The sequence below is a fragment of the Pecten maximus genome, chromosome 7, assembly GCF_902652985.1.
Source record: "Pecten maximus chromosome 7, xPecMax1.1, whole genome shotgun sequence".
Lineage (NCBI taxonomy): Eukaryota > Metazoa > Mollusca > Bivalvia > Pectinida > Pectinidae > Pecten > Pecten maximus.
Window position 1 is genome coordinate 31828582 of NC_047021.1, and position 58970 is coordinate 31887551.

General features: G+C 37.3%; 3 protein-coding genes across 3 annotated transcripts; 2 read left to right on the forward strand and 1 right to left on the reverse strand.

Moving 5' to 3' along the window:
• Positions 1 to 16812: 16812 nt before the first annotated feature.
• LOC117330587 lies at positions 16813 to 26770 on the forward strand. The gene is made up of 9 exons (XM_033888998.1): positions 16813 to 16957; positions 19807 to 19902; positions 20291 to 20337; positions 21623 to 21811; positions 22954 to 23130; positions 23785 to 23967; positions 24204 to 24371; positions 25621 to 25653; positions 26151 to 26770. The coding sequence occupies exons 1-9, from the start codon at positions 16878 to 16880 to the stop codon at positions 26297 to 26299; spliced, it is 1122 nt and encodes a 373-aa protein (XP_033744889.1). The 5' UTR covers positions 16813 to 16877; the 3' UTR covers positions 26300 to 26770.
• An 8847-nt stretch (positions 26771 to 35617) lies between these two features.
• LOC117330588 (laccase-1-like) lies at positions 35618 to 39268 on the forward strand. The gene is made up of 2 exons (XM_033888999.1): positions 35618 to 37551; positions 39043 to 39268. Exons 1-2 carry the CDS (start codon positions 35655 to 35657, stop codon positions 39168 to 39170), a joined length of 2025 nt encoding a protein of 674 aa, XP_033744890.1. The 5' UTR covers positions 35618 to 35654; the 3' UTR covers positions 39171 to 39268.
• A 2885-nt stretch (positions 39269 to 42153) lies between these two features.
• LOC117330589 lies at positions 42154 to 57102 on the reverse strand. Its single transcript, XM_033889000.1, has 6 exons — positions 56943 to 57102; positions 49556 to 49645; positions 45541 to 45782; positions 45041 to 45218; positions 44296 to 44469; positions 42154 to 44021 (listed from the first exon to the last, which is right to left on the reverse strand). The coding sequence occupies exons 2-6, from the start codon at positions 49623 to 49625 to the stop codon at positions 43618 to 43620; spliced, it is 1068 nt and encodes a 355-aa protein (XP_033744891.1). The 5' UTR covers positions 49626 to 49645; positions 56943 to 57102; the 3' UTR covers positions 42154 to 43617.
• Between the last annotated feature and the right edge of the window lie 1868 nt (positions 57103 to 58970).

Here is a 58970-nt window from a genome sequence, read left to right on the forward strand (position 1 = left end):
CTTGTCTGTATGTAATCAACTTGTCTGTATGTACTCACCTTGTCTGTATGTACTCACGTTGTCTGTATGTACTCACCTTGTCTGTGTGTACTCACCTTGTCTGCATGTACTTACCTTGTGGGTATGTACTCACCTTTTCTGTGTGTACTCACGTTGTCTGTATGTACTCATCTTGTCTGTGTGTACTCACATTGTCTGTATGTACTCACATTGTCTGTATGTACTTACCTTGTCTGTATGTACTCACCTTACCTGTATGTACTCACATTGTCTGTATGTACTCACTTTGTCTGCATGTACTCACCTTGTCTGTATGTACTCACCTTGTGTGTATGTACTCACATTGTCTGTATGTACTCATCTTGTCTGTATGTACTTACCTTGTCTGTATGTACTCACCTTGTCTGTATGTACTCACCTTGTCTATGTACTCACATTGTCTGTATGTACTCACTTTGTCTGCATGTACTCACCTTGTCTGTATGTACTCACCTTGTGTGCATGTACTCACCTTGTCTGTATGTACTCACCTTGTCTATGTACTCACCTTGTCTGTATGTACTCACCTTGTCTATGTACTCACCTTGTGTGTATGTACTCACCTTGTGTGTATGTACTCACCTTGTGTGTATGTACTCACCTTGTCTGTATGTACTCACCTTGTCTATGTACTCACCTTGTCTGTATGTACTCACCTTGTCTATGTACTCACCTTGTATGTATGTACTCACCTTGTCTGTATGTACTCACCTTGTCTGTATGTACTTACCTTCCCTGTATGTACTCACCTTGCGTGTATGTACTCACCTTGTGTGTATGTACTCACCTTGTCTGTATGTACTCACCTTACCTGTATGTACTCACATTGTCTATGTACTCACATTGTCTGTATGTACTCACATTGTCTATGTACTCACATTGTCTGTATGTACTCACCTTGTCGGTATGTACTCACCTTGTCTGTATGTACTCACCTTACCTGTATGTACTCACATTGTCTATGTACTCACATTGTCTATGTACTCACATTGTCTATGTACTTACCTTGTCTGTATGTACTCACCTTACCTGTATGTACTCACATTGTCTATGTACTCACATTGTCTGTATGTACTGACCTTGTCTGTATGTACTGACCTTGTCTGTATATACTGACCTTGTCTGTATGTACTCACCTTGTCTGTATGTACTCACCTTGTGTGTATGTACTCACATTGTCTGTATGTACTGACCTTGTCTGTATGTACTTACCTTGTCTATGTGTACTCACATTGTCTGTATGTACTAACCTTGTCTGTATGTACTCACCTTGTCTGTATGTACTTACCTTGTCTGTATGTTCTCACCTTGTCTATGTGTTCTCACCTTGTCTGTGTGTACTCACCTTGTCTGTATGTACTCACCTTGTCTGTATGTACTCACCTTGTCTATGTGTACTCACCTTGTCTGTATGTACTCACCTTGTCTGTATGTACTCACCTTGTCTGTGTGTACTCACCTTGTCTGTATGTACTTACCTTGTCTGTATGTACTCACCTTGTCTATGTGTACTCACCTTGTCTGTATGTACTCAGCTTGTCTGTATGTACTCACCTTGTCTGTATGTACTCACCTTGTCTTTATGTACTCACCTTGTCTTTATGTACTTACCTTGTCTGTATGTACTCACCTTGTCTGTATGTACTCACCTTGTCTGTATGTACTCATCTTGTGTGTATGTACTCACCTTGTCTGTATGTACTCACCTTGTCTGTATGTACTCACCTTGTCTGTGTGTACTCACCTTGTCTGTATGTACTGACCTTGTCTGTATGTACTAGCCTTGTCTGTATGTACTCACATTGTCTGTATGTACTCACCTTGTCTGTATGTACTCACCTTGTCTGTATGTACTCACCTTACCTGTATGTACTCACCTTGTCTGTATGTACTTACCTTACCTGTATGTACTCACCTTGTCTGTATGTACTCACCTTGTCTGTATGTACTCACCTTGTCTGTATGTACTCACCTTGTCTGTATGTACTCACCTTGTCTATGTGTACTCACATTGTCTGTATGTACTCACCTTGTCTGTATGTACTCACCTTGTCTGTATGTACTCACCTTGTCTGTGTGTACTCACCTTGTCTGTATGTACTTACCTTGTCTGTATGTACTCACCTTGTCTTTATGTACTCACCTTGTCTGTGTGTACTCACCTTGTCTGTATGTACTCACCTTGTCTGTATGTACTCACCTTGTCTGTATGTACTCACCTTGTCTGTATGTACTCACCTTGTCTGTATGTACTCACCTTGTCTGTATGTACTCACCTTGTCTGTATGTACTCACCTTGTCTGTATGTACTCACCTTGTCTGTATGTACTCACCTTGTCTGTATATACTCACCTTACCTGTATGTACTCACCTTGTCTGTGTGTACTCACCTGTCTGTATGTACTAAACCTTGTCTGTGTGTACTCACCTTGTCTATGTACTCACCTTGTCTGTATGTACTCACCTTGTCTGTATGTACTCACCTTGTCTGTGTGTACTCACCTTGTCTATGTACTCACCTTGTCTGTATGTACTCACCTTACCTGTATGTACTCACCTTGTCTGTGTGTACTCACCTGTCTGTATGTACTAAACCTTGTCTGTATGTCCTCACCTTGTCTGTATGTACTGACCTTGTCTATGTACTGACCTTGTCTGTATGTACTGACCTTGTCTGTATGTACTGACCTTGTCTGTATGTACTGACCTTGTCTGTATGTACTGACCTTGTCTGTATGTACTTATCTTGCCTGTATGTACTGACCTTGTCTGTATGTACTGACCTTGTCTGTATGTACTGACCTTGTCTGTATGTACTCACCTTGTCTGTATGTACTCACCTTGTCTATGTGTACTCACCTTGTCTGTATGTACTTACCTTGTCTGTATGTACTTACCTCGTCTGTATGTACTTACCTTGTCTGTATGTACTCACCTTGTCTATGTACTCACCTTGTCTGTATGTACTCACCTTGTCTGTATGTACTCACCTTGTCTGTGTGTACTCACCTTGTCTATGTACTCACCTTGTCTGTATGTACTCACCTTACCTGTATGTACTCACCTTGTCTGTGTGTACTCACCTGTCTGTATGTACTAAACCTTGTCTGTATGTCCTCACCTTGTCTGTATGTACTCACCTTGTCTATGTACTGACCTTGTCTGTATGTACTCACCTTGTCTGTATGTACTGACCTTGTCTGTATGTACTGACCTTGTCTGTATGTACTCACCTTGTCTGTATGTCCTCACCTTGTCTGTATGTTCTCACCTTGTCTGTATATACTCACCTTGTCTGTATGTACTGACCTCGTCTGTATGTACTGACCTTGTCTGTGTGTACTCACCTTGTCTGTATGTACTTACCTTGTCTGTATGTACTCACCTTGTCTATGTGTACTCACCTTGTCTGTATGTACTCAGCTTGTCTGTATGTACTCACCTTGTCTGTATGTACTCACCTTGTCTTTATGTACTCACCTTGTCTTTATGTACTTACCTTGTCTGTATGTACTCACCTTGTCTGTATGTACTCACCTTGTCTGTATGTACTCATCTTGTGTGTATGTACTCACCTTGTCTGTATGTACTGACCTTGTCTGTATGTACTCACCTTGTCTGTATGTACTCACCTTGTCTGTATGTACTGACCTTGTCTGTATGTACTGGCCTTGTCTGTATGTACTCACATTGTCTGTATGTACTCACCTTGTCTGTATGTACTCACCTTGTCTGTATGTACTCACCTTACCTGTATGTACTCACCTTGTCTGTATGTACTTACCTTACCTGTATGTACTCACCTTGTCTGTATGTACTCACCTTGTCTGTATGTACTCACCTTGTCTGTGTGTACTCACCTTGTCTATGTGTACTCACATTGTCTGTATGTACTCACCTTGTCTGTATGTACTCACCTTGTCTGTATGTACTCACCTTGTCTGTGTGTACTCACCTTGTCTGTATGTACTTACCTTGTCTGTATGTACTCACCTTGTCTTTATGTACTCACCTTGCAGTGGCGTAGGAAGTCGTCAAAAAGTGGGGGGGCAAACTTTTTTTTAACCTTAAATTTTACATACTAAACAAATCGTATGCCATCTCCGCAAAATTAGCCAATAATTATCATTTCAACATCCCATGATAGTTTTGATAATTTATGTAGTACAAAATAAGTTATTTACGCAAATCAGAATATATATATTAAATATAGCAAAACATGAATCACCAGGCCCGCCCAGGGCGGGGGGGTCCAGTAATTTAGTAATAATGCGAGCGCCGTAGGCGCGAGCCGATTCTTTTTTGCGGGGTCCGAGGGGCCGCCCAGCGGGTCCAGGGCAGCGCCCTGATATGGGGTCAAGGGGGTCTAAGCCCTCCGCGGAAAATGAATATAGTACATTTCCAATAATTCGGGATCAGGCGCGGATCCAGGAGTTTTCGAAAGGGTGGTCCAGTAATTAAGTGATGATGCGAGCGCCGTTGGCGCGAGCCGATTTTTTTTCCTTTTTGCGAGAGGTCTGGGGGCCGCCCAGCGGGTCCCAGGGTGGCGAAGCCCCCCTGTAGATCTGCAATCGAAAGGGGGGGCCAGTAATTTAGTGATAAAGCGAGCCCCGTAGGCGCGAGACGATTTTTTTTTTTGTATTTCCTCGTACCTGTCGGTAATAAGTATCACTCTATTCACGTTAAAACCGCGCATTCTTCTTCATGTTGTGTTTCTGTCTTTTTTCTCATTATGAACTCAATTAACTTCACAAATTATCATCAACTTATTGAATCTATGTGATGAAGTTGAGCAAAATTTCTTATAAAGATATAAATATTGACTTACCAGGCTGTTGCACAGGTCTGAGGATTGATATACTAGTATAAAAGTCGGAATGTTCCGGATGTACAAGATAAAGTTTTTATCGTTGCCTTCAAGAAAACATTATCGGTTCGGAAATATACAGATATTTATCGAAATGAATATATAAATTCGCGTTTTATCCCCTTTTTTTAGATTTTGGATGTCAAAAAGTGGGGGGGCAAACAGATATGTTTGCCCCCCCACTGAAAAAAGTGGGGGGGGCAATTGCCCCCCCTGCCCCCCGCTTCCTACGCCACTGCCTTGTCTGTGTGTACTCACCTTGTCTGTATGTACTCACCTTGTCTGTATGTACTCACCTTGTCTGTATGTACTCACCTTGTCTGTATGTACTCACCTTGTCTGTATGTACTCACCTTGTCTGTATATACTCACCTTACCTGTATGTACTCACCTTGTCTGTGTGTACTCACCTGTCTGTATGTACTAAACCTTGTCTGTGTGTACTCACCTTGTCTATGTACTCACCTTGTCTGTATGTACTCACCTTGTCTGTATGTACTCACCTTGTCTGTGTGTACTCACCTTGTCTATGTACTCACCTTGTCTGTATGTACTCACCTTACCTGTATGTACTCACCTTGTCTGTGTGTACTCACCTGTCTGTATGTACTAAACCTTGTCTGTATGTCCTCACCTTGTCTGTATGTACTCACCTTGTCTATGTACTGACCTTGTCTGTATGTACTCACCTTGTCTGTATGTACTGACCTTGTCTGTATGTACTGACCTTGTCTGTATGTACTCACCTTGTCTGTATGTACTCACCTTGTCTGTATGTACTTATCTTGCCTGTATGTACTGACCTTGTCTGTATGTACTGACCTTGTCTGTATGTACTGACCTTGTCTGTATGTACTCACCTTGTCTGTATGTACTCACCTTGTCTATGTGTACTCACCTTGTCTGTATGTACTTACCTTGTCTGTATGTACTTACCTTGTCTGTATGTACTTACCTTGTCTGTATGTACTCACCTTGTCTATGTACTCACCTTGTCTGTATGTACTCACCTTGTCTGTATGTACTCACCTTGTCTGTGTGTACTCACCTTGTCTATGTACTCACCTTGTCTGTATGTACTCACCTTACCTGTATGTACTCACCTTGTCTGTGTGTACTCACCTGTCTGTATGTACTAAACCTTGTCTGTATGTCCTCACCTTGTCTGTATGTACTCACCTTGTCTATGTACTGACCTTGTCTGTATGTACTCACCTTGTCTGTATGTACTGACCTTGTCTGTATGTACTGACCTTGTCTGTATGTACTCACCTTGTCTGTATGTCCTGACCTTGTCTGTATGTTCTCACCTTGTCTGTATATACTCACCTTGTCTGTATGTACTGACCTTGTCTGTATGTACTGACCTTGTCTGTATGTACTGACCTTGTCTGTATGTACTCACCTTGTCTATGTGTACTCACCTTGTCTGTATGTACTTACCTTGTCTGTATGTACTTACCTTGTCTGTATGTACTTACCTTGTCTGTATGTACTCACCTTGTCTATGTACTCACCTTGTCTGTATGTACTCACCTTGTCTGTATGTACTTACCTTGTCTGTATGTACTCACCTTGTCTATGTGTACTCACCTTGTCTGTATGTACTCACCTTGTCTGTATGTACTCACCTTGTCTGTATGTACTTACCTTGTCTGTATGTACTTACCTTGTCTGTATGTACTCACCTTGTCTGTATGTACTTACCTTGTCTGTATGTACTCACCTTGTCTGTATGTACTCACCTTGTCTATATACTCACCTTGTCTGTATGTACTCACCTTGTCTGTATGTACTCACCTTGTCTACGTGTACTCACCTTGTCTGTATGTAGTCACCTTGTCTGTATGTACTCACCTTGTTTGTATGTACTCACCTTGTCTGTATGTACTCATCTTGTCTGTATATACTCACCTTGTCTGTATGTACTTACCTTGTCTGTATGTACTCACCTTACCTGTATGTACTCACCTTGTCTGTATGTACTCACCTTGTCTGTATGTACTTACCTTGTGTGTATGTACTCGCCTTGTCTGTATGTACTCACTTTGTCTGTATGTACTCATCTTGTCTGTATGTACTCACCTTGTCTGTATGTACTCACCTTACCTGTATGTACTCACCTTGTCTGTATGTACTCACCTTGTCTGTATGTACTCACCTTACCTGTATGTACTCACCTTGTCTGTATGTACTCACCTTGTCTATGTGTACTCACCTTGTCTGTATGTACTCACCTTGTCTGTATGTACTTACCTTGTCTGTATGTACTCACCTTGTCTGTATGTACTCACCTTGTCTGTGTGTACTAAACCTTGTCTGTATGTACTCACCTTGTGTGTATGTACTCACCTTGTGTGTATGTACTCACCTTGTCTGTATGTACTGACCTTGTCTGTATGTACTCGCCTTACCTGTATGTACTCACCTTGTCTGTATGTACTTACCTTGTCTGCATGTACTTACCTTGTCTGTATGTACTCACCTTGTCTGTATGTACTCACCTTGTCTGTATGTACTCATCTTGTGTGTATGTACTCACCTTGTCTGTATGTACTGACCTTGTCTGTATGTACTCACCTTGTGTGTATGTACTCACCTTGTCTGTATGTACTCACCTTGTCTGTATGTACTCACCTTGTCTGTATGTACTCACCTTGTCTATGTGTACTCACCTTGTCTGTATGTACTGGCCTTGTCTGTATGTACTCACCTTGTCTGTATGTACTCACCTTGTCTGTATGTACTCACCTTGTCTATGTGTACTCACCTTGTCTGTATGTACTCACCTTGTCTGTATGTACTCACCTTGTCTGTATGTACTCACCTTGAGTGTATGTACTCACCTTGTCTGTATGTACTAAACCTTGTCTGTATATACTCACCTTGTCTGTATGTACTCACCTTGTCTGTATGTACTCATCTTGTCTGTATATACTCACCTTGTCTGTATGTACTGACCTTGTCTATGTACTCACCTTGTGTGTATGTACTCACCGTGTGTGTATGTACTCACCTTGTGTGTATGTACTCACCTTGTCTGTATGTACTCACCTTGTCTGTATGTACTCACCTTGTCTGTATGTACTCACCTTGTCTATGTGTACTCACCTTGTCTGTATGTACTCACCTTGTCTGTATGTACTCACCTTGTCTGTATGTACTCACCTTGTCTGTATGTACTCACCTTGTCTGTATATACTCACCTTGTCTGTATGTACTCACCTTGTCTGTATGTACTCACCTTGTCTATGTACTCACCTTGTCTGTATGTACTCACCTTGTCTGTATGTACTCACCTTGTCTGTATGTACTCACCTTGTGTGCATGTACTGACCTTGTCTGTATGTACTTACCTTGTCTGTATGTACTTACCTTGTCTGTATGTACTTACCTTGTCTGTATGTACTGACCTTGTCTGCATGTACTGACTATGTCTGTATGTACTCACCTTGTCTGTATGTACTCACCTTGTCTGTATGTACTCACCTTGTCTGTATGTACTTGCCTTGTCTGTATGTACTCACCTTGTCTGTATGTACTCACCTTGTCTGTATGTACTCACCTTGTCTGTATGTACTCATCTTGTCTATGTACTCACCTTGTCTGTATGTACTCACCTTGTCTATGTACTCACCTTGTCTGTATGTACTCACCTTGTCTGTATGTACTCACCTTACCTGTATGTACTCACCTTGTCTGTATGTACTCACCTTGTCTGTATACACTCACCTTGTCTGTGTGTACTCACCTTGTCTATGTACTCACCTTGTCTATGTACTCACCTTGTGTGTATGTACTCACCTTGTGTGTATGTACTCACCTTGTCTGTATGTACTCACCTTGTCTGTATGTACTCACCTTACCTGTATGTACTCACCTTGTCTGTATGTACTCACCTTGTCTGTATGTACTAACCTTGTCTATGTGTACTCACCTTGTCTGTATATACTCACCTTGTCTGTATGTACTCACCTTGTCTGTATGTACTCACCTTGTCTGTATGTACTCACCTTGTCTGTATGTACTCACCTTGTCTGTATGTACTGACCTTGTCTGTATGTACTCACCTTGTGTGTATGTACTCACCTTGTCTGTATGTACTCACCTTGTCTGTATGTACTCACCTTGTCTGTATGTACTTACCTTGTCTGTATGTACTCACCTTGTGTGTATGTACTTGCCTTGTCTGTATGTACTCACCTTGTCTGTATGTACTTGCCTTGTGTGTATGTACTCACCTTGTCTGTATGTACTTGCCTTGTGTGTATGTACTCACCTCGTGTGTATGTACTCACCTTGTCTGTATGTACTTGCCTTGTCTGTATGTACTCACCTTGTCTGTATGTACTCACCTTACCTGTATGTACTCACCTTGTCTGTATGTACTCACCTTGTATGTATATACCAATCTTGTCTGTATATACTCACCTTGTCTGTATGTACTCACCTTGTCTGTATGTACTCACCTTGTCTGTATGTACTCACCTTGTCCGTATGTACTCACCTTGTCTGTATGTACTCACCTTGTCTATGTGTACTCACATTGTCTGTATGTACTCACCTTGTCTGTATGTACTTACATTGTCTGTATGTACTCACCTTGTCTGTATGTACTCACCTTGTCTGTGTGTACTCACATTGTCTGTATGTACTCATCTTGTCTGTATGTACTCACCTTGTCTGTATGTACTGGCCTTACCTGTATGTACTTACATTGTCTATGTACTCACCTTGTCTATGTACTCACCTTGTCTGTATGTACTCACCTTGTCTGTATGTACTCACCTTGTCTGTATGTACTCATCTTGTCTATGTACTCACCTTGTCTGTATGTACTCACCTTGTCTATGTACTCACCTTGTCTGTATGTACTCACCTTGTCTGTATGTACTCACCTAACCTGTATGTACTCACCTTGTCTGTATGTACTCACCTTGTCTGTATACACTCACCTTGTCTGTGTGTACTCACCTTGTCTATGTACTCACCTTGTCTATGTACTCACCTTGTGTGTATGTACTCACCTTGTGTGTATGTACTCACCTTGTCTGTATGTACTCACCTTACCTGTATGTACTCACCTTGTCTGTATGTACTCACCTTGTCTGTATGTACTAACCTTGTCTATGTGTACTCACCTTGTCTGTATATACTCACCTTGTCTGTATGTACTCACCTTGTCTGTATGTACTCACCTTGTCTGTATGTACTGACCTTGTCTGTATGTACTCACCTTGTCTGTATGTACTGACCTTGTCTGTATGTACTCACCTTGTGTGTATGTACTCACCTTGTCTGTATGTACTCACCTTGTCTGTATGTACTCACCTTGTCTGTATGTACTTACCTTGTCTGTATGTACTCACCTTGTGTGTATGTACTTGCCTTGTCTGTATGTACTCACCTTGTCTGTATGTACTTGCCTTGTGTGTATGTACTCACCTTGTCTGTATGTACTTGCCTTGTGTGTATGTACTCACCTCGTGTGTATGTACTCACCTTGTCTGTATGTACTTGCCTTGTCTGTATGTACTCACCTTGTCTGTATGTACTCACCTTACCTGTATGTACTCACCTTGTCTGTATGTACTCACCTTGTATGTATATACCAATCTTGTCTGTATATACTCACCTTGTCTGTATGTACTCACCTTGTCTGTATGTACTCACCTTGTCTGTATGTACTCACCTTGTCCGTATGTACTCACCTTGTCTGTATGTACTCACCTTGTCTATGTGTACTCACATTGTCTGTATGTACTCACCTTGTCTGTATGTACTTACATTGTCTGTATGTACTCACCTTGTCTGTATGTACTCACCTTGTCTGTGTGTACTCACATTGTCTGTATGTACTCATCTTGTCTGTATGTACTCACCTTGTCTGTATGTACTGGCCTTACCTGTATGTACTTACATTGTCTATGTACTCACCTTGTCTATGTACTCACCTTGTCTGTATGTACTCACCTTGTCTGTATGTACTGGCCTTACCTGTATGTACTTACATTGTCTGTATGTACTCACATTGTCTGTATGTACTCACCTTGTCTGTGTGTACTCACCTTGTCTGTATGTACTCACCTTGTCTGTATGTACTCACCTTGTATGTATATACCAATCTTGTCTGTATATACTCACCTTGTCTGTATGTACTCACCTTGTCTGTATGTACTCACGTTTCCCGTCTTTGCTATGTCATCTGTATATTTCAGAAACTGACAGCCATCGTATTCCTGTATTAGCTTCGTCAAAAAAATGGCCCATCCATTTCTATGTTCATTTCTTGCCATTAAAATTAAGTCATATGACATATATCATGGCATTCATAATTTCCGAGGACGGTCAGACCCTTAAACTTTCCAGAGACCGGGAATCTCTTGTTCAGCCGTTACCAAGTCGGCATGTATTCTGTGAGGTCCCATTTCTGTACCCGACGTTCTTTTGAAATCCAGTATTGAAAATAATGTGTTTGGTTTTTTGGGTCTATTCCGTCTTCCTATTCAGAATTTTGAATTTGCTCAACCTATCTGTTTGTTTTTGTTTTCAGTAGCTCCCTAAGAAGCAAAACTTTAGCATCACAAAATGAATCGTTATATAACACAATCCCGAAGGAAAATGAGTGAATGTTTTTTTTCTGTTTCTATATCTAAGCATTACCTTTACCAATAACGAAAAATCTCTGTACAAACATTGTGTAATATACTGAAAGAAAATGAGAAGTTTATCAAATGAACGGTTTAATATCGGGTGTTACGACATTTCATAACGTTTTCAATTGTTCTAGAATATTAAATTAGAAACGATCGTGAGACGATCAATTGTGGGTACTTTTATGTCATTTTATTTATTTTTGTACATGTTTTTGTTTCATTTTTTGTTATAATTTTCTTAAGCATAGGCAGCATTCCAAGCGTTTTCCAAAGTTTTTTAATCAGATTTTTTTTATAAATGGAATGTGCTGAATTTGTTCATTTTGTATGAAGACAAAGCCAACATTAACTTCTCCCAAGATGATATGCAATTATTGATGCATGTGTGAGTGTTATTTTGTGATTGTGTCATAAATGGTTGTTTCAAGATCTCAGAACAATCTACCGATATTATGGTATGGAAGTATTCGTCTTATAAATTTGTGATGCTTTTCCTTTTATTGTTAATGATGATGTCAAGTAGAATGTCGTTGTTATTGTACTTTCTGATTATTCTGCCAAGCAAAACAGACGAGGTTTACATTAAGGTAAAAATACATAGGTAATGAACATACATGATTTGGTGGTTGTGTTGTCCTTTTCAGTGTGGTTGATATGTTGTGGGCCTCATATTGCAAGATTTGAATTTTGCCGATAAATTTTATTATTTTTCAACATAATCCCCTTCAGTATTTATACACTTTTGCCAGCCGTGTTTAAGGACCTCAATGCCACTTTTATAGAACTCCTTTTTCTTAGCTGTTCAGAAAGTCATCAACTGCATGTATGGCGTCATCATTGGATTGAAAGTGGGTGCCTGAAATATCTGTTTTCAGTTTTGGAAATAGATGACAGTCTGATGGAAAGAAATCAGGTGAATAAGGCGGATGCTCAATTAATTAAAAGCCACAATCGTGAATGGCAGCCACGGCAATGACAGACTTGTGAACAGGAGCATTGTCCTGATAGAATAACACACATTTAGTAAGTTTTCCGAAGCGCTTAATTATTAATATTTCCCTGTAACTGCCCCAGAAGTGAAGCATAGTATGTGCCATTGATTGTTTGTCCATTTTGGAGATAATATATACGCAGAATACCATCTGCATCCCAGACAACCGAGGCCATAACCTTCCCAGCTGATGGAAAAGTATTTGCCTTCTTTGGCGGGGGAGAACCAGGGTGCTCCCTTTGTTTCGATTGTTGATTGGCGTCCGGGGTCAAATGGCTTACCTATGTTTCATCCATAGTGACAAATCTCTGGAGAAAGTTGGCAGGATCTTCCTCAAAAAGGTTGAGATTAGCACGCGGTAATGTGCGCCTCCAACGATTTTGTCCATTTTGCCAAAGCCGCTTATCTTGTTTACTTTAGAGTGCTACCTCGTCGATATAAACTAACCAAATGAGACCAGTCCTTGGGTACTCGGCCCTATATAGTCAGAGAAGAGTAAGACTTAAAAAGAACATCCTTGAGTACCTCCTTCAATACGAGGCTTACAACATATCAATCAGCCCTCGTTTCTTAAGACAAGAAAAACTTACTATGGATTGCGTTGGACTAGATAATATGTATGCTTTACGTTTCTGATATCAGGATCGAATTCTAGATTCGGAGAGGATTATTTCGTTTTGAAAGGGAAATTAAAGTCAACATGTTTTGTAGTATTTACATCACATAGGAGTATCCTAAAATTCTACAACTGTTTAAACTCTTCTTCGATGAGAAAATTGTGTGTTGGGTTCATCGACCCGTGAACAGCCAGAGTCATTTCGAGATAGGGTCTCCTTGTAGAAGTTGGTGACTACCTCACTGAACAACACAAGTCAAGTCATATATATTATTTTTACATCTCACCAGTATACACATTTAGCATAAATCACAATGTAATAGACAGTGTCCTTCATCTTCAAACACCGTCAAACAATTGACACATGAGTGTTCCTATACACGCGAGGTCAGTCTCATGCCGTCCAGAGCATTTAGAGTAAAGTGCCTTGCCCAAAGACACACCCACGACAGCACAGACAGGCCCATTTCGAAGTTCAAACCCATACGGGTAGAGACCGTCGAATAACGAACCTCGGATCTTCCCCTGAGGTTACGTGGCCGGCGCTCTAACTAACAGAGCTATCTCCCTCTCCCCCTTTACCTTTACTTGAGGTTATGTGACCGGCGCTCTAACTAACAGAGCTATAACCCTCCCCCACCCCCTTTACTTGTGTTTCGTGGCCGGAGCTTTAACTAACAGAGCTATCCCCCCTTAACTTGAGGTTACGTGGCCGGCGCTCTAACCGACTGAGATATCACGGCCCCTTCAGCTGAGGTTAGTGGCCGGCACTCTAACTAACAGAGCTACCCCCCTTAACTTGAGGTTACGTGGCCGGCGGCCTACCTAACAGAGCTACCCCCCCCCCCCCCCCCCCCCCCCTTAACGTGAGGTTACGTGGCCGGCGCTCTAACTAACAGAGCTATCTCCCTCTCCCCCTTTACTTGAGGTTACATGGCCGGCGCTCTAACCGATAGAGCTAGCGTAAGCACATAGAATAGGTTTCTTTTTATATTACATCAACCTTCATTTTTCTTAATATCTCAATCTTTAGGACATGAAGAACCATTTCGCGGTCAAATATTGACTAAGATTGTCCTCGAATTTCTTTGTCAACTCATTTCCACATGGAAAATAAACCTAATTATAAACGACGATATTTGAGCACTCACTATGGGGCATTTCAAACAGGTATTTACTTGTTACTTATTATCGTTATCGTTATTTTTCACTGTTTATCTTCGTTAAAATCATGAAGAGAGAAAGAATCATGTTTCAGATTGAAGAAATATTTAAAGTTTTATTTCTACCTTTCAGTCGTGTCTATAAAACAATTCTTTCATGGTACTTATATGTCACTAACGCATGCTTTTAATTACTAGAAAATTTTCTCCAAAATATTCATAAAGAGTGGCATTTTATGGAATTATAAAGCTCGTCCAATTCCGACTTGACTCGGCAATCCGAGCATTGACGGTATTGGCCGGATTTTTTTTCTCGATAGTGTTCAAATTGTCTATAAATGTTAATAACATCAGAACAATCATATTTAATATGGCACTATCGTGTACAAGTACTGAATGACCTTTATAAAAAATTAGATTGTGAATTACATTGCGGAGGAGAGGGCTTCTCTAAAATGCCATAGCTTGTGTCCCATTCCTTTGAAACAATATACAGCTTTGTAATGTATTTAAACTAATGACTCAAAACGTTTTCACACTATTTACGAGATTATAAGGTGCAAATGTTAAAACAAAGTTGTAAAGCCATACGCGATAGTGCAAAATAAAGTACGATGAATGATTGACATGTTGTGAGCCTCGTATTGAAGGAGGTACTCAATGATGTTCTTTTTAAGTCCTACTATTCTCTGACTATGTAGGGCGGTGTACCCAAGGACACGTCTCTTTTGGTTAGTTTATATTGAGGAGGTAGTACTCCAAAGTAAACAAGACAAGCGTGTTTTTTTTTTGCAAAATGGACAAAATCGGTGAAAGAGCAGTGATCCAATATTTGCATAAAAAGGTTTAACACCTAAGGATATCTATAATGATATGGTAGCAACACTAGGGAAAGATGCCCCTTTCATATGCTACAGTGAAAAGGTGAGTGGCGGAATTTAAGCGCGGCCGAGAGAGCCTTGGGGATGACCCCCGTCATCGATTGCTTGTCAATGTTGCAACCCAAGAAAAGGTCAATAAAGTTCATGATATTGTTATGACTGACAGACGAGTCACAAAGATATATAGCCAGTAATTTCACAGGAAATTGGACATTCCATTCTGACCGATGCAATGAAAAAGTTTCGACCCGATGGTTACCAAGACAGCTGATCAGAAGCACACCTGGCGTACATTATCGCGTGTTAATCTTAACCTTTTTTAGGAAGATCCTGCCAACTTTCTTCAGAGATTTTTCACTATGAATGAAACATGGGTCTATCATTTTATCCCAGAGGCCAAACAACAATCGAAACAATGGAAGCAGCCTAGCTCTCCCCCGCCAAAGAAGGCAAAGACTGTTCCACCAGCTGGAAAGGTTATAGCCACGATTTTCTGGAATGCAGATGATAAGCAAATTATCTCCAAAAGTGACAAATATTCCATGGCACATACTATGCTTCACTTCTAAGGCGATTACTCGAAAATATTAAACTTAGGCGCCGCAAAATGTCATTACCATGGCCATTCACGATTGTAGATTTAAATTGATGGAGCATCTGCCTTATTCACCTGATCTCGCTCCAACAGACTTTCATCTCTTTCCAAAATTGAAAACAGCTATTTCATGCACCCACTTTCAGTCCGATGATGACGTCATTCATGCAGTGGATGGCTTTCTGAACAGCCAAGAAAAGGAGTTCTATATAAGTGGCAGTGAGGCCCTTAAACACCACTGGAAAAAGTGTATAGATACTGGAGGGGATAATGTAGACAAATAATACAATATGTGCAGCAAAAATTCAAATCTTGCAATATGAGGCTCACAACATATCAGCCCCCGCTACATCAACGTCATTTGTTGTTTGGGTACATTTTACAATTAATGAATATATATATAAACATTTTTTTTTTTTTTTTTTTAGTTTTTTGTTTTGTTTTAAATCAGTACTTAACAATAAATTACGTTTGGCGAGATGTGTTAATTTCGATGCATTTTAGGTTGAATTTTGTTATTTTTGTTGAATTTGACATACATGTTTATGTACTATTCATGTGCTATGAACAAGTAATTGGTTCAAATGGGTCTGATCATAATTAGACAGTTTGGGGAAAAGTTTACTTAAACTGATGAAGTGTTCTATTAGCACTAAAGCAATATTTGATTAAAAAATTGGCTAGGATAAAATTGCTGTAATTTCATAATGATGATCTGGTTAAATTTCTCAAGTTTGAAATTAGTTGTTTGCTATGTTCTCTAAATGCTAAATATAACTTTGATGACAATTACAAATCTCCAGTTATACGTGTACGTAAAGCGAGGTCATGCTGCGTCATTTCCCAACCGTTGTATGGCATTGGACACTTGTAGATTTGATATTGAAGATCCGACGCACACATTTTGACACAGGGGGTAAAGTATAAAGATAACAGTTTCGAATTTATTTGAACGAAGTAATCACTTTGGACATTATAAAAGAGCTAACTCACTTTTGTTGGACATCCCTAAGGTTCCTACTGAAGGGAAGACATTTAACTACGGTTCATTTGACGCAGCACTTCCAACATGAAGACGAGCGTCTGTTTGGCTGTGATCTGTGTCTTGGCAGCGTTTGCCCTGTCAGTTGAAGCACGACACCCGAAAAAGTAAGTTGTCTTTTTCCGAATATTTTTGTTTCTGTAACAGATTTATTTTGCGTTTGAAAGTCACTTAGATAAATATCTATGTATTTATTTCAGTCAATATTAACTGCAGTGACTGCAATTTTGTAGAATGCTGGCGTCATTTTGTTCTTTAAGTTTTCTGTTGTAAAATCAAGGCGACGTTACATAAAAGAATTTTATGATTGTATCAATTATCATCTCCCGAAATTCGAAAGAGTGGCTATCTCTTTTTATTTATTTTAGTTTCAATGTATTTTAAATGTAAAAGGTTTGAGAGTGAAACTTCAATAAATATATAAATAAATAAAAACATGCAAATGAATATTGATAACACAGCAAAACCTTCACAATTCACTATCAGATATTTCATAAAAAAATACACTTCGCTGCTTACAGCAATACAATCTACTCTATTTATTTTCTATCCTCCTTCTGGTTCAAGGCAAACTCCATTTCTACACAATACATAATGTAGCTCGCCACTTTTGGAGTCTTTGTATTTTAATGATATTTAAGTACAAAGGAAAGGCACTACCTATATTTATATCCTAAACAACACCATTCCTAATAGTAGCTTAGTTCAATAATGACTGGATATAGTCGATAAATAGATAGTAACTGCATATAGTCGATAAATAGATAGTGACTGCATATAGTCGAATAACAGATAGTGACTGGATATAGTCGATAAATAGATAGTGACTGCATATAGTCGATAAATAGATAGTGACTGCATATAGTCGATAAATAAATAGTGACTGAATATAGTCGATAAACAGATAGTGGATGGATATAGTCGATAAATAGATAGTGGATGGATATAGTCGATAAATGAATAGTGACTGAATATAGTCGATAAACAGATAGTGGATGGATATAGTCGATAAATAGATAGTGGCTGGATATAGTCGATGAACAGATAGTGGATGGATATAGTCGATAAATAAATAGTGACTGAATATAGTCGATAAACAGATAGTGGATGGATATAGTCGATAAATAGATAGTGGCTGGATATAGTCTGATGTGACTACATATGCGTATAAGCAAAAACAAGTCACTGCCGTGCTTCCAAAGGTGATGCATGCGCAAACGAGGTCTAGTTGCTGTAGTCAGACCAAGTGGTTGAGCAAACTCGACTAGACATGCGCATTGTAACTTCTTGTTTCTCAACAAATGCGCATTGCATGTAACCAAAATGTGTTAACTTCTACAATAGTTGGACCATAGTCACTGAAGTAGACGCTCGAAGAAGGCAAAGTTGATGAATAGATAGTTACTTGATATAGTCGATAAATAGATAGTTACTTGATATAACCGATAAATAGATAGTTACTTGATATAGTCGATAAATAGATAGTTACTTGATATAGTCGATTAATAGATAGTTACTTGATATAGTCGATAATAAGATAGTTACTTGATATAGTCAATAAATAGATAGTTACTTGATATAGTCGATAAATAGATAGACGCTGGATTAGACTGGTACCCCTCAGTTACCTACCCTGTGTAGCCTACACTGGAGGACCGGTAGAGAATAACCATCTTGAGTAGGAATGCGTACTCCAGCGTGTGCGCATCACTATTACGCATGCAATGTCAGCATTGAAACGGTAAGTTCCGCTGAAGCAATGAGCGTCATCAATGTGTCATCGTCATAAATATATCAGACATTGTGACCAAGGATATATTAACTGTTAACGCTAAGATTAATTTATTCGTGCGTATAAGATGTTTCCTTGTTTTAAATAAGCAGTGCATACGTCTAGTGTTCCTTTGTGAGCTAAGCTGAGCTCTGGCGGAGAGTAGAGAACTAAGGTAGAGAACAAGTCTATTCACTGGATGTAGTCGATAAATAGATAGTTGTTTAATATATATTCGATACACAGATAGTGACTGAATGTAGTCGAGATAAATAGATAGTTGTTTAATATAGTCGATAAACAGATAGTGACTGAATTTAGTCGAGATAAATAGATGGTTGTTTAATATAGTCGATAAACAGATAGTGACTGAATGTAGTCGAGATAAATAGATAGTTGTTTAATATAGTCGATGCACAGATAGTGACTGAATGTAGTCGAGATAAATAGATAGTTGTTTAATATAGTCGATAAGCAGATAGTGACTGAATGTAGTCGAGATAAATAGATAGTTGTTTAATATAGTCGATACACAGATAGTGACTGAATGTAGTCGAGATAAATAGATAGTTGTTTAATATAGTCGATACACAGATAGTGACTGAATGTAGTCGAGATAAATAGACAGTTGTTTAATATAGTCGATACACAGATAGTGACTGAATGTAGTCGATAAAGATATACTGACTGCTTAGTAGATAGGGACTGGATAAGTTGATAAAATATAGTTACTGTGTAAGTTTATGAATGGATAGTTACTTTATAATTTGATTAATAGATAGTTACTCATAATTTGACAAGTCGATCGTGACTGTATAAGTTGATAAATTGATATATTTTCTGAATAAAGCCGATAAATAGATAGTGTATAAGTTAAGTTGATAAATAGATAATGACTTTATAAATTGATGAATAGATATTTGCTGAATAATGTTGATACATGTAGTAAGTTACCGGATAAATTGATAAATAGATAGTTACTGTAGAATTTTATAAATAGACAGTGACTGGATGGGTTGCTTAGTAGATAGTTACTCTATAAGTTGATAAAAAGTAGTTACTGTATCATTTCATAAATAGATAGCTACTATATAAGTTGATGAATAGATAGTTTGTATAGGTTGATATATGAACATTGATTGGATAACTGAGATATATTTATATATGTAAATGTTTTGTATTTAGATGTTATGAGACGTATATACAGAGGATAACTGTACCACAGCTCGTGACATACAGGCTCTTCATTTGGGGCAGATGGTTCACCTTTAGGCAATACGTGTAAGTATTCAAATATTTATTAGAATTGGTTTGAATACATTGTTTTACTATCACATTTGCATTATCTACTGATGGAGATCACTTTGATATTGCCAATTTACTGGAGATACATTCGATTTATCTTGTAATAAAGTATAGTATAAAGGTCAGTGTGATACTTCAAACTTGAAAACGTCATTATTATCATTTCCCCATATCTGGTGTTAGATATAATTATTTCAATAGGGTAGGTGCCAGTTTATGTATTTTTGTGACAAGCTCTGTATTCGCTATTGGTGATGTAGCCTTTTCTAAATACGATACCAGATCTTTAGGTGTGTTATTTTGTGCGATTGCTTGCCATCCACATTGTGTGTATACATAAGATGTCTTTCCCCTTGATTTATAGATTTACAACAAGACTAGTGACCAGGAGCCGTGAAATACCTTGCCCGGGTAAGTATAGGCTTGAAATGATTTTGTTTGTTCGTGGGAGGGGGTCAAGCAAAGTCTTCTTTTTTTGTTATTTTTCATATATATACATATATACTAGAAAGTACGACAGAAATTTGTACCGAGAGAAATATTTATAATATATGTACAATCGGTATCCATGTATGTAAATACATTGCGATCCAGGTATTCATATCATCTTATAGACGACTTCCACAATGATCATGCCAGGGTATCGGGCCGACCAACACTGCGCCATTGAAACGTTCTTTTTTAAGAACGCCGATGTGGCGCAGCGGTATAAGCTGCGGGTATTTCTGGCTAGGCAATCAGGTGCCGTAGAACGTGAGCTCGAGGCCCGGTCAGGGCACGAGTCAAAAAGTTGTCTTCCTTCGTCATTTGCGTTGCAAAGCTACATATATACTAGAAAGTATATACTAGGAAGTTCAGTGTCTGGTATTACATATAAAAATAACAATATTCAAAACACGTTGATCTGTTAAGCATGAGAGTTTTCATTATATTTTCAGATGCTTTACATCGTTAGGCTTACATGGTTGCCTAAATAGTAACAAATTATGACGTCATACATGATTCATTAACTATACATTGTGACGTCATACTAATGGGAGATAATTATGTCTACAGCAGTCTGTTCAATCTAGGTATTAAAGTTCTAATAAAATATTTTTTCTTTCTATCAACGGTATCTTCTGTAAAAAGTTTATCAAAAGAAAATATATTTAATTGTTTCTTTCTGTGGGTTTCAAAATGTTCGCTAAGATTCCATACATCCTGGGCATGTTATGACATAAATTACGTTTTTGGATTCGCATGCCATAATTGTCATTGATAGAAAAAATCCTTTGATTAAATATGTACATGTGACACATCGTGGATCTTTACATTTCGTAACCTTAAATTCTTTTTGATTCTCAAAATTCAACTTACATAAAAGTCTTCTTAAATTTTTGGCCTGCCGCCTAATATCAATAAATTATTTATTTTCAATGTATTTTTCATTTGAGTATCTTTTTGTAAAACGTTCAAGTTGTTAACTGAATTTTGAGGATTAAATAGAATTTAAGGTTACGAAATGTTAAGATCCACGTGTATTAATGGTACTAGAGTCGCCAAAACTACGAAAAATACGATAAAGCTATTACAATTGTCACAATGAGACCAGTACCAGGATTATAAATGAGTGCATACCCTACATAGTTGTGTTTTCGAACGATAAAACAAAAGTACAAAGGAAGTTATGGAGTCTTTGTGTGTTTTATTTTAGTTAATTGTCAGTGGGACGACTGGAAACCAAACGGAGAATGGGGCATTTGTTCCGTGACATGCGGCAAAGGGTTAGAGGAGCAACTATTGACACGCAAGATTAAGATCGCGGCTAAATATGGAGGGAAACCATGTGAAGGACCTAATCAAAAGCTTGACTATCGATCCTGTGATATGTTGGATTGTCCAAGTAAGAAAACGATGATCTACAAATGCATTGTACATGCAAAAGTTGGAACCTAATTATAAATTTTCGTTCGACCGGTTTATGTTGCTAACGTTCAAAGCATAATGGTATCTGTTAATCTATAGTAAATGTTATATTGACAAAGTTAATAGTGTCATGACATCTGTTAATCTATAGTAAAGGTTATATTGACAAAGTTAATGGTGTAATGACATCTGTTCATCTATAGTAAAGGTTATATTGACAAAGTTAATAGTGTAATGACATCTGTTTATCTATAGTAAAGGTTATATTGACAAAGTTAATGGTGTAATGACATCTGTTCATCTATAGTAAAGGTTATATTGACAAAGTTAATAGTGTAATGACATCTGTTTATCTATAGTAAAGGTTATATTGACAAAGTTAATGGTGTAATGACATCTGTTCATCTATAGTAAATGTTATATTGACAAAGTAAATAGTGTCATGACATCTGTTTATCTAGGTTATCTAGGTAAATGTTATGTTGACAAAGTAAATTTTGTAATGACATATGTTAATCTATAGTAAAGGTTATATTGACAAAGTAAATTGTGTAATGACATGTTGATCTATAGTAAAGGTTATGTTGACAAAGTTAATGCTATGGTAAACATACTCTAGTGACTATGTCATATGGAACTTATTAAACAATTTTAGTTATAAATAGTATTGAACTTGTTTGGAAAATTCCATATGACAACGCCAATCAGGTTAGATAATTGATGAGTAGCAAGACAGAGTCCCAGGTAAAAACTGCTTTTGCACTTCATATCCAGGTATAAGATAGATAAGTGTTGACGTATATTTTTGTCGAATGTAAACCAAATATAGTTTTAAGATAGATAAGTGTTTACGTATATTTTTATCGAATGTAAACCGAATGTAGTTTAAGAGATGCGATTCAAATACGATGACTAATTGTTCAGATGTAGTTCTGCAATCAATTGTATGTATTATATAGATTCATATTAGAACTAAATCTAATGTCCTGCTGGAGGTCACTTTGTTAACGTCTACTTAGCTATATACAAAGCTTTCTTAACGGGAAGTAAACCTTCTAAATATAATCTACAATTCGTTTCAGCTTAACTCATATAAAGAAATATAATTTCGTGTTCCAGGCACTATTTGTAAGGAGAAAAAGAATGGCCATCATGCTCATCTCCAAATATGCGCTAAGCATATACACTGTGAGAATGGCAAGGCTCACGTGAAGAAGTGCGCGGAAGGAACGGCATGGGACAGGGACAGCATGGCCGATAACAAATGTACAAGTGAAGGTCTCGATAAGTGTGATGGTAAGCTTCTTACAACATGACAACATGTTAATAGCTAACGTGTTTGTTTTTTATTCTATTTTTTTTTTCTATTTTTTTTTATAACCTTCCTATTGGTTATTCTATCTTTTTCCATTGTTGACAAATACGAATATTTGTTGTGTTTAAGTAAGTACGCTTTCAATTGTTTTGAAAATTTGAATGAATTTGATTGCTTCACTAACTGCAAACAATTTACAAAATAGTTTATCTTTACATCTTTAAATAATCTTAATCACTTAACAATGAGCTAGCATATTTTCTCCTACACAGGAAAGACAAAAGGACGTATCTATTATGATCTAGGTCACAATTAAGCTAATTCTGGAGCTTACATTTGCGAAAATATTAATTAGTGTCACAAAGTTTTCATTTATCATTCGACATGCGCCAGTCCGGCGACATGATATAGGAATTTCAATGAATATATAGCATTTAGAAACTAAGAAACAAGGAAGGCTAATGAAAAATCTTTAGATTACCTATGTTTGTGGAATGATAATTTAAGATGCGTATTGGTAAAATATATATATATTCTTTGGTATTGCCTGTGTTTACGGGATGTTTAAGTTTAAATGTAAATTTATATGTATACAAATATATTGTATGAATAAGAAGGCTGATTTTTTCCCTTAGGTATCGCGTGTATTCGCGGGATGATTTACCCTGATCAGAGGGATTGTAGGTTGTACCACAAGTGCGACCACAACCGACTGCACCAGAAGAAATGCCCAGAGACTGAACCCTACTTTGATATGCAGTTGAGTACGTGCACAGCTAGGAGAGATGCATGTGGCAAGCCAGGAAAACCAATTGAAGGTAAAAATCACAAAATGTTGGTGTTTCTCGATGAAGTGACAATGCTAAGATGCAATATTAAGGTCGAAACACTTAGGAACCAATTAATTATATATACATATACATGTATATATAAACAAAAAACAAACATAACAAACATACAAAAAAAACCCAAACAAACAAACAAGCAAGCATAACAATCATACAATAAAAAATAACAAGAATAGGGTAACAATAGGTTGCTTTTGTTTTTGTAGTATTGGAATGTGATGACCAATTTGGCAATATCACGGACAGGGCACATTGTAACAAGTTTTTCCAATGCGTTCACGGAAAGCCTGTGAGTCAGCTTTGCCCACCTGGTACACTGTTCGACCCTAGCAGACAACTTTGCGACCACAAAAGCAGTGTGACTTGTATTAACGGTAGGTAGAGCGAGCTATTCAAGTTGTTGAATCCTTACGAAGAATTACCAGAAGCACATGAGTCTTATTTATCACAAATGATGTGGTAAGGAAAAATCACAAATGATGTGGTAAGGAAAAGGGCAACCGAAATAAAGTGATGAAAGATATACAGGAAACGTATATATTTTAATGATAATCTTACATTAGCGGTTTTATGCTGTTGTTTTAACCCCCTTTTTAGCCTTAGCCTCATAGACGTTTTTTCTGTAATTATTCTTTTCCACGCTTTGTAGCCGTATGTAACAAACATATAATTATAAGAAAGGGAAAATAAAATCGAAGATATGATATAATGATAAATGTCACAATAATTAGACTCTTGTGATTCCCTTATCTACGTCAAGTTGTCATATATCTTTTTTTTCTATTTTGAATAGTGCTTGGATCAAAACTATGTATATATATATTATACATTTCAGCAATGTCTTAGCAAAAAAGATATAAAATAATATAAAAACTATGTACAATGTATGTGAAATTCTTTTAACATATAATTACATTATAGAGATCGTGTGACATGCAATATTGTCGTTCAGTAAGTACGACAAAATAATTAACAAACATTCAACTGTGTCGGTGTTACTTTATGAATGCTCTTTTGGCTATGTAGATAAATGACGTCATGCTACTGTTCATGATTTCACGTCTATTGTCTATATACAGAGGAGAGATATTGAAAATAAATCTGCAGTTATGAATTTAGACTCTGTAAATCGCACAACCTTTTTATAATGTTAAATTCTTTTTATATCTTATTTCAAATTGAAGTGATAAGTCTCATTTATCAGTTTCATATCGAACTCGACAAAGTTATCTTACATATAAGACTAATGTACGCGATAAAATAAATTTGATATTTAACAAACATTGGTCTATTATCATTAAACGACAGTATATATTTTTTTTCCAGTTTTGCCTTGCCCTATATATTAAGAAAGAAAAAAAGAAAATTATCTATTTGTGGCCCGCAGTTTTTCGTTACGCTGAAAATTAACACATATTTCCATGTTATCGTGAGACCAAAATAAATATTCCTTGATCGTGTCAGAGTAACAATCGTTCAATATGGGTATTGTTGATACATTTGATTAAAGATAACTTCCAATTTGTATACAGGACAATCATTTACATGGTGAACACGTAAACCAATCCCAGTCTTTACTTTTACACCAAGTTTATATTTTTTTCGTAATGTTCTTATTTGCAGAAGACGAAGAGGACGAGGAAGAGGAAAAACCAGGTACATACGTATATATAGCCAAATATATAACCTTTACGTGTATTTTTCGTACTGTACCTGGCGCGTGCCAATATGTTATTAATTGTTCTCGGTCAATCAAAAAATATTTATCTCTTAGAGTAAACCGTTCTTTATCAGGGCGATAGCTAACTGTGTTCCTTAGTTCGACACGACATCTTCGTGGTTGTCAATAACAACAAATAAGGCTAGAACGAGGCAGTGACTGTTTCAATTTTATTATCATTTGGCTGCGTATATGTACTGAATAAGAAATATTATGTATTTTCGTTCATTTTTTAATAACTTCACTTTGGTAAAAGATGATAACGGCAAGCTTTAATAAGCTTCGGTGACGCCGTTTTAATTTCTGGTTGTTGTAAAAGAATGAATATTTTTAAAAGTGATTTCTGCCGATAATGTTTACATTTTCGGCTATATAACAATAACCACCTTTATTTTGGTAAAATATTTGTTTTTATATATTCTTTATAAAACAGAACCAGAGATCTGCCTAAACGGGGAATTCACCACGGATAGCGATGACTTCAATGTCTACTACCAGTGCGTACATGGCAAGAAAGTGGAGCAAAAATGTCCAGCAGGTCTCATCTTCGACGTCGCCCTTAAGGTGTGCAATTATCCGTAGCAAGTACGTCAGTGACGTCATGGATCAACATATCTGCTCTATTCACTTTGAACTCTATGTCCCTCTTTTTGCGTGCTTTTAAAGCGTCTTCCTGTTTGGAACTAGTAACAAGTCGAGAATACCATCATGATTTCTGTACATGCTTGTCATTTGAAAGTATATCTTCCAATACGATCCACAAGGTACCAACGAACGCGATTGTTTTTCCCTGGAGATTTAGATGAATTTCATAATACTGTTGGAATATAATTTGATGTCTATTTTTGGAAGGATAACAAAGTCGGGAAAAGAAAGACATTATACATATTAATTATGGAGTATTTCATCGTTTGATTCCATCCTTTACGATTCTCCATAACATTTATAGATGTTTAATCCAACCAGGATGCGTTAGTCTGTTTTCTTGTTTTATATGATTGTTGTAACATGTTCTTTATTCTGCTTTTTTTCCAATAAATTTCTTGCATTTGAGTTTGATATTTTGTCTCTGTATACAATGTTCATATTTTGAATATGATAATTTAACATTCTCTCTACAAACGAAATTAGATTTTAAAAACATAAATGAAGAATACAATAAAGTTTCGGTGCTGGTGTAAAAAAAAATCATACCTCACCATCAATTCAGTTTGCAAACAGATATCGTGGTAACAAAACTGCCACGGGACCAATAGGATTCTGTCAACAAACCATTCCGATTACAACTGGTATTTGTTAAGTACTACAGGGTTTACAAAAAAAATAGAAAATATATAATAATATTAGCAATGGAACCATGATGTGAAACAAAATTTTTGGTTTGGTTTGGTTTATTTTGTTTAACGTGAACGATATATGTATATGTATATGGATGAATACCCTTGAAAACAAGACCAGGTATTCTGGAACCTATCTTTCTCCTTCACAGACGACACCCGCCATACAATTCTGGATCAAATCCAGTCACATATCTCACAATATGAGGACGGCACCACTTATGATCAAGCATTGAACAAACGGAACATCGACTATAAAACTTCCACGTGGTCTTCATAAGATACTAAAAATATAACAACCTACAATTATACCGACAGCATAGCAACCAACCACAATTATACCGACAGCATAGCAACGAACCACAATTATACCGACAGCATAGCAACCAACCACAATTATACCGACAGCATATCAACCAACCACAATTATACCGACAGCATATCAACCAACCACAATTATACCGACAGCATATCAGCGAACCACAATTATACCGACAGCATAGCAACCAACCACAATTATACCGACAGCATAGCAACCAACCACAATTATACCGACAGCATAGCAACCAACCACAATTACACCAACAGCATAGCAACGAAACACAATTACACGGACAGCATAGCAACTACCCACAAGTATATCGACAGCATAGCAACGAACCACAATTATACCGACAGCATAGCAACGAACCACAATTACACCGACAGCATAGCAACGAACCACAATTATACCGACAGCATAGTAACGAACCACAATTATACCGACAGCATAGCAACGAACCACAATTATACCGACAGCATATCAACGAAACACAATTACACCGACAGCATAACAACGAACCACAATAAATCATACCGACAGCATAGCAACTACCCACAAGTATATCGACAGCATAGCAACGAACCACAATTATACCGACAGCATAGCAACGAACCACAATTACACCGACAGCATAGCAACGAACCACAATTATACCGACAGCATAGCAACGAACCACAATTATACCGACAGCATAGCAACGAAACACAATTACACCGACAGCATAGCAACGAACCACAATTATACCGACAGCATAGCAACGAACCACAATTACACCCACAGCATAGCAACGAAACACAATTACACCGACAGCATAACAACGAACCACAATTAATCATACCGACAGCATAGCAACGAAACACAATTCCACCGACAGCATAGCAACGAAACACAATTATACCGACAGCATATCAACGAACCACAATTAATCATACCGACAGCATAGCAACGAAACACAATTCCACCGACAGCATAGCAACTAAACACAATTCCACCGACAGCATAGCAACGAACCACAATTAATCATACCGACAGCATAGCAACGAACCACAATTACACCGACAGCATAGCAACGAACCACAATTAATCATACCGACAGCATAGCAACGAACCGCAATTATACCGACAGCATATCAACAAACCACAATTATACCGACAGCATAGCAACGAACCACAATTACACCGACAGCATATCAACGAACCACAATTAATCATACCGACAGCATAGCAACGAACCGCAATTATACCGACAGCATATCAACAAACCACAATTATACCGACAGCATAGCAACGAACCACAATTATACCGACAGCATAGTAACGAACCACAATTATACCGACAGCATAGCAACGAAACACAATTATACCGACGGCATAGCAACGAAACACAATTATACCGACAGCATAGCAACGAAACACAATTATACCGACAGCATAGCAACGAAACACAATTATACCGACAGTATAGCAACGAACCACTATTAATCATACCGACAGCATATCAACGAACCACAATTAATCATACCGACAGCATAGCAACGAAACACAATTACACCCACAGCATAGCAACGAATCACAATTCCACCCACAGCATAGCAACGAACCACAATTATACCCGACAGCATAGCAACGAAACACAATTACACCGACAGCATAGCAACGAACCACAATTACACCGACAGCATAGCAACGAACCACAATTATACCGACAGCATAGCAACGAACAACAATTACACCCACAGCATAGCAAAGAATCACAATTACACCCACAGCATAGCAACGAATCACAATTACACCCACAGCATAGCAACGAACCACAATTACACCCACAGCATAGCAACCAACCACAATTATACCGACAGCATAGCAACCAACCACAATTAACCATACCGACAACATTGCAACCAACCAAAATTATATAAACAACATAGCAACCAACAAAAAGTATCCCGACAACATTGCAACCAACCAAAAGCATACCGTCAACATAACAACCATTAACAAAAGAAGAATTTGGAAACAAACTTAAACGTACACATTACCTAGGCGCTGTACATTCATTTAACGTTTTTTGGGAAAGTGAAACACTTATTGAGTTAATCTCAAAATTAACATCAGACTTTATTGATGACGTTATGAATAGGGTGAAAACGGTGTTTGTGTTTCATAATCCCTATAATTATTGGAATATTTTAAAAATAGCACTTCCTGCAACTTGACGATTTTCTGACTTTGTTTACCATCAGTACTCAAAGTAATTTGCTAAATAATGACAAAATACTTATAAGGTGGGTGTGCTACCTCTATGAAGACTTAACACAGGTAAAAGTGTGCATAAAAATACGGAAATCTTCGTTATTGAGATTACACACCTCGGTTATTTCACAACATCTAGATATACAGTTAAGCCCAAAAGCTACATCGAACTTAACTTATGACTTTATGAACAGTTTTGAAAATAAACCACTTCGGTTTTTGTGTTAAAGTATTAAACACGAACATACAATTTGTGGTCCTCTAATTATTGGATTTTTCTAAAACTTCACCTTCCCGCAACTTGACGTTTACAATGTACATGACAAATACTGTTTCCCGATTTTTTGTTTTAAGTTTTAATATCATAACTCAACATAAGCGGAACACTTGCAAAATAGTTATATAATAAGTATCACTATACGTAAAATATTGACATTGATAAAAATGTGCCTCAACATTGGACCTTTTTTTTTGTCTCTAAGACTGTGTTACATAATCATTGTGCACTATTAATCTATACATATAAATCCATGATTTGCAGCAAATTTGCAGCAAATCATACTTTTGAGAATATAAGATCATCTGAAAGCATATGGTATTGTTTTGGTAATTTTCTAGTATAGAAAAGTGAACCCTGTTGTACTTCTTTGATAGGAAACACTAAGAAAGCAACAGTTCAGGTCCCTGAGGCCTTTTGGTTTGTTTTAACATAACTCATAGGTTGTCTCTTAGGTTGCTAGGAATAACACTGATGTTCAAATTGGTTTGTGGGTAAAATTCAATTGTTCCAGTAAGAGGTTTTTTTTTATATATAAATGTATATATATATTGACTATATGTCATTCTATATTTGAAAGACACACTAAACGTACTGAAAACTACCTACTTCCTTATTCTGATAAGTAATGACAAATGTAAGCAATTGTACATCTGTTTGTTTACGCATTTGTCACAGGGTTTGTCTGGCCTGGCCACTGCACCAATTTTTTAAAATCTTTGTCACCATAGCTTTATTCAAACTTAGTGAGTTAGGTAGAATGAAACAACGAAGAAATGTAACGGTTTTTTGTAAATAACTTTGAATTAGCTCGAAAATTGACTTAAATGTTTCTTTTACAGAGAAAATATCACTAGTGAAATATCCAATACAGCATAGCAAAATACACAGATTTTACTGGAAAAGCATACCGAAATGTTTAGTTTCCATTGTAACAGAGATATATAAAAATGAAATATCTTCAATAGCAAAAAGATTGTGCGTTTCCCTAATATGGGAACAGGGTTTTGTAGAATTAAGCTATACGGCTGGAGATGCAGCCCGGAAAAGCTAGTAAACAGTAACGTTTGTACGTATTTATGATTATTTCATGGTAACAAAGAAATATCTAAAATAAAACTCGCAAATAACAAAAGGCACAACTAAGGCACTAAAATGAGTTTCGATTGTATTAAACGGAGATTTTAATGATTTAGTACAATATAGAGTAGCTATTGGTTGTTTATACCAGCGAACACATGGCATATTAACTACACTACACTTTGAAAAAATGAACTTTCTCATCAAGAAAATGTAACTATATGCCAATCAACCCAACTATTTATTAAAAATACAAATAGATTTTAATAGCCTGGAGTATCGTAATTCCGTGGACATAACAACATAAAGAAACAAATAACAGTCATAACTCACACTTACCTTACTTAATGTGTTTTTATTTACGTTAGCTATTGTTAAGCTTCAAAACGATCATATTTCGTCATCCTATGATACGGCATGCATAACGCCAGCGTTGAAAGCATCATGCACATTTGAAGTGTGTCAGCCGCCATGACAGTATTGTAATTCCGTGGGTCATTTCCGGGGCTTGATTGATTGATTGATGGGGCTTAACGTCCTTGTTCCGGTTATAACCGAGCCTAGGACACCATTTCCGGGGCAATAGCCGTGGCCTTATTTGAGTCATAGGGAATTGAATATTCATAGTTGGAGGGCGGAGTTATGCAGACGACATCTTCTCATTGGTGTGCAACGCAGGGGTGCCCAACAATAGAGCGTCTATACTATTTATAGAAACGGGAATAGTGAAATATGGTGTTCTAACGATGATTTCTATAAAAAATGTTATATCTTACCTGTTTAAACCGCATTTTCTTAAAGCAGTACGTTGAAACACTCTCTGGAATGTTCTAAAGCGTCCGGGTGACAGAGATTTGTTTATTTACAGATCACGAGAAAAAGATCGCGGATAGACTCTGATCCACGAATCAAACAATATCCACGGAATTACGATACCCAACGATAATATCTTTATTGGAAATTAATGTACATTGTATTTTTGTGTCTGCGGACTCGGGTGACATTCGGGTGTGTGTGAAATGTTATAAATGAAGGACCAGAAAAGAAAAGGAGGAAGACACCACTGGCATGGATTATCATAGACATTAGACAAGTTTGAACGAAAGGAAAGTCGAATTGTGTACCAAAGTGATTGTTGCCCGAGTCCGCTTAGGTCTACCACAAAACTATTTGTCTTTATTAAGTATTTAGATATACATGTATATCCCATATATATAAGATTATTTGTATCAATATCTTATAAAATCTCTCTCTGTCTCTCTCTCTCTCTCTCTCTCTCTCTTCTTTCCCCCCTCCCACTCCCCCTCTCTTCCCCTTTCTCACCGTCACTCTCTCCGTCTCCCTCCCCTTCTCTCTCTCTCTCTCTCTCTTTCTCGCTATTTCTTATAAAATTAGATTGTAAATATGTAAATAAAACTGCCATCATGTGAATTTTCTCTCAATGTAAAATTGTATCGGGAGAGGGCCTAATATGAGTTGGAAAACTTGTGCCCAATCCCTTTGTAACAAATTGTAAATTACAAATAAAATATGTTTAAATCAAAAGTTGTACCCCGGAAAAAAAAGTCCCCAGACGGAGAACAAGATCGACTTTTGGAATATATTCTTTTGTCAATAAGTATTAGTCGAGACGTTCTACTTAACACGAAAATCATCCTACTGGAAAATTGAATGTCTAACAAACACTTATAAAAATAAAAAAAAAAAAAAAAAAAAAATTAGACGCTCGCAACCTTACCGTTAGATAAGATAACCCTAAAGAAAAGCATTTTCTTATGTAACGGTTTCACGGATAAGCATGTTATACAAGCTTAAAATAGATTTTGTTACCAATAACATTACAAACTTAACAATCTCTGAATTGTCCCGGGATCTTACGTATTCGACCACAGGCTAGCTCTAAGCCATGCCTTTAGGACACTCTTATTAAACAAGTCTTCTGTTTCAATGTTTCAATGTTTATAACCTTATTCAGCGACGGGAAATCAAATAAATTATACATTTTAATTATCAAGCTTGTTCATTATTAATTAATTAACGGACACTTGATTGCTACTACACTGACTAATGTCAAAAAACGCCCGAATTATAAGGAAAAAAACAACAAAACAAAATGGCTTTATGTAATTAAATTAAAAAGTTACATGGCAAAGATAAGCCGTTTCGGAAGTGACCGACTTATTACTATTGGAAATTACGTTAACTATGATGCGTGGAACGTAATGTGAAACTAAGTTTTAGACATTTGCCTAAGTTACATAGTTCCTTTTTATTCGGAACAATTGATAATTGAATCAGTTTATACATGTAAAATTGACGATTCCAGTAATATTCTTCATACATCTTTTACGTAAATAATAATTAAAACAAATATGTTTTATCTCATTTCTAAGCCACTATGATCTTCCTATGCGACCGACTTCACGGATATACACAGGTTAAAATCGCAAGTATATCTCATAGATATCAATTAAAACAAATAGAGGATCATACATGAGTGGCTATGTCTATGAAAATTTATCAAACGAGTTCAATAATTTGATATGTCATGAGCTTTTAAGTGATCGACTTTATCAAACTCCATATAACACAGCCACGAGTGCAAGATTCTATTTGTCCCATAACTCATATTTATGAGAATATAAATGAAAATTTTCAAATTAATGTCTGTACAGGTGGATTTCGACTCGTCATACGGTTATTGCTACGTAATAATTTATGACGTCACTATAGTGCTATTAACAGGTCAGTTATAATCTATGAGGTAATTAATTTACCTCTCTTGGTGCTTAGTGAGTCTCGATCGTCTTATAATGAGCGTCACGTGCCACATTGGTAACAATGATCTAAAAATGAAGTCAGTAGTGTAATTATACTAATTATAACCATTTTTAATCCCAAAAACAATTTCAGCATGACAATGTTTATTTTTTTCAACGCGAGATACTAAAAATAGCTATTCAGTCTACCAACAACAACCGCCGACAGTTTATAACACGTGCACAATCACATACATATTTTTTTGTAAGTACATTTGACTAAATTACAAACCGTTATGTATAACAAAATCCACAAGTCTAAATTAAGTTGGTGAGGACCCAAGGTCTCGCTGGAGTGCATATCAAAATGTTCTTACCTGCATGCTTATATATACTAAACCGGTGTATAAAAATAAGAAAAAATACATAAAATGGAAAAAGAGAGCTTATCTTAAAAACTGAAATGGTGTCGCCATGATAAACCATACAACGTAGGACAACCGAGAATTGCCGTCTCAAGCACAGGCGCTTGCATAGAAAATATGACATTTTTTGATATGACAGTGGTATGTGTAATCTGTTAAGCTTAACAGATTAACATACCACTGTCAAAAAAAAAAAAAAAAATGAAAATAACATTTTCTATGCAAGCGCCTGTGGTCTCAAGTGGTTCGATTATACCTGGTCGTTTGTATGTTTGTGTGCTGTTGTGTTTGTGTCTTTGGACATGACACTTTACCCGAATGTTCCAGTCGTTCTACAAGGTAGCCATCGCTTACTACATGGGGAGACACTGCCTCAAATGTCCACGACTTTTACAGACAGATACACCGCGCAATGAATTTATACATTTAGTTGTATATAGAATGTTATATTGTAACAGGTGATGGCTTTAGCGCATTGTTATGATCCATAAGAATGCGAAAAAAAATTGACATACAGTAAGTATATTTTTGTATACATGACTATATTTTATACCTCTCCTATTGCTGTTCAAAATATCAGTAGTATACAGTAGAACATATCAAAACGTCTTAATTACATATCAATGAAGTACACATTGTATTTAATTTGTTCAAGGAATATATTATTCCGGAACGAAAGTTTAAATAATACATCGTTCCATTCGCCAAGCCTTGCTGATAACAAAGCAGTGACGTTCTTCACATTGCCACTCCGGAGATTTCTCTGTGAGGTCACCTGGCAAAAAATATGGTAATATCCACCTGGACCTTTCTCATGTATATCTTAAATGCAAGTGAGTAGGTATATAAAACGCTCGTGTGGAATACAGCCTCCAATAGAACGTATTCGGCGGACACTTAACGACACAGGTAAATGAGATTTTCTTATTTCTAGATATTTCGACATTGCTTTTCTCCGTTAAATATCAATAATATTGCATGTGTATATGTATATACATATATAGATAATATATAAGTAAAAAAATGTTTTTAATTAAGGTTTCGATGATTATGGAATTCTAAAAATGGCATCTGTCCTATGTTTTACTCCGGGTACTCCAGCTTCCCTCCACCTCCAAATCCAGGCACGTCCTTAAATGACCCTGGCTGTTAATAGGACACTAAACAAAATAAAACAAACCAAACTCCTAAAACATCTATAAAAGTACTACAGTATAAAATAGGGTCCAAATAAACCCCAAATGAAAATAATAAATAAAAATAACGTGATGCTTTTATGTCGCATTGAAGGGGTACTTTGACCGCGTTTGATGCTTTCTGATGTCGCATTGCCCTGACCACCTGACCATTTGATACAGTCTTCGTTTATTTGAACCTTCCATAATGTGTATAGCACATTTTCAGACGTTTTTGTTTTGTTTTGTTTTGTTTTGTTTTTATTTTACGAATGCGAATTCACGTTCATCGTTGAAAACCACCTCACTATGATGGATGGTAAACTGTTGGTGTATCCCCAAGAAGGTCAATTATATCACTTCGACATTCAAAACCCAACTCCCAGTGACATCATTCCAACGGAAAATATCATTACCGGGGACGGCTACTATGATTCACGTGTGGTAACAGTAGCTAACTACAGTCTTCCGGGTCCACCAGTAATTGTTTACGAGGGTCAAATGGTCACGGTCCACGTACACAACCATATGGCCAGTGATGCAGTAACCGTCCACTGGCACGGGTTGCCCCAACACGGCACACCTTGGATGGACGGAGTAGCCTTTATAACGCAGTGCCCTATTCTTCCAGGTCAGAAATTTACATACCGATTCAAAGCCACTCCAGCGGGAACGTTTTGGTACCATTCTCACATAGGAGCCCAGCGGTCAATGGGGCTGAACGGGGCTCTTATTATAAGGGAGAAGGCCCCTCTAGAGATTGACGAACACATCCTCACAATACAAGACTGGAACCATGATATTGATTCGGACATGGCACAAATGAAAATGACTTACGGTAATTTTAGAAACGGAAGTAGGGTTAACAATACAAAGTCAGTAGAGGGCGCTTCCTTCAGCATGTTCCACATGCAATCTGGCTTAATAAACGGAAGAGGGCGTTACTATGACGAACGTTCAGGAAATCACAATGGGGCACCTCTTTATATCTTTAATGTAACACCCGGGAAAAGGTATCGATTCCGAATGATAGGTACTGGTGTTTTATACCCATGGCGCCTTTCCATCGACAACCACATGTTAACAGTCATTGCTTCGGATGGCATGGATATTGAACCGGTTACAGTACAGTCAATCATTATTAATCCCGGAGAGAGGTATGATTTCCTCTTAGACGCCAATCAGATTACTTCCAATTACTGGATCAGGGCTAAGACTTTAGAAATAAATTTGAATCACACCGCGGAAGCCATTTTACATTACAAAGGAGCTAGGGATGTGGAACCAACGACTTCACCTCACACGTGCACGCCTACAAACAAGTGCGTGACACTGAATTGTCCGTTTACCTATTTCCCACCCTGGTACAACTCCACTTGTATAAATGCCGATAAATTCAGACCAAAACAAAATATGGCGATGGCAAATAGCACAAATTCTATTCCACTGGAAGAACCTGCAAGTGAAGAGTTTCTTAATTTCGCTTTTCCGGGAATTTCTTTTACTCCGGGCTCTGTAAATGGAAGGAAGTTTAAAACGCCTCCTGTATCCGGTCTTACACAGACGAATGAAGTAGATGACGAGGTTCGTTGTAACGACAGAGATTGTGGCGAAGATAAGATATGTTATTGCTTTAACACTTTAAATCTAGATTTCAACAAAACATATCACCTTGTTTTTCTAAATATGGGACTTGGTCGAGGTTGGGCACATCCTATACACATGCATGGCCACTCTTTCGAAATTCTGAAGATGGGATTTGCTGTGTATGATAGTAACGGACAGATTGTATCTGACAGCCCCGATATAGATTGTCATGGGAATGGAAACTTAAGCTTCTGCAATCAGGCCACCTGGTCCAACCCATCCTGGAAAGGCAACAATGTGCCTGGTTTGGAGTTAAATAATCCTCCTCGAAAAGATACGGTTATAATTCCATCTGGTGGATACGCCGTCGTCAGGATCAGGTCCGATAACCCAGGTTTGTGGTTCTTGCATTGCCACATCGAGCTGCATAACTTAGACGGGATGGCCATGGCGGTTAACGAATCTTCGCAGCTTGCCCCGCCACCACCGGAAGGCTTCCCAGAATGTCGAAACTTCCGGTACGATCAGCGCCCCCACACCACTCATAAACACAAGCGTTCTGTAGAAGTTGAAGTCGTATCAGAAACACAGTCGGGTCAGAATAACACCAGAGCATTTGGTAAGTTTTAAAAGATCCACGGTCAAAGCAGAGCTATAAAGGGAAACATGTCTGAAAAAACTTGCTAATGTAGACATTACACGAGATACAGAAAATGCTATGATACTGTTATAAAATGGAGTAATGAAAAATACACTGCCAACCCTGAGGCTCGAACTAGCGACCTCTCGCCCTGAAGGCAATCATAGCACGAGGCGGAATGGGAAATTCTCGCTTGGCTAAGCTAGTGAGGTGATCACAATACCTCGTCTTTTACACTATCCCCTCCTTCACAAAGTCTTCACTCCAGAAGATAACCCCAATCCCGGTTCTTTGGTTTCAAGGAAGCCTCTCAATCTTCAACTTTCACTAGGATTGGTTCAAGGCATCAACTCTGTAATTGCAAGGAGTAATGAAAAATACTTATGTCGCGCTGGGGCTCGAATGACTCACCTCCCGCTCTCAGGGCAAATATAATACCGCCAGGCCGAAAGGAAATTCCCGTTAGCCTGAGCTGGTACAGTGACCTTATACACCCACATTTACAATATGACATGAGTTTATCAAACTATTAACCAGAACCCTTTACGGCCCTCTTTGTTCTTTGGGACGGAATGAGGTCAAACTGTTACAGCATATTTTGTCAAGTATAAATTCACGTGTAACTTCCTTTACCATGACGTTGGCGTAAGATCCATGCTTCAATCGTAGCATCTCGGGCAATTCCGCCAATGTTCGGAAAGAACCATCAAATGTGAAAACACTTCCGTAGCCGCAGGTTACCACATCACTATACATATATTGCAGTTGCAAGAATGGGTCAAAAGGCTGGGGTGAGTTTTCGATAATCACAGTCTTTTTTAAGAATCATTTCAGCTGCGAAGTTTCTTTGATTCAATTTCATTATCGGTACTATTTCTGGTGACGTATCCGTTGACGCCACATTTGTCTCCAAACCGAATAAGACACATTATATATACTATCATTCTGATGCTAGACTGGATTGCTTGCTTTAGTACCAATGCTCTCCACTAGGTTGTGCTCATACAACTATTTTTAAAACAGATTAAGTTTCTTTATTACTCTCTGGGTACACTAAGGTATGCTACGAGAGGTCAACATAGAAAACAACACACACGTAGATATAATTCAGTGTAATAAATATACAATGATGTATAACGTACACCCACAAACAAAAATAGAAATAGCATACAAACGATGCAACATATCTATGGCAACTGGCTGTAGATATTAAAAATGAGATTGTGATTTCAAGCGTACTGAAAGCAATCCAGTCAGAGACTGAGTATTCGCGGATTTTGCCACATTGTTGCGATTGCGTTGTATGTCAGTTGTGCTAACGTCACTAAGAATGTGTACTGTTTGTTCCAGTTGTGCTGATGTCACTAAGAATGTGTACTTTTCGTTCCAGTTGTGCTGATGTCACTAAGAATGTGTATTGTTCGTTCCAGTTGTGCTGACGTCACTAAGAATGTGTACTTTTCGTTCCAGTTGTGCTGACGTCGCAGCAGTTTTGGACAATACTTGCTCTACTCATAGTGGTAATCTGCCTACTACTGACCACCATCGTATGGCTTGGCCTCAACAGGAGGATTGTAAACCACGTGACCAAACAATGATCAGTGTGTTTTTAACTCACAGAGCTCGTTGTTTATTATTTTCGATCCATGTGATACGATGATTTCCTCATAATAAAAAAAGTCCAATATTGCCTATCTATTTGATTTAAACATATTTTATTGTATATTAATATATACATGGGAATTGGGCACAAGTTATCAAACTTATATTAAGCCCTTTCCCTATATAATTTTACATACATATAATACATTTCTTTTTACAAGATGACATATATTTTATTTACATATTTGAGAGAGAGAGAGAGAGAGAGAGAGAGAGAGAGAGAGAGAGAGAGAGAGAGAGAGAGAGAGATGAATATAAATGAAGATATAATTAAAAAAAAATCATTATGACTATAGATTATCAAATGAATAAATAATTCAAGTAAACTATTCCAATAAACTATTCCGATGCCGATAGCAGAAGTTCACACTATTCACTTTTCAAAACACTGCTGTTTCTAAAGTTCATCACATCCTGTGTCATGGTTAGCTCTCTCCGTTCGCTTCCTATGCCTCCTGGAAATTCGATTCTCTTTTGCCATCGGCATCGGAATGGATATGATAAGCACACATAAATTTACTCAGATATATATATATAGAGAGAGAGATAAGGGGAATTAAAATCTATACGAATCAAGAATATATTTCTGAGTGTTTTTGCATATTGTAACATTATCCTCTATGGATAAATCACTGCTTCCATACAGTAATAGCTGCAGATCTAGCGGTATGAAATTGTTCAGATTCCGGTACAATTCGATTCTCTGTTCAACATAATTATTACAGACGAAGAAGAAATGATATGTATCCTCAATAGGATGACCACATTGACAGTGACTATAATCAATCAGATGAGATCGGAAAAGGTCATTATTTAAAGTACTACAACTATTTCTTAATCTTGCATGCAATATATTAGATTTTCTATTTCCAACAGAGTAATAATAAGGTACTTTTGATATATTAGTGATAGACTTTTTAAAAACTAAGTATGAGTTACTTTGCCTAGTTTCTAAATTTAAATTCTAAAATCGAAATCTATCTATGTGAACGTGATACCACTAGGCAAATAAGTATGATTTCTATGTGAAGTGTATTTGATATTGTATGGTTCCATATAATCTGGAGCACTTTAAATTCTCTAAATGTACTCTTTTATTTTTCGTGGCTACCAGTACCGTGATCAAAGGCGATCCAATCGAGTTTTTGTTTATTTTGTTTTAGTTCATCTCGCAGTGTACAATTTTTTAAAATAAAATTTGAAGTGCCGATCTAGGTTCTTTGGTGAATTGCCAGTTTTTATACCCTGGTATGTACTTTTGCCCTTAATTATTCATTTATTGTTTTTAAGCTGTATATCAAAGATTTTTTTTCTTTAACCACGTTGTGTATGATTGCTTTAACTTCCGCAAATCCGTTTTCATGTTTTTGCATAATATACATATTATAATGTTACATATTATAATGTACATATTATAATGTACATATTAGATATTGTTTAATTGATGTTATCACTCGTCATTTTCTGTTTCGTCTAACATACAAGTTATAGTAGTCAATAATAGCTAGCTAAATATATATAAAAGTCAGCCTCGCTTAAACAGTAAAACTTCATTATAATGTCCGTTTTTTTACCGTACTACTGGCTATTTAGAGGATGCCATTATATAAAGGAAGACTGATACAGAAAATTGGACTGACAATGTATACGTCGATAAGCGAAACATGAAGGGAATTCTATCGAGATACGACCGTTGACTACCAAGTTCCATTATCTTGCCTTGTTTTACATTTTAATTCTTCATTATATGCGTAACATTTGTTTTCTGAATAAACGTAACGCTCGTTTTAGTTTTTCGCCTTGTTACCTTTGTGTCTTATTAGACATTTCTTCAAATTACAACCGGAAGCGATTCCTTATTCACAGTGCGGCACAAATATTTTGTTCCAGATATTACCTTTATTTGTTTATCTCTTTCACGAGAAATGAGAATTTGGTAATAAAAAACATTTTCATAGTTTGTACTTACCTGTTGTCTTACTATAGATTGAAACTAACAATGGTTTTAATTCGATTGTTTTGTTTTGGTTCACCACGCATTCTAAAAATGCTTTGTGGCGTGTCCTAAAACTAAACAATTAATTATTTAATTAAATTAAATATTAATTGTTTATATATATTGCATGTAATCTTAGGTGTTAGCTTTATCTGATGTGCCCTTGAACGGTATCCAAATATTTTCGAACAGCCACATGATACATTTTGTTCCAGCACGTCAAGAACATGTTTTTATCATCTTATATTTTGATGATGCGTTTCGTTGTTTCCTCCATTTTTGCTTATATCTACCCAGAGTTAACTTTCTCTGGATTATGTTTTGGTGAATTGTCCGGTTGTGGTATTCAGGATTGATATTTGTTTTCGTCGATTTCGTTGTGTGACAAATTATCCCATAAGAGTCAAGTATTCAATCGAGAAAATTTAATTAATCTATGTAATTATGCAAAAAGAGTAATCAATTAATGAATATTTTTGCGAATGTTTGTGAAACAAATATTTTTTTCGATTAAAGAAGTTTTTGTAAAACATACTGAAATATGTATAAATGTTACTTCTTTATGAAAAATAGGTACAAATACGCCGTAATATTTCACCTTCCGCTTAGGATTGAAAACAATCTTTGACGGTATAGAATTAGGATATTCTGCCGCACATTGAGAGAGGAGGCAGAGATTTTGTAGTTGCAGAGTTCGGTCCGAGGTGAAATTTTAGCAATATTTTCAGTTTTTGTTTGATTTGTGAATTTTCAATTTCACTAAACATTTTTAGGTAAACAAGTGTATATTTATTTTATGAAAACGTATGGCTGTATAGTATTTTGTAACTATAGCTTTGTCCCAAATTAACGGTATGATGAGTTATATTCAAGTAGTGAGTTCAATAATGTCCGTTTTCTTAACAAATGACAAACAAATAACAAAGTGTTTTTCTTAAACAAAACATTTATGGGATCCAGCACGATAAGGACTATATGTTAAGTCGCGTACAAAAATGCATCTACTTACAAATATACACAGAATAGTTGCCATGGGAACATGGAGAAGATACCACAGAAATATACACAAAAATACATTTTTCTGATCAACCCATTAGTACATATCACCACGTCCGATTTCTCACTGATAACACAAAACATTCAGCCGTACATACAGACAAGCACAACTTTAAGTTCTATACAAGTGAATCTACTAATTACATCTACGCTCAGAGTTGTCGTTCCTGGCTGTCGCTTTGGTAGTTTAAGACGGACCTAGGAACTCTTTAGCACGTACAATGTGCGAAGCTAAGTAGTTCACTATCAATATTTTTTTCTCTAAAATTTCTGCACAAGGCACGGATTGTTTTGAAAATGGTACAATATTCCATAAGCATATAGCATCTCCTTGTTGTTAATAACTGTGTATTTTGAGCTCGATATATTACAGTACTCACAAACCTGGTTCTGATGCGCTTGTCTTTCTGAAATACCAAATATAGTTCCGTACCATCCAGATCTGTTCAACCATGTTACTCACCAGCAGCTTTGAGAGTGCAAGGAACGACAACTCGGGGTTGAAAATTGGTTGTTGGTCGTTATAATAAGCACAGTTGCCTCCCTTTATTCATGCATAGTATACACGTACTTCGAATCAAAGGGTCGCAATTTCTGTTGCATACAAAATATCATATCTTTTACAAAAATAAGAAATACTAAAAACGTATTTTTCTTAATATCAATTAAGAAATATCTATCGTCATCCTTTAAAGAAAATAGTTTAAGACAGAAATTATACTTTTCTTTTGAAAATATATATAAAAATTATATGGTATCATTTAATCTACATGCACTCACGATTGAACAGGAGGAAAACAGATCAAACACAAATTAAGACAAAGAAAAAACAACTAATCAACTGTCTTAATAATCTCATTTATACAATCTTTTATACTAAAATCATCCTAATGCAGTGCACAAAAACTACACGATGAATGTTAAAATTTCCTCCCCAACATACACATTGGTGTTAAAAAGAATATTCATAATTAGTACGATTAATAATGATGATATTGGCAAATGTGGTTTTTATCAACGAAAACAATCGCATTTCGTTGAACACAATTGGAACAGAGAATACGATTGCAGATGATGCTTAATAACACTTTCTAAATTACACAGCTATTGTTAGTAATTGAAATAGAATGGCAGAGTATTCAGAGATACTTGTATAAATATAAGTTATAATGATAAACCAGTAAGGATCTAGGCATACTACAGTTTGTCAAGGTACATTGAGTATTTAAAACTCATGTTAATGCGCGGTTTTCTTAAATTTCCTCAAAGTATTTTAATAGTTATTACTGCATAAAATTGGACAAACAGATTACCTACTTTAACCCTTATATCTAGTCATCACTACCTCCATAACCCCCATCGCCACCTCCATTACCACCATCGCCACCTGAGCTAACATCTGTACATGTTGTTTCAATGGTAGCAGGTGCATAATCTACTTCCGGTGGCGGCGCAGAGTGCGTTTCCGGTGCACTTGGCGCGCAGGTCTCGTTTTTTTCTGGATCACAACAGGGTTCGTCCTTTGTGCATGCATTCTCTGTTGCATCTGCGCATGCTCCGTCCTCTTCTACTTCCTTGTTGGTCTTTATGAGAGGAAGATCCTCTTCTTTCTTAGCCTTGGCCGAAGTCTCGTTTGTTACCGTGTATCTCTCACTGGGTTGTTCATCCGACTTTGCGGCAGCGTTTCCACTATTTCTAAAGTTCATTCTTGCCTTGAACCCCGCAAATGTTGGTCCTTTGTGAAAGAAAGCAAAACTTTGAGTTTTCTTTAATCAAGTTCACCCAGATATACATTTAAACTAAATCAAAAATGTGAAAATAACTACCTTACAAAGAATACAAAGCAGGCAATACGTATACATGTATATAGACATCAATATAAGTTTTCAATATGCATTTTGAAACTATTTATATAGTCACATTAAGAAGAGAACAGCAAACGTCTTTCCTGATAAAATTTCAAAACATTTTGATTGATATTGAGGTTTTAATACCAATAACTGACTTACTTTTGCTGATTTTCGCTGAAGGGTAGTCGTAACGCTTTCCCCTGTTAGAGCTATTCTGGTAGTAGCACCATGTGAGCAGGAGGACCAGAAGAAATATAGAACACAGACATACACCAGTCACAATGCCCTTCACCATACTGTGGTAGGACACCTCGCTGTGTTTCTTCCGGGTCGCTGTAGAGGTTAAAGGTGTAAGTTCACATATAATCTCTATAATTTTGATTAAATTGGGTTTTCAAAATAGCTGGTATATATGCAGGTTTTTTTTCATTTTAAAATACATGCATACAGATCAACATCTTGCCTTGGTTCATGTAAAGAAGAGGCCCAATTGGCTTACATCGCTCACAAGCTAATAAATGCTTTGATGGTTCTGAGCTGTTGTTTTATAAATTGAAGTTGGTCAAAGCAACTTTTCGAAAAATATGTTAGATTTAACGTAGGAACCTACAGGCCAAATATCACAAGGCACTTTGCGTATTTTAATTTTTTTGACTATGTGACCTTGAATAGGGGTCAAGGCCTTTTCGAAAACCTTTTCGCGGGTGTGTTTTCAGATCTCTGCAAGAAAACTATCATAATTCTATGATTATTGGTTGTTAAGATTGAGATGTTTAAATGGAAAAAGTTGACACAGGAATGACGCGGACGCAACACCACAGCAAAAATTCACTTGCCCTTGGGCAGGCGAGCCAATATATCCTACACACTGTGCTGCCATGTGTTTATTGTGCATGCGCCTTACCTGCTTCGTTTTCTTCACGGCTCCGTTTGGCCTCCGCCGTGGTGATGCACTTGGCAGAGACAACCATACTGATGTTGAGCTTTGCATGAGGGTACTGAAGGTCTCGGATAAACTCCACTCTCAAAGTACTTGTATCAAAGCACATCTCGTCTGGAAGTCGCTCGAAACACGTCATCTCCTACAGAACACGATTTATGGTATCAGAATAACAAAATAAAAGTAAACTAACTTTCCAATCGAGAGGCTACACAACACACAAAAAGTGGCATACCGACATTTCTTCATTTTGATAGAAAGCAAAACATTTCATTCTTCTACAATCAGGATATAAGTATATATGTAACTAGAGTTTATACATCAAGTCGGAAGCCACAAACATGTTTGTTAAGAAGAAGACGGACATATTAATTTGACGAATGCTATATGAAAACATTAGTATAGTGTAAAATGTTTCTTGACGATATTGTTTTCAAGTCTAGTTTCATTTCACACAATCGTACCTTAGGTGGCGCCTCTGTCGTGACGAACTTGATCCCGTTTAAGGTCAATCTCGCGTGACAATCGCTGATAGATCTCTCTTCTACCTTCACACATACTTCCGGACACGTGTACATGTCGTCCGTCATGGCGTGAAATAGGTACCCACAGAACCCGGATGTCTCATCCTTTCGGATGACCTTGACAGATGCATTGTTATCAAGGTGATACGTCCTGCCACATGAAGCGGTATCCTTGAAATCCGCTAAAAGGGAAGACATTGTTATCAAGAAATGTCCTGACGTAACTCCTGGAGTATGGAGAATATCCTTGTCATTACTGGTGACACACCTAATGTAGTAAATGTTTGCAATACTTAATACTTATTTCATTTATTCATTATTTGCTCCGTCCTTGATTTTCGTTTTCTTGTTTATGACTTGCAACGAATGTTAAGCCCACCATAATTATGTGTCCTTTGTCCGTGGTCCGTCCGTAAACAATCATTGTTATCGCTATTTCTTGAAAAGTACCTAAAGGATATCTCTCAAATTCCATAAGGTAGTTTCGCCTTGATTCTTACTCTGGCATGGCTTATTTTGGGACTAATCGGAAAACACATGTCCCTTCTCAAATCGTATGTTTGTTCCCAATTGGCTCTAGTTGTGAATATTGAATTTTGAGACAGATCGAAGAACAAAATGGCTGGCAGGCGGCCATTTTGAATGTTGACTGTTGTAAGTTTGTTATTGCTATTTTTTCAGAAGGTTCTTCTTAAATCTAAGATTAACTTTAAAATGTGTACGTTTACAATATCACTATTTCTCGACAAATACTAGAATCATTGTGTCAGTTCGCCTGTTATCTCTCAACACGGTCACGATAGAGTTTTCTCAAATTCACATGTGTTTAAATTTCATTTGGCTCTCATTTGTGCATACTCAATGTTTTTGGATTTCATTCATAGATCGTTATAGACTGATTAAGAAGAAAGGAAAAGGAGGGGAAAGCAGAGAAAATATCGGTCTTACATTGGCGATAGGATTTCTATGGTATCTCGTTTGTACTTTTTGCCTTTAAAAGCCAATAAATCCTGTTACATTACTGATGTAATGGAGGCAGTAAGGAACAGTGAGGTTTCTATTGGTCACGTCAGATCCGTATTTTGTTTTTTGTCGTCATTAATAAGAATTTAAAGTCAAGCTACAATAAACTTTTGGAACATTCTCTTTTTACAGTATATTCATGGCTAAGATCACAAAATTACCCAGATGTCCATTTCACTGCACGATACCATTTAAATATTCTTAGGTCAAGGTCATTAGGACCTGGTCAGTCGGATTGTTTTTGGGCTCTGTAATTTCTGCGATTTTGACAACTTTTTTTTTCGGAAACACAGCTCTGAGATTTGGTATGTGGCCTTCTGAAAGGCAGTAGTGATATATTCCTGCAGATATTTTGTAAAAAAAAATTGTGAAGGAAATGTTGAATTAGACATCAACATTTAGGACAATGGACTGACCACGGTAGTGACAACTGCTAACGCGCACCTGTGTGTAGGCTTTACCTGTACATATACTTATTTGTACTGAGTTGGACTATACTATCATATGTTTATATACATGTATCTGTAATCATGCCGGGATCGAGACCAAGTGTGGGGAAGTCTGGTACAAAAACCAGATCAGTTGATATTCTTAGTGAAAATTCCAAGTAATATTGATTGTTTCATAAAGAAGACAAAAGGAACAAAAGATATATATAATCTTATGGTGAAAAATAATATTGCTTCGACTGGTAGGAACAAATGGGAAGCCATAATGGAATTAAATGATTTAAACTGGGGAGTGATTTATAAAAATATTTTCAGGGCGACAAAGAATACAAAACTGCAATGGTTTCAGTACAGATTAGTCCACCATATTTTAACTACAAATTCCTTAATGTTTCAAGTAGGGCTAGTGAACAACCCATTTTGTACACTCTGCAATCAAGAACGAGAAACAATACTACATATCATGTGGGAATGTCGAGAGGTGCAGAGTTTTTTTTACAAAGTATCGAAACTCTGTTAGATGCATTTTTTATTCCATTCTCATTTAATAAAAAAGTTTCATTTTTGGCTTATTTATAAATAATGAGTCTGCCATAGGTAACGCACTTGATAATGAAGTATTAATTATCATTAAATTTTATATATATAGGACAAGATGTTTACATAAAACTTTAAGTCCAGATGCTCTGATTAATTATTTGAAAGATTATTACATATTACAGAAATATGTAGCTAATAGTAAAGGAGAGCAGGCAAAAGCAATATTGGACAAAGAATACTAATTCTGTTTCTCACTCTATTCCTAACATTGTATTGACTAGCCCAGTATATATATATATATATATATATATATGTTGTACGTGAATGACATTGTTTTGAATGTGATGTGCGGTATGGTTTTTTTACTTTTTTTTTTTTTGAGAGGATATGATAGATGTATTTGGTTGAATCAGTGTGGAGTCTGGCCAATCATCTCAATGACTCTATTGATATGGAAAGAGTTGATATGACCCAACACAGACACTTAGCCCTTGACATGATTGATCAGGCTACCAGGAAACTGAATATGTTTGTGTGTGTTTGTATATTCTGTGTCGGTGTATGAGGATGTGTGTATGTTCTGTATGTTTGTCATTATATTCATGATTATGAGTATGTATGATGAAGATGATGATCTGTTGATGGATGATGATATATGATTGTTATTGCTGAGTATGATGATGATGATGTTTGTTTGAAAACAATGATGAAAATGTTTGTTGAAAATGATTATGATGATTGTGATTATTGATGATGATGATGGTTCATGGACGATGATGAAGATACTATGATGATTAGTTTGATAATCTGATGATGATTGTGATGTTTTGTTGAAGACGATGATAATGAAAAAATGATGAGATTATGATGATTGCATGATGATGATTTCTATGATGATAATTATGATGATTTGAATGATGATGACCATGATGATGATGAAAATGATGATGATTGCATGATGATGATTACAATGATGATAATTATGATGATGATATTATGATAAGATTGTGATTATTAGTATGATGATGAGAATATGATGTTGATGAAGATACTATGATAATGAGATGATTATGATATTATGATTATAATGTTGATTGTGATGATGATGAGATCATGATGACTGTATGATTATGAGATAATGATGATAATTAGTAGGATGATGATATTATGAAGATAGGATGATGATGACGATGCTATGAAGATTAGTTTGATGATAAGATGATGGTTATGATTAGTTTGATAATGTAATGATGATATGATAATATTATGAAGAGATGATGATAATGATGAGATTATGATGATGATTATGATGATGATGATGAAAGACATATGTAGTTTGTAATGATGGTGAAAATGATAGTGTGAAAAACATACCGATTGGAATCGATGTATGTATGTGTGTGTGATTATTAATGTATTTATGTATTAAAAATGCCTTAAAAATTTAAAAAAAAAAAAAAAAAAACGTAACCTACGCTTGAATTTTTTTTTTTTTTAAATATTCTTGGGAGAATTTCTCTGGTTTTCCGATTATCTCGAACAGATGCTGAATACCTTTCTGTGTATAGTACATAGCAAGGATATTATACTTAACTTTGGGTGTTAATTACCAAATACAAGAGTGTCTATGCTCCCACCTTTTACAGAATGAATGATACATATGTACATGTACAGTGTAGTTAGTTTATTTTAAAACTAGTAACTGAAAGTATTTCATTGCCTTGTACACCATTAGCAATTTTTTTCTTGTATATTTGTTTAGAAATCATCGATGGATAAATCTTTCAACAATAGTTTATACCAAATAATTTTCTATCTTCTTAAGTATTCTAAACGTTTACATACAATGCCAATAAACAATATCGAAAAGTGCCATTTCATATGGCCTCTGACAAGATGGAGACGACAATACTGATACCCTAAATTCTTAACAAAATACTCACCAATTTCCTGTTCTCCATGTCCACTGCTGAGAACGACAAGCAACAGAAAAAAACTCCCGCTGATCCACATTTTATCAAATCAAACTCTTCCTGAAAAGGGAAAATAAAAATCGCAAACGTGGAGCAAGATGTATGTAGGACTATTCAAAATACACAAGTTCACAAAGTGGGGAGGCATAGCAATTGATGTAATGTTCCGGTCGTATAGGCTGTTACATTACATCAGTCGTGTGTAACTATAGTATTGTGGGGTTCGCTTTTATGTATTTCGTCTATGTCTGTGTGAATGGTAACTAAGGGTATGACAAAATGTCTATTAAAGCTTGCCACGATGTTCAACTGATCCCCAAGGGAGCTAGCTTGTCCAACAAACAGTTTGTATCAATCGCCAGAACTATGCATAAAATCGCTATAAAGATCACATCATCAGTGACCGAAGATGATTGTATTCTGTAATGGCGGACTACAAACGCAACATCTGATGAGAGAAGATGACTGATAGATCAATAAACACGTCCAACATACATATACACCATTACTCCAACAACATCAGAAAATATCCGAATATACAGTACAGGAATAGCCACTCCACACACCGACACTGATACCCGCCCCCGCCCACACACACATACATACATATACACACCCTCACACATACACATAGATACAGATACTCCCTCCCTCCCGCACACACACACATACAGAAACACACCCTCACACATACACTGATACACTAACCCCGTCCATCGCACACACACACCCTCGCACACACTTTGATAAACTCCCTTGGTATGTGTAAAAGCCGGAGTGGAAATGTCAGTCCTCCCTCCACCTCGGTAATTAGTTTCACTTTTAAACTTCCGGTTGTTGATACTGAGGTCAAAGCGAACAAGACATTTCACGTGTTAACCTCGACATTTTAATGCTAGTAGATGTTAAATAATTACACACAGTGATTCATTTAGCCTCACGAATCCTTAAAGTTTGTAGACGTTAAAAAGCTGCAGATGCTGAACGCCAGTGTATGCCAATTTTAAATGCAAAAGTTATATAATTCCTAATTGTCATTCGTTCTACGTGTTCTATGATTTATACACATATATCGGCGACTAGCCATAAAAACTTCTCTCTATAGCAGACATATTTGACATGTCTGAAAATAGTGATGTATACCACAATTACCAACATATCATGGCATTTCTGACACAACTTCCAATAAATTATCAATAAGGAGGTTTCTATGTTTCCCCTGTGTTTGTATATACCTAGACGAGACTTAAGATTCCTAGAAAAGATGTTAAGATTAATAAAAACGAATATATTTTCCGTCACTAACCCTATCAATGTCAGTTCTTGCCCGAGTCTAGAAGATGAGTTAAAATATCAATGTAGACGTTTATGAGGCATGTTCAACGGAAAACTATCAGATTCTGCTTATATTAAGCGGCCGGTATAGTTCTTCCATAGCAAAAAATTGAAGACAGTTGATGAAACACCTTTGAAAAGATTGTTTTTCTTAAACTATATATTTTGAGAAGTCATTGATTAAGACTGGATAGAGGAAAACACAAAACAACAATAAAATAGTTGACATGTATTAATGCAAGATATTTCTTGTTTATATTAATTTATCAATTGATGTCAAGGTTAATTGAACTTGGTCGATTTGACTGAATGGCCTTGGAAAAACCGAGGTTATATGAGGACAATTAGATACCAACAGTCATGGTTATATGAGGACGGGTGTCAATTATACACCAACAGTCATGGTTATATGAGGACGGGTGTCAATTAGATGTCAACAGTCGGGGTTATATGAGGAAGGGTGTAATTTAGATATCAAAAGTCGGGGGTTATATGAGGACGGGTGTCAATTAGATACCAACAGTAGTGGTAATATGAGGATGGGTGTCAATTAGATACCAACAGTCGGGGTTATATGAGGACGGGTGTCAATTAGATACCAAGTCATGGTTACATGAGGACGGGTGTCAATTAGATACCAACAGTCATGGTTATATGAGGACGGGTGTCAATTAGATACCAACAGTCGGGGTTATATGAGGACGAGTGTCAATTAGATACCAACAGTCGGGGTTATATGAGGACGGGTGTCAATTAGATACCAACAGTCGGGGTTATATGAGGACGGGTGTCAATTAGATACCAACAGTCGGGGTTATATGAGGACGGGTGTCAATTAGATACCAACAGTCGGGGTTATATGAGGACGGGTGTCAATTAGATGTCAACAGTCGGGGGTTATATGAGGACGGGTGTCAATTAGATACCAACAGTCGGGGTTTTATGAGGACGGGTGTCAATTAGATACCAACAGTCGGGGTTTTATGAGGACGGGTGTCAATTAGATGTCAACAGTCGGGGGTTATATGAGAACGGGTGTCAATTAGATACCAACAGTCGGGGTTATATGAGGACGGGTGTCAATTAGATACCAACAGTCGGGGTTATATGAGGACGGGTGTCAATTAAATACCAACAGTCGGGGTTATATGAGGACGAGTGTCAATTAGATACCAACAGTCGGGGTTATATGAGGACGGGTGTCAATTAGATACCAACAGTCGGGGTTATATGAGGACGGGTGTCAATTAGATACCAACAGTCGGGGTTATATGAGGACGGGTGTCAATTAGATACCAACAGTCGGGGGTTATATGAGGACGGGTGTCAATTAGATGTCAACAGTCGGGAGTTATATGAGAACGGGTGTCAATTAGATACCAACAGTCGGGGTTATATGAGGACGGGTGTCAATTAGATACCAACAGTCATGGTTATATGAGGACGGGTGTCAATTAGATACCAACAGTCGGGGGTTATATGAGGACGGGTGTCAATTATATACCAACAGTCGGGGTTATATGAGGACGGGTGTCAATTAGATACCAACAGTCGGGGTTATATGAGGACGGGTGTCAATGAGATACCAACAGTCGTGGTTATATGAGGACGGGTGTCAATTGCAAACCAACAGTCGGGGGTTATGAGGACGGGTGTCAATTAGATACCAACAGTCGGGGTTATATGAGGACGGGTGTCAATGAGATACCAAAAGTCATGGTTATATGAGGACGGGTGTCAATTAGATACCAACAGTCGTGGTTATATGAGGACGGGTGTCAATTAGATACCAACATTCATGGTTATATGAGGACGGATGTCAATTAGATACCAACAGTCATGGTTATATGAGGACGGGTGTCAATTAGATACCAAGTCGTGGTTATATGAGGACGGGTGTCAATTAATATAGGACGGGTGTCAATTAGATACCAAGTCGTGGTTATATGAGGACAGGTGTCAATTAATATAGGACGGGTGTCAATTACATACCAACAGTCGGGGTTATATGAGGACGGGTGTCAATTAGATAACAACATTCATGGTTATATGAGGACGGATGTCAATTAGATACCAACAGTCATGGTTATATGAGGACGGGTGTCAATTAGATACCAAGTCGTGGTTATATGAGGACAGGTGTCAATTGATATAGGACGGGTGTCAATTACATACCAACAGTCGGGGTTATATGAGGACGGGTGACAATTAGATAACAACAGTTGGGGTTATATGAGGACGGGTGTCAATTAGATACAAACAGTCGGGGTTATATGAGAACGGGTGTCAATTAGATACCAACAGTCGGGGGTTATATGAGGACGGGTGTCAATTAGATACCAACAGTCGGGGTTATATGAGGACAGGTGTCAATTAAATACCAACAGTCATGGTTATATGAGGACGGGTGTCAATTAGATACCAAGTCATGGTTACATGAGGACGGGTGTCAATTAGATACCAACAGTCGGGGTTATATGAGGACGGGTGTCAATTAGATACCAACAGTCGGGGTTATATGAGGACGGATGTCAATTAGATACCAACAGTCGTGGTTATATGAGGACGGGTGTCAATAAGATACCAACAGTCGGGGTTATATGAGGACGGGTGACAATTAGATACCAACAGTCGGGGTTATATGAGGACAAATGTCAATTAGATACCAACAGTCGGGGTTTTATGAGGACGAATGTCAATTACATACCAACAGTCGGGGTTTTATGAGGACGGATGTCAATTAGATACCAACAGTCGGGGGTTATATGAGGATGGGTGTCAATTAGATACCAACAGTCGGGGTTATATGAGGACGGGTGTCAATTAGATACCAACAGTCGGGGTTATATGAGGACGGGTGTCAATTAGATACCAACAGTAGTGGTTATATGAGGACGGGTGTCAATTAGATACCAACAGTCGGGGTTATATTAGGACGGGTGTCAATTACATACCAACAGTCGGGGTTTTATGAGGACGGGTGTCAATTAGATACCAACAGTCGGGGTTTTATGAGGACGGGTGTCAATTAGATACCAACAGTCGGGGTTTTATGAGGACGGGTGTCAATTAGATACCAGCAGTCGTGGTTATATGAGGACGGGTGTCAATTACAAACCAATAGTCGGGGTTATATGAGGACGAGTGTCAATTAGATAACAACAGTCGGGGTTATACATGCATGAGGACGGGTGTCAATTAGATACCAACAGTCGGGGTTATATGAGGACGGGAGTCAATTAGATACAAACAGCAGTGGTTATATGAGGACGGGTGTCAATTAGATAAACAGTCGTGGTTATATGAGGACGGATGTCAAGGAGACACCAACAGTCGGGGTTATATGAGGACGGGTGTCAAGGAGACACCAACAGCCAGGGTCATATAAGGTCAGATGTCAAGGAGAACGGAATATCAATTTTTCTGTTCTGTGATCATTTCCGGTTGTTTATCGATCAGAAGCGCGTTTAACCTCCAAAGAAACTGTAAAACACTGAAGCATTAATATTATCACGTGATCGGTTTGACCAGTTATATATAGAACTGGGTCTGTAGGATGATCGGTCTGATTAAATTCAGTCAGACTGCTCCTATGTAATGATACAGTTAATGCAAATCGATACAAAACCAACAGAGCCGTTATATGATGAAATTGGACTCTTATAAAAATGCAATACAGTCGAAAACGGTTTTACCCTAGAGAATAAAACGAAGATTGGACCATTTATGCAAAAAAAAAATGGAGTTTCGGATTCGGAATCCGAATTTCCGGACTGGTGAGTACAAATAACGGTATGGAAATCCGCTCCCGGACATTTTTGTCCGAATTGTGAATTTCCCGGACTATCGGCGTCCGGATTATCGTGGGTCCACTGTATTGTGAAACGTATTACACTGGCAATGCGTACGGAAGATGAGGTCAAAAGTGTATTTCATGATGTACAGCAACAGTATTTATTTAGCATTTCAGCTTATCATCAACATGACACTAACATGTACAATACATGAACAATATAAATTGTAAATGGCTATATACGGTTTCCGATTTGATATTTCTCCGCGTGTCAGGGGCAGGACCAGCGGTACCGGAGGGCTAATGGTCGGTGTAGGTTGGCGGGGGTAGGGGGTGTCGTTACACTGGAGATCATGCTACAGGAACATGGTAATTACACATGCTTACTGATCCGTCAGCGGTATGTCCTGCCAACTCTGACCCTTGACGCTTATATCTACATCACAGATGGTAAGCGTTCACAGAAATGAGTGTGTTGGGTCAAAATGTTCCAATTACAGAATCATTTACCCATCTAACCAACCATGATGGACGATCTGTCACTTGTCAGTTAAACAATGGATATGTTACGTCATATTTATTCCCCCCGGAAATCCTAACTCCACGGTCCCTATAGTGTTTATATTACACAGTGCCCCTCCCCTGTGTTTACATAGTTAATCTTACAATATTTTACAGTTCCATAATATATTTGATTATTTCCTTCAATATAAGATGTGATAACTGACCAACGGTCAGTTTCTCTTTCTGTCACCCTGCTCCCTAGATCTATAAACATACACATGTACTACACGTTTAAGTTAGTTGTAATGTGGTCCATTTCCAGACCGACCATCAATAGCCGGAGGACAATTCCTAGTGGATAACAGACTCAGTGGTGTTACTAAAAGTGTAAATAAATATTTTGAATTCCTCTTGAGAGATTTAAATTTCGAGTGTCCCCTACTAACAACAAAACGTTCCGTGACTGACTGTCCTTTTGTATATCTCAAGTTACATCATAATCTTGATGTAATTATTAAATCTGTACACGGGTCCAACGTCCAAATACGACCTGTTATCCGACACAGGGACTTGGCCCAATATCCAAATCCAGCGGTCCGTATGTATAATACACATACACTGACCGTAGGGCTCTGAATTTCTGCCAAGTCCCTGTGGTATAGCCGATACAAGGCCGTAAACATGTCGAACGGAATCCAAGGAATGTTGAAACATCTACTTAATAATCTTTGAATGAGAACTCCGAACCATGGCACAGGGTAACGAATTCCATTCCTACAATAATTGTATGTAACGTGCCGAATTTCATTTTTGACAATCTCCAGTTTTCGACAGATAAAACTTTCCGCTACATAATACTTGTACAATATACAGCGGCCACCACAAATACATAACGATGTCAAAATACACCCACTCAAAACCCACAAACATTACTAATAGTGTCCAGTTACTACGACCTCACCTCGCTAGCCAGAGCGTCCAGGTTTTACAAAATATGTGCATTTTTCTGAAACAGGCTTTAGATCTAATATACACACATGGTTCTCAGCCACAGCAGCTTTTAGTGTGAGCGAATTTAATCCAACAATCAATTGATCTACCATCAACTCAGGCAATTACTTTGCTATCCGAAATCAAATATTCATTACGATAAATACGCCCTAAAATAGACAGACGATTATCATCATTGCCGCTGGTATGTTTAATACAATTTACAAATACCGATTATAGGAAGGATGACCTTTGGTATTTCAATATCGATGGTACTATTTTTAGATAAGACGACTTCAACAATGTCTCGTTTCCGATCTTACAGCCCTTTAAAACCAGCTCTTTTCCCGTTTTATCATATATCGCAATTGTAAGATTTAATATCAATCAAATCAAATAGTTCGTACCGATTTCTAGGAAAACCCACGTGCATGGTTCGGCAGAAAATCATAATTTTACATCCTTTTTATGGTTGAAAATTCCCAGTGGATTAGTAAAAAATTTGAATCCATTGATGTTGCGTTGAACATCGACATCATTTTACAAGACCACGAGACACTCCCTCCTTCACACACAAACAAATCTTTCTCATCATCGTTAAAAAGCCGGCGTAGTGTGCTAGACAAATAATATTTGACCATCGATAAAATGAAATGGACACGGGAAATAGAGGGCGTTTTCCTGAGCTACGGTATATAATGCACTAATGTAACAAACGATGAAGAACATACATACCTCAGATTTGACCTTGTATCGTCCCTAACTCGGACCTATGGAACGTACGTATACACACATGCGCTAATGGAAAATGCGACCTATTTTCTTCACGCATCTAGCATCTTTGTCGCTGCCAGCTACGTCACCGAAGCACCGTTTTCACTTCTACACTGGTAATCCTAAAGAGGGTAGCGAGGGGAAATTTCATTTGTATAAAATATATAAACCAATGCTTATGTACAAAATAATAATCACAATATATTCAAATTTCGAAATATTGCATTAAGTTCGTCTGGAAATATACGTGATGATTATTTCATAGTGTAAACGAAATGAGTGTGTTGTGCCGCCCTTCATGGGCCCCTGGTAACCCTTTGTGTACGGGATCCGTTGAGGAAGGGTTCCACTGGCCCCTTGTTAGCCAACAGATGTTGACACGGATGAGTGAGCCCCTGCCGAGGTGTCAATACCAGCGGAGGAGCTTTAAAAGGTTTATTCCGTTTTGGAGGACAGGTTAAATCAGTTATCCTTTCACGTAATTTAAGTGTGGATCGGGCACATTATGTCTCTTCAAGCTCAAATGTCAACGCAGATCACCGTTCATTATTTTACCATTTCATACCTTCTGGCACACAACGTTGTCAACGAGCTCGGATGTGGGAAATATGTATGTTAATGGTCAGCAGAGACGGGCATGTGTTAGCTTTGTGATACATTGTACAATGTCGTGTTGTGGCAGGGAAGGTACGTCACTGAATGTGGTGCATCCTGAGGACAGAATCAAGCGGAATTCGCACTTTTATTTAGTACAAATATGACCTATATACACTCAGCGACAGCGTTTCATCGCGGAAATCCCTGGTTTCTTTAACACAGCAGTGGTGTCCAAAATAACAGGGGCTTGACACTCTCTGTGACCCTTAATGGGAAAAGCAACCCCAGGCTCCGACCTCCAGACAGGGACGTACACAGATATACGTTTTCATACGTCACTGTCCTAGATCACTTACCCTAGGGGCAGACCCCAGGTGTAGGACCATGGGGCTAATTTTTCATTCAGGATCATCGGGAAGTGTCGAACCCCTGTGGCCAAAATAATAAATAAATAATGTTGTTGGCATGTGGAAACTGCATTTTGTTTTTGGAAATTCAATCGTAGAAATCACATCGAAATATTTATAAACTTACTTTTTTTCTTGAAATTTAAGCTTGTATTACCACTGGGACAATTCATTAAAATACATAATATTTCAAGACTAATTTCATACTTTCTCGTAAAATGCTTAGCATTATTTCTAAATCAATACAAGTTAAAAATAGTGAATAAGATAGGTAGGTATAGGGACTATATTATGTATATGTATGCATTTGTCAAGCAAAAGATACAGAAGTAAAACGTGATTTGTTTGCTGTGACTTATTTCATGATTTATTTAAGTGTTTGGACCATCATTACGTCAGATTTATGTTACCATAAGGTGGTTGTATTATAAACGTTCAATGTGTATATTCTGTATTACTATATTTAAACAATTGCACGTGGACTTGACTGAACTTGAACATAAAGAAGATTTGGGACACAAGGCCATTACAATATGTCACTGGACCGATTTCGACTATATTGACTTCTTGGAGTATTGTTTTGTTTATAAATTGTTGACCTACATGCAAAATAAAAAGAAATATGTTTTGGCGGATGCATAACAAACTTGTATTTTCATTAAAAAACATCTGCAACTCAAAGAGTCTTTTGTCCTCAACGTTACTTATGCTGTTTAACCGATATATAAATGTTGGTCAGTCAATACAGATTCAAACTGATCACTATAGTCTACCGATTTACAATATGTTGGGTAATGAGGTCTGGTTTTTCGTCACTCTTTGTCTCGCGTTTGAAACCATATAGTTGGTTAATCAGCTACATAGCTCTAGAAATATTGCCTATGTCTGTTTATCCTAAAGGTATGCTGACTTATCAAAACGAAAAATATCTTATTCTAAACGGTGATCTTCTGTACTTATAATATCGGCTGCCATGTCCGGTAGT

What these genes read in the sequence shown, in the direction of transcription:
- LOC117330587 (XM_033888998.1), top strand. Translation starts at nt 16,878, where the DNA reads ATGAAGACGAGCGTCTGTTTGGCTGTGATCTGTGTCTTGGCAGCGTTT. An exon ending in TTCACCTTTAGGCAATACGT is followed by an intron (nt 19,903 to 20,290) that starts GTAAGTATTCAA and finishes CTTGATTTATAG; the next exon opens with ATTTACAACAAGACTAGTGA. An exon ending in TGATATGTTGGATTGTCCAA is followed by an intron (nt 21,812 to 22,953) that starts GTAAGAAAACGA and finishes TTCGTGTTCCAG; the next exon opens with GCACTATTTGTAAGGAGAAA.
- LOC117330588 (XM_033888999.1), top strand. Translation starts at nt 35,655, where the DNA reads ATGATGGATGGTAAACTGTTGGTGTATCCCCAAGAAGGTCAATTATAT. An exon ending in GAATAACACCAGAGCATTTG is followed by an intron (nt 37,552 to 39,042) that starts GTAAGTTTTAAA and finishes TTTTCGTTCCAG; the next exon opens with TTGTGCTGACGTCGCAGCAG.
- LOC117330589 (XM_033889000.1), bottom strand. Translation starts at nt 49,625, where the DNA reads ATGTGGATCAGCGGGAGTTTTTTTCTGTTGCTTGTCGTTCTCAGCAGT. An exon ending in ACATGGAGAACAGGAAATTG is followed by an intron (nt 45,783 to 49,555) that starts GTGAGTATTTTG and finishes CTTCCCTTTTAG; the next exon opens with CGGATTTCAAGGATACCGCT. An exon ending in CCGTGAAGAAAACGAAGCAG is followed by an intron (nt 44,470 to 45,040) that starts GTAAGGCGCATG and finishes TAACCTCTACAG; the next exon opens with CGACCCGGAAGAAACACAGC.